We start from the raw sequence: 70,155 nt of genomic DNA, 5'->3' as shown, positions 1-70,155 counted from the left end.
GTTGTTTTCCTAAATTTTAGGACTTTAAAATCAACTAAAATTTGTTTTATTAAATCTTTCCTTATTAAACTAGATAGCAAATCCTAATATTTAGCACTTTAAATTATTAACCTTTTTACCTTATATGAATGTCCTTATTTGACGCTATTAATATTAAAGCTTTAAAACTATATTAAACTATAGGATTTTCTTATTATTCAAAACTTTAGAAATTATTCGTAATATTTTCTAGAAGTAAAAAAGCACAATAATCCTAGAAGCACAAAAACGAATCAAAATTGACATACTAATGAACAATGATTTTGGAAGCACTAAAACGAATCAAAATTGACATACTAATGGTTTTTAACTATTTGAAATCAAAAATTCTATTCAAGAAAGTTCTAATTATAGTTAAATTTTAAAATTGGGATGAACTAATATAAGAATTTGATAATAAAAGTTAATTTATTTTCTTTAATGTCGAGAATAAATAATTAAGATTTTTAATTAACTAATGCAAAAGAGTTCAAGTTAATATTTTTTAAAATTCATTATATAAGTAAGTTTATTTGTCATGTTGACAACTCTTTAAGGTATATAAATTAATTTTTGTAGGAAGAGCATTAATGATGAAAGAAATTAAAAAATCAATTTATGATATAAAATTAAGAGTCAAATTGATATTAATATGAATTTGAAGCAATAAAGATGAAATAGTAGATGACCAAATATATTATAAATGAGTTGTCGTTTTTTCTTTCTTTCTTGATTTCGGTTATTCAGTCTTATAGGTGACATTGTCTCGCTATATTATCTTTTTAAATTAAGTTAGTTGTAGTAAAATATTATTCAACATTAGTTATTTTTTAAACTTTATATTGTCACTATAAATTTTTAGGAGGTATAATGTCAACTTTCATCCTAAATTTTTAGAAGACCAACAGATTTAATTTTAATTTACAAATTTTCATATGAATCCTTTTTAAATCACAAATAAAGCATCCGAAATTTTTTTATGGTAGATGATAACTTTATTTATTGAGCTAGCTAAATGAGAACAATATTTATTATGTTAAAAAAAATCTCTAACGTTAATTTTATAATTTTATATAACTCAAATAAATTCTATTCAGTCACAATTCAAAAAGTTTTAAGAAGATATTATTGTCGGAAATACATATATAGCAGCTACATAAAGCTCTAATTCATGGACAAAAAAAAAACCGAATTTAAATTCAATCCACTATTTAACAAGATCTAATGATATGAATTGATTTCTTTACGAAAATATGTTGGTGTAATTTTAATTTTTAATATTCGAATGTAGTAAATTTTATCTGACAGAAAAGTTGGAAAAAAATACATCAAATACATATTTGATTGCCCGTATGACTACAATTTGAAGTCAAATTACCTATTGATTTAACATTCAGAAACCTCTTTTTTTCTCTTTTTCGGTCTAAAACTTTTAATTATTTCGACACATGTATTGTTATTTCAATATTTTGTTTGTTCCTAACATTCCATGGTTAGTTATTAATTGTTGGATAGGCTTTTGAAAGTTATTTAGTTCTCTTTCTGGTAGGTTTTTACAGAAAAGTTTGATTTTCTTCTATTATATTTTTGTATTTGATATTTATTTATCTAATGAATATAGTATTCATATGATTTTGGGACGAGATTAGGAGGAATGAATTCTTTTAGTCTTTTAATTCTTTTTAAATGTGCCATGTATTTCATAGTTCTTGTAAAAAATTTATTGGCATGTTCGGTTGTAACTTTATTCACATATTTGATATTTATTTATATATTGTCGCCAGTTTTGGTTATACAAACTTTTATGAGATGAAAATAAGCAGACGACTCAAAAGAAGGGAATAAAATGGTGAGAATAACCCTATATTTTTTAGATGACTATATTCATTTTTCTTATTCCAAAACTCTAATTTTTCATATTGTTTTCTAAATTCCCTCCCCCCTCCCCCTCCCCCTCCCCCTCCCCCCTTTAAAATACAACAATTGAAAATGTAGTACAAGCTAAGGTTAGTATATATGAAAATTATCACAAATATATCGATGCTAAATTGATAAAAAAAAATATAAAATTGGGATGAAGCATTTGTAGTCAGAAACATTATTTTTGTATATATATTTTCTTGACGCGAGGTACACGTGCAACGCACGTACACTAAACTAGTATTCTAAATAGTACTTTCAATAAGAGATGCAACTCAATTCTTCAAAATTTCAGATCCTATGCTCTTAATACTCAGTTGCTCTATTTATTCCGAATTTTAGTATTCGTTGGCACAAGATTCATTATGGATCTATACTTATATGAAATATTTTTGAGTTCGTTTATATAGTTGATAATTCAGATTTTTTGGTGGGTATATGAATAAAGAATGAAAGTTAAATCTATAAGGATTGATTGAATAATCATCAATTCGGTATGCGTAATGGGTTTCTGGTCAAAGCATAACAATAACATCGGCCATAATCAGCTCCATAACGAGGCAAATACCTTAATACGCCTTAAACTTGACACATATTATTGGTTACATCCTTAAACTATCTGTGGTTTTAATTACCTCTATACTTGATTATTTGATAGTTGTTACCCTTTTGGCCGATCTCATCCTAGGAAAGTGGCATGCACACACGCCAAGTAACGAATAAGACGAGGACACGTGAATTAATTTCAACGAATTAAAAACAAATTGGAAAAAATAAAAGAAAAATAAGAACCCCACCCACCTCTTCCTCATCTTACCAGACGACCCCTCTTTAATCTTCTACAAATTCCGACCCTACCAACCTACCACTCTTTAATCCCACCCTACCACTCTTTATCCCACCTGGTAATAGATCGGTGATCGGTCCCTTGTTCACCCCATGCTTCTTACAACCCCCTTCCTTCCGGCATCTTCCGGCGGCTCCCTTCTTTATTTTACCCTTTTTGGAAAAAAATCAAAATTCTTAATTTACAATCCCCAAAAAAGAAATTATATTTGCAGAAATGATGTGAAGATGAGCTGTTTTAGAGGTTGTTTTGCAGTGGTATCATAGTAGTTTTGGAGGTGGTTCATCTGGGTTTGATGGTTGGTTTAATGATGTTTGTTAGTGTTTTTTTTAAAAGAAAATAAGGTGTATCTAATGGAGGTTTTCATGGTGTTTCATGGAGGTTACATGGTGCAATACAAATAATTTTTTTTTTTTAAAAAAAAAAATTGGTTTTAGATGAAGTGGTGGGTATGGTGATCGAAGTTGGCGGTAGGGGTGGGCATTCGGTCGGTTCGATTCGGTTTGAAGAAATTCGGTTCGGTCATTCGGTTTTCGATTTTGTAAAAATAGTAACCGAAACCGAACTGAAATAAGTTCGGTTCAGTTCGGTTATTCTAATTTCGGTTTTCGGTTTGAACATTATCATATTGGACTCCTTCTATGTAATAATACGACCGACGATTTTTGTTGATTTTCCCCAAAACTTCGAAATTGTTGGAAATATTGTGTTTATAGAAAAAAATAGACTAAACTTTGCACACTTTATGGATCATAAAATTCAAACATAGTGTAAATTACAACTCTGTGTGAAATTCTCCCGGTATCTATCACATATGCTATGGAAGTTTTAATAGATTGAAAGTCTTTAAGATTGGAAAGTTGATGGACTTAATTGTTGAGTCTTTGATAGATTGGACCTAATAGTATTAATTTATTACCTATGGGCTTAGCCTATATATAACTTAAAGAACATATATGTTAATAATTCGATTTTTCGGTTAACTGAACTAAAAAACTTAATAACCGAAAGCCGAACCGAAAAATCGAAATTTTAAAATTTTAAACCGAAATCGACCGAACAAACCAAATAACCGAAACCGAAATAAAAAAAAATCAGTTCGGTCGGTTTATTCGGTTCCAACCGAAATATGCCCACCCCTAGTTGGCGGCACATTTGTGGTAGTATCCCATTGAGAAGAAGAAGAAGAGAAATAATTTTTTTAAAAAATAATGTCTTTTGTTTTCACCTGCAGTTTGGGCCCACATCAATTACCTTATATATGCAGTTCACGCTCTTGAAAGAGGTGTGAGATACGCGCAATGACATGTCAGTATTTTGTGTCTAAATGACACAGTACAAACCTTGTTAAGGTATTCAAATGAAATAGGCTTAAGATAAAGTGTTAAGGTAGGGTTGTAATGTGGGCCAGGCCCGGTCTTAAATAGGCTTCGTGGGCTTTGTGTAAGAACCAACCGAAGATCGGGACTACGAACTAATGGTCCCAAGCTAAGTGGGCCGATTCCAGGCCTATGTGGGCCCAACGGTTACTTTTATTTTTTTTAAAAAAAAATTATCTAAGGGAATTCCTTGTAAAATTACTTTATATTTGAAATTTTGAATATTTCATTAAGAATTTAAGATAATAGAATACAATGAAGATGGAAAAAAAATTGCACTTAAAATTTGCAAGTTCTTTTTTTATTTCAAACTTACAAATTAAAGTTTACATTTAATAACAACTAAATTAACGAAAAAAGAGTAAAACTAAATTTTCATTGCATAATAATACTTCAAATTAATCTAACAAACTAAAACATTAGGCATAAATACATCTAATAATTTTAAAATAACACAAATTGTCTCAAATCAACTTATATACGAATTTCTAGAGGACGCTCAAGACAACTCTTCATATGTCTCCTTAAACAGTATGTGCTCACCCACTTTAGATGAAGATTTAAAACTAGACCACATTTCTTGCACTTTACTGTGACGACCCGGCCAGTCGTCTCATGAGCTACCGCTCTTTTTCCCCATTTCTGCTTCTTTATGCTTCGTTATCCGTATTTTGTGGTATCAGATTGGTCGGATCGAATCCGGAATGATTTTGGTAAGGTTTGAGACACTTAGTATCTTTTAAGGAAGTTTAAGTGGGAAAAGTCAACCGAATGTTGATTTATGTGTTAGAGGGCTTGGATGTGAGTTCCGATAGTTCGGTTAGCTTCGGGAGGTGATTTATGATTTAGGAGCGTGACCGGAATGGACTTTGGAGGTTCGGAGTAGATTTAGGCTTGAATTGGCGAAGTTGAGATTTTGGCGATTTCCGGTTGATAGGTGAGATTTTGATATATAGGTCGGAATGGAATTCCGAGAGTTGCAATAGCTTCGTTGTGTCATTTGGGATGTGTGTGTAAAATTTCAGGTCATTCGAACATGGTTTGGTTGGGTTTTTGATCAAAAGCGTATTTCGGAAGATTTTAGAAATTTAGGCTTGAATCTGATGTGTTTTGGGTGATTTGATGTTGTTTAAGGTGTTTTGATGATTGGAACAAGTTTGAATAAAGTTTTAGGATGTGTTGGTGCCTTTGGTTGAGGTCCCGGGGGCCTCGGGTGAGTTTCAGGTAGTCAATCGGATCATTTTGGAGTTTAGAAAACTGCAGAAAAATCTGTTGAGCTGTTGCAGGGACTTTACCCTTCGCGTTCGCGAGTGGAGCCTCGCGTTCGCGAAAAGGCCGTTGAGGAAGGCAAGGATTAAGCCTTCGTGTTCGCGGAGGGCTGGGAAGTGGTGCATCGCTTTCGCGAGAAGGTCTTCGCGATCGCGTAGAGGAATTTGGGTCAGATGAGTTCGAGGTCAAGTGTTCATCGCATTCGCGGAAGAGTGAGCGCGTTCGGGATGGGTAAGGTAGAGGAAGCATCGCGTTCGCATAGAGGAAAAGTTGGTCAAAGTGAGTTTGTGCTTCGCGAACGCGAGGGTTTGATCGTGTTCGCGAAGAAGGAAATTAAGGCCTGGGCAGAATGTTTTTAACTCGTCTTGTCCGGGATTTTGGGGCTCATTTCCTCCATAGTTTGCCCTTTTGGGAGATTTGTGAAGGAAACTAAAGAGGGATTCAAGAGGAATCATTGGGAGGTAAGATTTTCGGACTTAAAACTCGATTATTATGTGAATTCTACCTAGAAAATCATGGAAACTTAAGCTAAAAATGGAAGAATTAGGGCTTGGAATTTTGGACTTATGATTGGGGAGTTAGAGGACCATTTAGGGTCGGATTTGAGAACTTTTGATATGTATGAACTCGTGGGGAGATAAGGAATCTATTGATGTGAAATTTTCTGAATTTCGAGGCGTGGGCCCGGGGGTCGGGTTTTGGTAATTTTGGGATTTGTGCCCTTTATTGATTATTTTCGCTTGGGCTTTGTTCCTTTAGCATATTTTGACGTCCTCGTTCTGATTTTGGATAGATTCGACGCGTGTGGAGGCCGATTCGAGGGGCAAAGGCGTTGCGAGCTAGAGATTTAGCCGGTTCGAGGTGAGTAATGATTGTAAATAATGTCCTGAGAGTTTGAAACCCAGGATTGCACATCGTAGTACTATATTGAGGTGAGACACACGTTTGATGACGAGCATGTGGTTGTGTACTATTGGGAATTGTGACTTAGTCCGTCCCGATTGATGATTTTACTGCGTATTTGGCTGAATCTTATTTGCTATCATCATGATTTGGGCTGAATGCCATATTTGGGCTTCGTGCCAACTATTTGAACCATTCGGGGATTTTTATTACAAATTCCTCACTGTTTTGATTTATTACTGGAACTCTGTCATGTTATTTTCTACTGTTTTACTATCTAGGCATGTTTACTCAGTTTTAAAACCTAAATGATATTTTAAATGATGTTTGGGCTGAGAAATACTGTATTACTATTGCCCGAGAGGCTTGTGAGTATTTTTGACTGAATAAGGCCGAGGCCTAGTTGTGAGGAAACACTAATACTGATTTGAGGCCAAGGGCCTGAGATATGTACGCCATGAGGTGGCTTGATTGATATGAGGCCGATGGCCTATATTTGATGCCACAAGATGGCTTGTTATTGCGCTTGGGCCGTAAGGGGCCTCTCCAGGAGTCTGCACACCCCTAGTGAGCGCGGGTACCCATTGTGATGTGAGATTGAGCCTGAGGGACTGTTATTGTTCTGAGATGTTGCTCGAGGGGCGGATGTGGTGATACTGCGCCCGAGGGGAGAACTTCTATTTGGTTGCTTTATCTTAATTACTTGTCAATTACTTGTTTACTTGTTGAAAAGAGATTTTACTTGACTTTCCACTGTTTTACTGCTTTTAAATGGGTTTACTGCTTCATTATAGAATGTCTTGTGCCTTACGTGTTTTCTTACTTTCAGTCGTTATTTACATTTGTTACTCACTGAGTTGGAGTACTCACTTTACTCCCTGCACCCCGTGTACAGATTCAGGCGTAGCTGGTCCCGCTCTCAAGTGCTGATTCATTCCAGCTTGGCGATCGCAGCCCGAAGCTCCTCCCTATCTCTTTTCCTTATGTTCTTAGTTGAGTATTTAAAACTCTGTAGTTACATTTGAGGATTCAGTATTGTTAGATGCTCGTGACTTGTGACACCCCAGTTAGGGCTGTGTTGGGTTGTACTTCCGTATTTTTATCGATATTATCTGCTACTTCGTATTATTAATCTTGTCTTAGACTGTTTTACTGTTGTTTTAACTATTTAACGTCGAGTTGGGAATAGTTGGCTGGCCTTGTCTTCACGAGAGGTGCCATCACGACTGGGTTCAGGTTAGGGTCATGACATTTACTCTGTGAACTTCTTCATTTTCTTCTACCACCTCAAAGTGTTCCCAAACATATGAGCGCTCTCTAGAAGTATGGGGCATGATTGAATTGAGAATTTGACTTTAGAAATGAGAGATGAGTGAAGAAATGAAGAAGCGGGGTGGGGGTGGGGTGTATTTATAGTTTTTCAAATGGCTAAATTAGTAATTACTAAAAGTGTTATTTTTTAAAAAAAATATTGCCCGAAAAGGACTATTCTTGCCATCACTCTTGGATTTTTCCTTACTTTTACTAAATTGTAATAATAAAGTAACCAATTATAGAAGAAAATTAGAGAGAGATTGATGATTTGGTGAGAAAAATGAAATAGTGAGGGTGTATTTATAGTTGAAAATAGGGAAAAAGTCTAATTATAAAAACTGGGGTTAAAACAAAATTGGAGGAAGGGGGGGGGGACGGGGGGTTAAATGGCTATTTTGGCAGCCCAAACGGCTACTTTTTAAATGCCTAACGGACAGATTTTTTTTTTTAAATTTGAAGTCGTTGGGCCCGTTTAGGACCGCTTTAACCGGCCTACTTCCCAACCGGTCCCAGTCTCACGGGCCTAATGCACAAGACCGGCCCACTACCCAGCCCAGCCCATCTCCCCACGGTCCCGGTCCTATCCGGTTAGGACCTTTTAGGCCCACTGCTCATATGAGCTTGCGGCCTAATGCACAAGACCGGCCCACTACCCAGCCCAGCCCATCTCCCCACGGTCCCGGTCCTATCCGGTTAGGACCTTTTAGGCCCACTGCTCATATGAGCTTGCGGTCCTGGACCGGGCCCGGTCCTAACCGACCCACACGCCACCCTTATGTTAAGGTAAAGAAGGAGGACAAGTTTAATGGACTGCCGATGTATTCTGCCTAAAAAAAATATATAGTTTGATTTTCATTATTTTGGATATAATATTTTATATAGCTCTAAATTATGAAACTCTAAAAATATATTTTTTTACAGATATTATCGGAAGAAGTAAAAATACACAGTTAAAATAAAGAGTCATTGCATCAAAAAAGAAATAAAAAGAGTGTACAATTTCAAGTTGTAGCAATTTTTTTTGCCTGATTTGACTCGAAAATAAAAATACACAATTAAAATAAATGTTGGGATGAAGCAAGAAGAAATACATAGTTGTAACAAATAAATCATTAATATGACAATTAAAAGTTAAAAAAACCTACTTGGAAGCTGATTTTTTAATTTTTCTTCACTCCCATGCGCTTAAAAGAGAGTGTACCCACCCTCTTCGCCACATCATCCAGGGAGGTAATGACTCTCAAAAGGCCAAGTTTAGGGAATAATTAAGACCACAAATAGTTTAAGAGTATAACTAATAATCTGTGTCAAGCTTAGTGTCGTAATTAGGTATTCCGCCCCATAACAAAGTTTTCTGTTCAATTTGGATTATGATTTTTTGGTCCATTCGGATTATAAACATCGAATTGTTATGATAAATATCATATTATGGTGGATGTCTACTCTTCCTCCATGATCTTCATGTCAAATGCTTAATGATATATTTAATGACATATTTTTATGTTCAATGACATATTTTCTTCACTTTTCAATTTTCATGTCTATATAAAAACCTTGTAATAGATAAGAAAATACACACAATTAAAGAAGAAAATTTCTTTCTTTAAGAAAATCTCTATTTCTTGTTCATATTTTACTAAATTGCTTTTATTTCATAACACGAATTGACATTGGGAATTTTCGACACCCTCATGCAGTCTTGATCCACCTCAAGATCACTTAATTTGACCTCGCTGATCAATTTGCTAAATTCGCAGGATGTGCTGGAAATCACTTATATTTTAGAAAACAATAGCAGACAAAATAGTAGGGATAAAAACAGTACCAATCAAATAGATTCACCATCCAGAAGATGAAATTTATTCCTCCCAAAAAAGTTTCAATGGATAAAATCTATTAACCTCAGTCACATTTCCAACTTCCAAGTTCTACCAAAGTCGAATTGACACTGCTTTCCTGATATACAGGATATCATTGTTCAAAAGCGTCAACTGGTACTTGGTAACAAGTTGTAAAAGATAATAGAGAACATTAACAAGACGAATGGGATTTGAATTTGGGATTAATATCCAGTAATTTTCAATAGATTACTAGATGCATCCCAAGTGTGTAATAAAGCATGAAGGGTCATAATTTACAATGATCTAAATCTGTTGTTAGCCTAAAAGACATGGTGATTAAGTAATACCACCTGATGTGTATCCTAGGAGGAAGAAAAGAGAGAACAGTTCCATTTCATAAACGGTAGAAGCTGAGTTGCAGGTTTCTTATCAATGTGTGTCACCAACAAATGAAACTATGATCAAAAGTAGACGACAGAGGAACAGCATACTAAAGACTTAAGTGACCATGCAAAGCAACTTGGATTTATAAGCAACATGATGCTTGTAACAAAATACTAAATAAAATCCCAAAATTGGAACAACAAAACTCTCAAAACCATGAGAAACAAAGAGAATCCAGATATCCTTCTTCAAACATTTCAAGAGAAATCTAAATGTCTTTAAATGACTATGGCCGAATAATGCAACTCCTAATAACGCCCAATACCCCAAACCCTAATCAAACCGTCTGTATATCCGCTGAAAAGCGTGCTTCCATCAGCACTCCAGCTCAAACAGGTGCAGTACATGATCTGCCAAATGAGATTCAACAATATCAGACAATTCAATCGATAACAGAATATCTCATCACAACATAATTAGTTAATTACAATGTCTGTCACTGCAAGTATACAAAGTTTGTACAAGAATTTAAGTACTACAGAAAGTCTATCTATGTAGCAAACATGCAATTGTTTAATCAATATAATAAAACTGATAATAAGTAGTGGATTACAACAACAAACCTAGTGAATTCCCACAAGTGGGTTTTGGGGAGCATAGTGTGTACACAAACCATACCCCTACCATATAAGGGCAGAGAGGCTATTCCCCATACAACCTTGGCTAAAGAGGCAACAGGACCATAGGCAGTGGATTAAATAATATATTCAAATTAACACTTAACAAAACTGAGTAAATGACAAATTGCAGAGATACAAAAGTTTAAAGCCTAAAAAGCTAACCAGATTTTATAAAACAGCAGAACAGAGCGGATAAGGTTTACAAGGATGCACATTTCCTGATCAAAAGTAAAGCAGTACAGAAACAACAAGCTCATTGCCATGACAGCTTCTGGACAAAATGCCAGTCTAGAAATGAAGCATTAACCCAACTATTCAAAAGTTAAAAGTTCTCTATCTTATTTCAGAAAAACTAGTTCATCCTATACAACGACCTAATTTTAGATGTTTTATGTATAGACAAATATGTTCCCTTAGCCCAGCTAATTTTGAGTAATTGAGACTCAGTTAGATGTCTGTGTATATACTACTAGGCATAAAAAAGATATATATTCCAAGGCTAAAATCATACAGAAAATACACAATTATATATATATATATATATATATATATATATATATATATATATAATAAAAAAAATGTAAATGTTGACCTTGTTTTTGCAGGCAGAGCCAGTAGTTCCTTCAGTAGCCATCTCACTCTCTTGCTTGAGATCAACTTTAAGATCCACAACAACGCTCTTGCTCTCCAAATCCCAAATCTTAATGCTAGTTTCAGTAGCTGCGCAGAGCCAGTACCTGTTAGGACTAAAGCACAGCGCATGAATGATAGAGCCAGCATCAAGCGAGTATAGCTTCTTCCCCTCAGCCAAATCCCAAAGCAAAATAGTACCATCTTTGCCTCCACTAGCACACAATGAACCATCAGGAGAGACAGCCACGGTGTTCACGTAGCCGGCGTGTCCAGCCAGAGTGGACCTCAGCTTACAGTTAGTCAGGTTCCAGATTTTCACAGTACGGTCCCAGGATCCAGAAACGATAGTGGGCTGAAGTGTATTCGGGCTGAATCGAACACATGAAACCCAATCAGAATGCGAGTCACCCTCCTGAATGGTGTATTTGCATTCACCGAGTGTGTTCCACAGCTTGATGGTTTTGTCGCGTGAAGCGGATACGATCTGACGGTTGTCGACAGAGAATGCAACGGACAGAACATCCTTAGTGTGACCGACGAAACGGCGAGCGGTTGTTCCAGCTTGAAGATCCCAAAGGCGAAGCTCACCGTCCCAGGAACCAGAGAGAGCGAACATACCGTCGGAGGAAAGGACGACATCCTGGACGAAGTGGCCGTGGCCAGTGAGACGGCGACGGGGGACACCGTATTGTGGGCCATCCTTTGTGAGAGACCAGACGATTAGGGACTTGTCCCTGGAGGAAGTAACGATCATGTCGGAGTTGTCAATTGGGGTGGCGATGGCTGTAACCCAATCGGTGTGGGCTTTCATTGTGCCGCGGAGGACTAGTGATTCTTGTGCCATTTTGTCGAGCAGGTGGTGGGTGGGTAGCTGCTCTCGGTTTCGCTGTAAAAGCGGAGAAGAGGATAGTGATAAAACGATATGGCAGTGAAGAGAAACCCTAAAGTCTCAAGTGCGAATTTATAGGGTGGGTCAATTTTAGGGTTTTTGCGAGAAATGTGTCATGGATTACTGGTCCGAGTGCTGCTTGGGCAAATGGATCAAGTTTCCTGGGCCTGCTCTGTTTGGATATAGTCCATTTACGTAATGTTGGGCAATTAGCTCTACTGTCTATCTCACCTGTGATGTCTTGGGTGCATCCTGAAAAAGAGATTTTTACCTTCCTATACCATATATGAAACCTTATTACACTCAATGTTTAAGGATTGTGTTAATTATATTTCAGCATACCAAATTACCATTTATATACCACAATTTAAATTAAGAATATAATTAATGCTTCATTTATATTAGGCGTTAATTTAGGAGCGTATATTCTCTCATTTTCGTTTACCCGCCTCTCTCTCTCCTCCCACCTCCCACACCCTCACGTTTAACCTTCAGTTAATTCCTCCATTTTCGTATACTTGCCTCTCACCCACGTTTACCATCAGTTACCCACGATTCTACAATTTTCTTTTCTAGTTAATTTCACAAAATCCTATTTTGAAGTTGCATCTGTATTTTCAAATCCCAAATCATGAAAAAAATCAGCACTCCAAAAAAAAAAAACTTCAAAAGCTACATTAGCTGATATCCCATCATTTGATTTGGGTGTTTTAACACCAAAATCACCTCCCAAAAAACGCAAAATCGACACATGCAAGTGAACCTACTACTAGTATTTCATCTCCTAGACAAATCCGTGCGGAGATGAGAACCAAGCATTTGCACGATGTTGATGCTGGTGGAGGTGATAAACCAGTCGAAAAACAACTCAAACGAAAGGGCAAAGAGTTGTGTGTAGATGATAATTTTGTTGAACATTCCCCTAAAATTCCATATGTGAAAAAACCCAAGGTCTCTCCTTCTTCATCAAAACCGAAAAAGAAGAAACCCTCAAAAAAAGTACCAAAATTGGTTTACAAAAAGATTTTGGTAAAGGTAAATACTAATTATTTTTCTTTACAGTTTTTAGTGTGATTTTGGTTGTAAAAATCTGTTGTTCAAGTGTTTTTTGGTAAAATGTGGAATTGTCCAAATTTTGTAGATTGTTTGTCTCAATTTTGTAGGTTAATTGTAATTGTGATTTTTAGACAGTGCATAAATGTAGTCATTTTGTAGTTGTTTTGTAGTCTGCTGGATAAATTGTAGATAAGGTATATTTTTCACTTTTGTATGCTGCTACATTTACCTTCATACTAACTACAATTAATCTACATTTTGTGAGTTACTTGAACTAACTGTTATATTTTTGTAGTTATAGAGTTGTGGTTACCCTTTTCTTCCTTATTGTTTTGAGATAATGTTTACATGTGTAGATGTCCTGTATTGTTTTGTAGTTATAGGTGTGGGTAGGCTGTTCTTCTTTTAGTTATATTTTGTAGTTATCATGTAGTTATATGTAGATTACTGCTTCTTTTTTATGCTAACTACTAATGTTCAATAATTTTTCATTTTCTGTAGAATGGCCATTACTTTGCACCATAAAATGTTGATTATGGTGTGCTTAGATTCCACAGTTTGTGTGATCCGAGCATACCTGGCCAGATAAAAGCTTTACTCTCTCCAAATGCTTTAAAGTTTTTCCAAAAAACTTGTTTTGGTTACTTATTTGGTCTCCCCACAATCAGTATGCAAAACCAAGCAATTCATCTTCTAATGAAGTATGAATTGTCAAAGTCTACTGACTCATATTTTTCAGTACTATTGAAGGGTGAAAAATTGAATTTTTCCTTGAGAGAATTTGGGTTGATTACTGGTCTAAATTGTGTGAATAAGTTTTCAGACTATGGTTACACTTCCACTTATGTTAGCCATTTAATGACTACATATTTTTCGAACAAACAAAGGGTTGAAAAGTGGCATTTGAAAAATGTAGTCACAAATAAAGCTTGGGCAAACGATGAGGATGCAGTGAGGTTGTGCATTCTTTATCTGTTGGAATTTTTTGTTTGTCCTTCTGATAAAGACCATGTATCTTTCATAGACAAGTTTATGTTCTTTCTGATAGAATTTGGTAATTTTGAGTCATACCCATGGGGTATCAAATCCTTTAAGCAGATTATTGAATATGTCCGACATTGTCTTAATCCCCATGTACATTCTTATCTGATACGGGGATGCTCATTAGCCTTGCAAGTGTGGTTATATGAGTGTTGCTCGTCCGTCAGTACGGAGCTTGCTACGAGGTGTTCTGAATCTATACCTCGCATTTTAAGATGGTCAGCTACAAATGGCCAGATTTGGTTAACTGCAATTGAAGAGAAGATGATCAAGCCTGAGTGGCTCAAGGTATATTTTTTCACTTTTGTATGATGCTACATTTACCTTCATAATAACTACAATTAATCTACATTTTTTTATTTACTTGAACTAACTGTTATTTCCATCATTCAGTTCACAAGCATCACTGAATCTGGAGAAGAGATTGGAGTGCTTAATCTGCCAGACAAGATTCAGTATGAAGATGCACATGGTGCTCAATCATCACAGGTTCCAATTGCTGCTTCTCCAACATTTGAACCCAAAGATACAGATTGTCAAGAGGAAACTGAATTTGTGACTAGCAAGCTCAGGAAGTTGGAAAAGGGGATTGAGCAGGTAATATAAATAACTACAATATAAAGACATTTTTTGCTACAATTTAACTTCATTCCATAACAATTATTGTATGTTATACATTGTAGTTAATTTGTGGTATAATTCTATATTGAGCCCTGTTGGTATTGCACAAATCTTTGTTAAATTGTAGTGGAATTGTAACACTTTGAATAAGATTACCAACTAATTATATATTTAATTTTTAGGTTGATGGAAAGTTAGCTGAATTTAGGAAGACTGTTTTTAAGGAACTCTTAAGCCTTCAAGAGTTCATAGATGTTTCTGTGAAGAGTGTTATGAAGGTGATAAACAGGAGGTACGATGTGGACGAGTCAAAGGTAAGAATTGATATATATTTTTGTAGTAAAACTAATTATGACATATGAATCAAATATACTCAAACATACCCAAAAATTGTAGTTTGTTGGTAGTTCAACCAAAAATAATGACCAACAACAAGAAGAGAACAATCAACAATTTCAGTTCAATATTGGTGATCAAGTGCATGCAAGCACAAGCAATACAGGTATTTATAGAATTCCTTCAGACATATCTACAAACTTCAAGACAGCATTATCTAATTATTATAACCCCCTTTTCACTATGTTTTGCAGCTGCTATTTCTCCGGAACATGTTCAAGCACATGTTGACTTATATCCTGATTTTCAAGAAGTAGCTGGGGCATATAAAGCAGGTATACTATCATACTTTCATTACAATAAGGTTACAATGCAAAATTTTTATAATTCACACTTTAACTACAAATTCCCACATATATCTACAATTTTCATTTTTTAAATTATTCATTCAAGCTGAAGTTTCAACAGAACATCTCCAGGCACATGTTGAGGAAGAACCAGAATTTGAAGGAGTAGCTGAGACACAACAAGCATGTATAATATCAGAAGCTCATTATATTCACTTTATATCAACAATATTGTGCATAACTACATACATCTACATTTATCTTCAGAAGCTGAAGTTTCTCCTGGGGGTGTGCCAACAATGGTTGAGGAAGAACCAGGATTTCAGGAAGGAGCTGAGGTAGAAAAAGCAGGTATAGTATCATAATATACTTTTGAAGTAGTAAATTTTTGCTTATACAAATATACAATGCTGTTAAGTATGTTATTTTATATGTAACAGATATTGAAGATAATGTTCCACAGTCGTCAATTCATGGTGTGACTGTGAATGAAGTTGTTCCTGAAGGTTCAGGCATTGACAAGAAAGGTCCGACATTGGATGACTTTGAGTTGCCAGACAACTTAACACAATTGGTCATGTATGGCGAGACCATACCAGATGAAGCAACCCCTATTCATCCGGGTAGAACCAGGCAACCGGGGAAACATGCACGATCACCTTTCACACCTCTGTATAGTTCTGGAGGCAGCACCTCTGTCGGACCTAAATTTTTGTACCTCAAGCACCCCTTCACAACTGTTATAGGTGAAAATGTAGATGCTGATTTGATAGAAAGGTTCACCAACTGGTTATACCTTCGTAGTGACAAAGTATCTAAGAGGTATGAATGCTTAATTTTACACTTTCATTTCACCATTTTTAAACTTTAAATATGTAATTCATTCTGTCATTTTTTTTATTTGATATTTTTTTGTTATTACAGGAGGAAAGAATACTTTTCCAAAAAGGATAACCAAATCAAGCCTTGGTTAGACTTTGGTTGTGAAAAGGTGTATAAGAAGGACTGGTTTTATGCCCTTGCTCACCCAGGACAAGTCATCAATAACACGGTAAGTATAAAGAACAGAATCCTTCACAATATGTGTTTTGTCTTCAGCTGTGTAGTGTAATTGTAGTTATATTGTAGTTTTGTCTTCAGCTGTGCAGTGTAATTGTAGTTATATTGTAGACAAGATATATAGGTTACTATGTTTTGTCTTCAGCTGTTGAATTTGTTCCTCTGTATAGTAGCTAAAGTGTAGCAATCTGTTAGATTATTTGATTAGTTCAAATTGTAGTTTAAGTTGTAGCTGTTATGTAGATAATTGTGGTTACTTTGTATCTTATAGTAGACTTTATTTTATTTTGCAACACATTGATGTTATTATGTATTATTTGAGAAAAAGAGGCAAGTATGGCCCCAACAACGACACTAGGTTCACAACAACCGATTGCTTGTTCAGGACTAAGATTGAACGAATATATGACAAGTTCAAAATTTCTCCACCATAACTTAAGTATTCCGTTGTTAAATCAGATGATGATGTTGCAGAATATATCCTTGGGTATAGGATTCTTGCTAATGTTGCCTGGGATGTAGTTGACTATGTCATCATGTCTGAGAACATTGTAGAGAATTTCCATTGGTTGTTGCTCGTTTTCGACATACGGACAAGCAACTTTATGTTTATGATTCCATGGTGTCTTCAAACCGTCATAATACTGTTGAATCATTGGTTGATAAGTTTTCAATCATTATCCCTCTGTATTTGTCTTGCACTGGTTTCTACGGGAAACGTAATGACATTGACTTCAAGACCACAAAGGCATACATTGAGAAACCAGTTACAACCCCTCTCAACATACAGTGGATGGTTGCGGAGATTCCACAACAAAAAGAAGGATCACTGTAAAAAAAAACTATTCTCCCTTTCTATATGTTTAATTATTTTATTTTAATCAATTGTTACATAATAAAAAAATTTGATCTTATGCAGCGATTGTGGTGTATTTGTGGCGGCTTTTGCGGAGTATGTTAGCCTTGGAGATTTGGCAATCCCAAAAGAAGATCTTTCTGATATCGACCAACACCGTAGACGCTATGGAGCTCTACTATGGGACTATGCTACAAAGAAGCAAGAAGATGGGTCAATCAGTGAAAGTGAGGTTACAGGCAGGCTGGTAAGGAGGAAGAGTGATCCTGCTAAAAATGAGAGGACTAGAGTACAGAGAAAGAAGAAATAGAGTCTTGTGTTCCTAGTTTAGTTGATGTCATTTTGTAGTTGAAGTGGAATACACTGTAGGAAATATGTCATTTTGGTTGTTTACAACACTTTATCTTCATTACATTAAACTCGAGTACTCTGATTTGCTAGAATACAATTTGCCTTTAATCTTCAAGTAATTTTTATGAAATACCTTCAAGTTCTAGGTAATTTCTGTATATAACTGTCATTTGTAATTAAGGTACACAACCAAAATATGAAATAAATACAGGAATCATATAAATAAATTATCCACAATTAATCTACAAATTATTAACAAGACAACAATTTAAATACATTTAAACTACATTTAAACTACATTTTAACTACAAATCATCTACAAATTATTAACAGGACTACAATTAGACTAAATTTAAAGTACATTTTAACTACAATCTGGAAACAATTTACATTGAATGAATTCTTCATTAATATTAGTTGTTTTGTATATAGTAAATATTAAAGTTTAACTAAGCTATAAAAAAAAGACAAATTTAGATGCCTGACAGAATACATAAAATCATATTAAACGCAAATACACAAATTGTAGTATACTTCATAATCATCTTCAAAAACTTGAACGATTACACAAAAAAATCAGATAATTTGAACTCACTAACATTTATTTTGAATAACTATTCTAACTACATGATATTCATTTCTTTTTGGGCGCATTCTTGCAAGTTCTTTTGTTATGCCCTTCACCTCCACAATTTCCACATGACACCTTGTACTTCTTTGACTTTATTTTCATAAAATGTTTTATATCTTTCCTTGTGAGGTCTCCCTGGCTGCCTTTTATCTCCCGCCTGATGGCTTTACTACCTCATCCAAAATATGTTGTGGCACATCCCATTTGCTTTCATCAGGAAGAGGATTTACTGGCATTTCACAGGTAAGCAGAAGGCTCTTCCTTGTGTAATACGGAGAGCAATAGTTTTCGTATGTTTCCTTCATGTGCCTTAATGCTGCCAAAACATGCGCACATGGAAGTTCATCAAGTTGGAATTGTCCGCAGCTACATTTCTTATTTTCTAGACACACAATGTACCGCTTCACACCATCTAACACAGTATGCATATGATCTGTTGAAGCCCTCACCTACAATTGAAGAACAAACATAAATAATAATAATATATCAATCATTAAAAAGGATTATCCACAACTTACCTACAAATCATCTACAAATACATTACAACTTATCTACAATCTATAATTACCCACAATTTGACTACAGTTTATCTACAATCTGGAAACAATGCATATTAAGCAATTTATTTTTTTGCACCAAACAAACAGATCTTACCCTTAGTTTCTGAGATAATGTATTGTTGTTATCCAATTCTTTGTTGAATTTGTACCCAAGGTATGTAAAAGTACCCTTTGCCTTCAATAACTTCTCTTTCGTCCAACGTTCAAGAAGCGTCCTTATATACTCTAATAGATCAAATATTGGCAGCTCTCTTGCCTCTTTTGTTACAGCATTCAACGACTCGGCAATGTTTGATGTCATAGTAAAAGTTCTATTCATCGTTGTATGTACTCTTGGCCATCTATGATAGCCAATATCATATAGGTAAGATTTCACACGCGGGTCTACCTCTTCAATCTTCAATATCCTTTCATTAAATTCATCCAGAGTGTATGACTGTGCTGTAGCAAAGTACAATTCATGTAATTGTAAATGTCCCTTCTTGAATATGGACCTTATATTTGTCCAAATATGCCACATGCAAGAGTAGTGTGGCATGCCCGGATAGACAATTGATGTTGCCTTCTGTATACTCTCATTCCTATCTGAAACAACACACATTGAAGGTCTTTCACCATATGCCTCCTTGAATTGCTCAAAGAACCACTTCCAAGACGCGTCGTTTTCAGAATCAACCACAGCATATGCCAAGGGAAATATAGTACCTACATTTTTAATTCATAAAATATTAATTGGCAGCCCTGAAAAGGTATATAAAAATATAATTAAATAACAACTACAATATATATTCAGAATATAGACAATTTATCTACACTTTTTTCCTTTAGCTACAAAATAACTACAATTTAACTACATTTTATAGAATGCCTACAAAATAACTACAAAATTATTACATTATTTACCTGCTGCATCCACGGTGCTTGCTATAAGCATAATCCCCCTGTAGGCTGACTTTAAGAATGTCCCATCAACCACTACTACTGGCCTACAATGTTGCCAACCACTTATTGATGTACAAAGAGCAACAAATGCGTATAAGAAGCAATCATCTGCTGTCTTCTTCAATTTAACAACAGAGCCATGATAAATCTCCTCAAGAATATAAAAATATTTGGGTAATTTGCTGTAGGAGTCAGACGGATTCCCTCTCAAAAACTGTAAAACCTTTTCCTTGGCTCTCCATGCTTGCATGTAGCTTAGGTTCAGTCCATGTTCGGATAACATGTTAGTTTGTATGTCCTTTGGTGTGTAAACAGTCTTAGGATCACAATACTTTGGAACGACCATGCTACCAACTACAGCTGCAGTACGTTTGCGCTGTATGAATATTTCGTCCAATAAGGAGCATGTGTGTTGTTGGTTGAAACTCCTTATCTTGAACATTGCCGAATCATTAATTGACGTTGCCTTGAAGTGCCATTTACATTTTTAGCAACGCATATAAGCCAGTAGCTACAAAAAAAATACAATATTTAATACAGGTTATAGATGTAGAAGCAACAAAAAGGAAGGGTTTCGGCACAATTTATATACAGTTCAGATAATATCAAAGCGGTAAAAGACAACATTTAGCACGTTATGCAAAAACATGTAATAAAGATCAGATAATAAAGCCAAATATAACAATTATTCCAAGCTCGAATTCTTGAACCCTGAACCAGTGGTTCTGGGTTAATCATCCCCAGCGGAGTCGCCAGAGCTGTCACACCTCCTTTTTGCGCGCCCGCCCCGAAGGATAAATGCGCGAGGGGAGTTTTTCCAATTTAAGTGACAATATTCGAAATAGGATTATTTATTTAATTCAGAGTCGCCACTTGGGAAAGGTTTGGCTTTTGGTGTCCCAAGTCACCGGTTTATCTTGAATCCCAAATCGAGGAAATTTTCGACTTTTCCAAATGAAGTCTGCGAACCAGAAATTCTAAGTAAGGAATTCTGTTGACCCGAGGGAAGGTGTTAGGCACCCTCGAATCCCGTGGTTCTAGAACGGTCGCTTAAATTGTTATAATGGCTAAATATCTGATTTAAATACATGTTATGACTTACGTGCTTTTATTAAGTTTAAACCGCTTTTATTATTATCATTTATTTTTATAGAATTGCAACGTCGTGAAAATGCATCTCGAACCACATCACAATCAATGCACCCGTAGTTGTTAACACATTTCGACTCCGTTGAGATTTGAATTTGGGTCACATCAACGTGCACCCGAATTTAAGAACATAATTTACTTAAACCGTGCCTGAAAGTCTAGCGCGTTATTATTTTTGAGAAGGCCATGAGATTCACTAAATGGCCTAGCCCGAATTCTAAATATTATGATTAGTTGTTGATGGCCCCGCAATTTGCATATTTTTTTTTATTTTGGCGAGGCTCGTCTCATTATTTTTAGAAGGGTATCCTACAGTGACTACATTTCTATTATTTTATTTCCAGAGATAGAAGAAAGAAAAATGTATGCTAATATATACTTTGGCCTAAACCCGACTCCTATCAATTTCTGATTAATTACTTATAAAGTGAGAAAACGTCATGCCTTACGAGAATGTTTTGGTCGAATAAAAAGATTACATATGAGATTGATGAAATGCAATACTTAATCTGAACATTTCTTAAGTTGAACTTACTAAACTTATTTGGACTAAGTTAAAGGATATACTGGCAAAGTAAAATGCTTATTTTGACAAGAAATCATGCATGAGCTAACGAAATACAACACTTAATTCCGAACATTTCTTGAGTTGAATTTAACTAAACTTATATGGACTAGTCTTAACTAAAAAAAAAAGCTAAGTGAAACAGAAACAGTATTGTATGAGATCGAAGTGTACATGCCCAGACTAACCAACAACTAACGAGCTAAAACACAAAAGGGTAAACTCAGTCGAGTATTAGTACATACTTTCGAACCGTTGAATAAAACTGATCAATTTTCACAGGCTTGTTAATGTACTATGAGTATTACAAAAATAACTGAACTTCTTCAACCTTTTTCATTTCATGCTTTCAAACTGATTCAATTACATCCATATGGGACTTTGAAATGTGTACCTGGAAATGCTGAAAATGCAAAGGAGGAGAAGAAGAAGATGTGGAAATCAGCAGCAAAAGAAACAGGACTAGCAATAGCAGCAGGACAGGGCAGCAGCAAACAAAGCAAACAGCAGGACAGGCTCAAACACAGAAGCGCAACTATGGCCGATAGAAAGAAGCAGCTAAATGACAACAACACCCAGTGGAGTAGAATCAGAACTCCAGGCAAAACACACCAGTAGTAAACCAATGAAAGACACTCGACTAATAGACACGACTGGAATTGCTATCTCTTAACCTCCCTCTATCTGTGCAATCCTATCCCTTTTCAATCCCCTCAGTCTAGGTATCCCTCTCTGTCTGTATCTCTTTGGATGTATTTCAAACTCTCTCTCTCAAAACTCCTCACCGTGTCTGTATATTTTCCAGCTTCCTAAGGTTCAATCTCTATTTTTTCCAATCTTTTTTTTTCTTTTTCAATCAGATGTCCTCCCCCTTTTATATGCCTTCCTTAACCCTTTTAACAGCCTGTTTTTTAGAGTATCCCAGTACCCTCCCATGTGCCTTTAACCTTTTTCAGTTCCACTTTAGTTAATTAGGTATAAAAACCCCATCATTCCCTGGCAGATTTAACTTTTCTATTTTATTTAACTAAAAGCAAGTATGGGCAGTAGGATATGTTGACAGCATATGCTGTCAAATTGTTTTTAACTTAACAAAGGCCTTTATGCAGGCCACAGGCTGTGCACAAAGCACATGAGGTGCATTAATGCACATGCTGTGCACGAGTGCACATGCCTTCCAATTCAGAATTTAAACCAAACAAATCTTTTTACATTACTGATCAATTCAAACAATTATAAGTAAACAAAAACTGGTTCTTAATTGACTCAACAAATGCTTAGCAGAAGTAAATCGATTTGTTGTTGTTCGGACAGTTGAAATTAATTGACGACACATGTCGACTCGACTATATTAGCATTAACATACACAATCGTAGCCAAAAATCAAATATTTAAACATGGGACACATGACTCGACTTATACTGATTAAGCAGGATTATACTTTGAGGAATCAGTTAGTCAGTACAAATTTGGAATACAACCAATACACATGTCTTATCAGAATAGGAGGGGTTCAAACAGAACACAGTGGTTCAGGCAAAGTGGTCAATCAGAAGGTGGTAAAATTTAAAGACACAAACAAAACATGACCAGATATTTAAAACAAATCACACGGACTAAAACAAATAAAGGAAAGAAAACAAAACTCACCTTAAAGCTTGCAAAGTTAAAAGTTTGAACTCGGATTTGGACAAACTTTTCTTAAGGCTGAATGGACTTTAATCGAAGTGTTTCTCAGATGAGAAACACTTTGATTAAAGTCCATTAGACCTTAATCTCTTCGGTTGAACCGGTATGAACCAGTGACGAAGGACACAAAACTTTCAAACTTAGATCTGGGATTCAGGCTTCCCTGATCAGATTCGGACCAAACCAAGTATGGTTTGGTCACGAGGGGGGCCTGGGGAGTATCTGGTGTGAAGCTTGGGTTGATTGGTGTAGATTAGGTTCCGACTCGAATCTTCAAATGAAGATTCGAGCAGGTGGGGTAGGATTCGAAGGGTGTGGTTGGTAGATTTAGGTTCAGGATGGCATGGGGGTTCTATGGTGTTCAGGTGGAGGTCACCGGCGTTCAGGCCGCCGGGTTTCTGGTGAAGGTGTGCAGGGGCGGCTAGGGTTTGAAGGGGATGGGTTTGGTGAAGACGAAGGCGGGGGTGTTGGCTAGGGGGCAGGGTATGGTGAATGGTTTATGTAGTTAGTGGGTGGGTGAACCTTGACCGTTAGATCAATCTAGATCTACGGTCTGGATCTGAAGGCTTAAATGGAACGGTGTCGTTTTGAGGGTTGAGGCTTGGGGTCAGTCCGGGTGAGACGGGTCGGGTTTATTGGTGGGTTATGGGGAATTGATCTTAGCCGTTGATCAATCTGAGATCAACGGCCCAGATCAGGCATGACTCAAACGACGCCGTTTGGACATCCTGGGCATCAGGTGGCCTGGACCGGGCAGGCTTGGTTTGAACGTTGTTTGTTTGGGCCAATTTATTAAAATTGGCCCAATCCGGAATAATTGCTGATTTTTTCTTCTTTTTCTTTTTTTTATTTTAAAAACAAAACTAAGCAAAAAATCAAAATTAAAAATTAAATACACACTCAATACAATTATTTGCACACACACTAAAATATTTTAAAACAGGTAAAATCAAACAAATCAAAATCACGGACAAAGGTGCCTGTTTATGCCTTCTATTTAAACCAATGTTACGGTTCAAATTATGCATGACACGTACACTTTTTTTCAATTTTGTTTTAATAAATTAGATAAATAAAATGGGCCAAAATCACAAATAAATCAACAAAGTGCCGCACAGAAATCCAAAAATTGTACAGCAGGGCCGATTATTTTTTTTATTTCTTTTTTGGAGCGAGTGTCGTGCGAAACAAAAATCACGTGCTCACAGCTGCCCTTCTTTGTTCGGAAACACGAAGAGTTTTCGTGCAAAGATAAAGTGAGCGTGTATGAGCGATTTTTGCCTATGGACTACTCCGTATGAAGCATGTTTCTGAAAGATTTGACCGAATCTTGCTTCAAAGATTTCCTACATATCCTGGGCTAAACAGGAATCAGGTCAATGTAGTTCGGGAAGTTTTGGTAGCTGGGACTACCATGGGATGGCAATGCTTGCTGCTACTGCTGTTGCTGTTGTCACTGCTACGTCACTGACCGCCTTATTACAACCAAACGAAAATTGGAAACTGAACTAACTACTTATATGCATGTCAACTGCTAGTTACAAGATTCCTATCTATGATTCTTTTACGACTTGATCTTGGGTCTTAGCTGCTCCTGCTTGTAGACTCCGATCTGAATCTTGATGCTTGCGAGTTGCGGCGACTTGTTCAACCTCTGGGATACTGAGTGAGACACGATTGGCAGGGTTTAGGACCTTAGTCAAACGTTGGAGTCGATCTGCTCTCCATTCACTCTGATATCTCTGGATGTCTTCTCTTTTTTTTTTGATTTTGAGTTGAGACTCATCTCGTGGGTCATTTCGGTCCGTGTAGCTCGAGGTTAGACCTGCGGGAAAAAAACAAACAAACGAACGAAATTTTCTGCCCCAGTTTCACTAGGAAAATTCGTTAATTATTCACCAGGAAGTTCATAAAATTGATGAAAGAGGATATGCATGCTCAGTTTAGGGCTGGAGTCCTAACACCAGCTAGTTGGGGAGAGGTTCGGTTTGGGGTTTAAAACCCTAACGCCGATCAAAGGAAGAACTCAGTTTAGGGTTTAAAACCCTAATGCTGACTGCATGGAAAAGCTCAGTTTAGAGTTTAAAACTCTAACGCTGGCTGAAAGGAAAATTCAGTTTAGGGTTTAAAACCCTAATGCTGATTGCATGAAAAAGCTCAGTTTAGAGTTTAAAAACTCTAACGCTGGCTGAAAGGAAAATTCAGTTTAGGGTTTAAAACCCTAATGCTGATTGCATGAAAAAGCTCAGTTTAGAGTTTAAAACTCTAATGCTGGCTGAAAGGAAAAAGTTCAGTTTAGGGTTTAAAACCCTAATGCTGATTGCATGAAAAAGCTTCAGTTTAGAGTTTAAAACTCTAATGCTGGCTGAAAGGAAAAAGTTCAGTTTAGGGTTTAAAACCCTAATGCTGACTGCATGGGAAAACTCAGTTTAGAGTTTAAAACTCTAATGCTGGCTGAAAGGAAAAAGTTCAGTTTAGGGTTTAAAACCCTAATGCTGATTGCATGGGAAAACTCAGTTTAGAGTTTAAAACTCTAATGCTGGCTGAAAGGAAAAAGTTCAGTTTAGGGTTTAAAACCCTAATGCTGACTGCATGGGAAAACTCAGTTTAGAGTTTAAAACTCTAACGCTGGCTGAAAGGAAAAAGTTCAGTTTAGGGTTTAAAACCCTAATACTGATTGCATGGGAAAACTCAGTTTAGAGTTTAAAACTCTAATGCTGGCTGAAAGGAAAAAGTTCAGTTTAGGGTTTAAAACCCTAATGCTGATTGCATGAAAAAGCTCGGTTTAGAGTTTAAAACTCTAATGCTGGCTGAAAGGAAAAAGGTCAGTTTAGGGTTTAAAACCCTAATGCTGATTGCATGAAAAAGCTCGGTTTAGAGTTTAAAACTCTAATGCTGGCTGAAAGGAAAAAGTTCAGTTTAGGGTTTAAAACCCTAATGCTGATTGCATGAAAAAGCTCAGTTTAGAGTTTAAAACTCTAATGCTGGCTGAAAGGAAAATTCAGTTTAGGGTTTAAAACCCTAATGCTGATTGCATGGGAAAACTCAGTTTAGAGTTTAAAACTCTAATGCTGGCTGAAAGGGAAAAGTTCAGTTTAGGGTTTAAAACCTTAATGCTGACTAAAAGGAAAATTCAGTTTAGGGTTTAAAACCCTAATGCTGATCGCATGGAAAAGCTCAGTTTAGAGTTTAAAACTCTAATGCTGGCTGAAAGGAAAAGGTTCAGTTTAGGGTTTAAAACCCTAATGCTGATTGCATGGAAAGCTCAGTTTAGAGTTTAAAACTCTAATGCTGGCTGAAAGGAAAAAGTTCAGTTTAGGGTTTAAAACCCTAATGCTGACTGCATGAAAAAGCTCAGTTTAGAGTTTAAAACTCTAATGCTGGCTGAAAGGAAAAAGTTCAGTTTAGGGTTTAAAACCCTAATGCTGACTGCATGAAAAAGCTCAGTTTAGAGTTTAAAACTCTAATGCTGGCTGAAAGGAAAAAGTTCAGTTTAGGGTTTAAAACCCTAATGCTGATTGCATGGAAAGCTCAGTTTAGAGTTTAAAACTCTAATGCTGGCTGAAAGGAAAAAGTTCAGTTTAGGGTTTAAAACCCTAATGCTGACTGCATGAAAAGCTCAGTTTAGAGTTTAAAACTCTAATGCTGGCTGAAAGGAAAAAGTTCAGTTTAGGGTTTAAAACCCTAATGCTGACTGCATGAAAAAGCTCAGTTCAGAGTTTAAAACTCTAATGCTGGCTGAACGGAAAAAAAATTCAGTTTAGGGTTTAAAACCCTAATGCTGATTAAAGGAAAAGGGTCAGTTTAGGGTTTAAAACCCTAACACTGACTAAAGGAAAAATTCAGTTTAGGGTTTAAAACCCTAAGGCTGATTAAAAGGAAAATTCAGTTTAGGGTTTAAAACCCTAATGCTGATTAAAAGGAACATTCAGTTTAGGGTTTAAAACCCTAATGCTGATTGGCTGGGGATAAAGCTTGAGAATACTACACGACCTATTTTTGAGTTTTCTCGTTTTAATAGAAGGAAAAAGGGAGTTTTGCGGGAACTTACCTTTTGAGTGAATTCCTTATTGCCAAAATGTTTCTTGTACCCGTGTACCTTCTTCTTTGGGCGACACCTGCTTCTAGCACGGTTGTCTTGGATTAACACCTATTTCAACTTCTCAGACAAAGAACAATTGTTAGTTCGGAAATGACGGTTGGTTCGGTGACCTTGATCGTTCCCAATTGCTCCGTTGCGTCTTTACTTCTGTTGCGAAGTCCCGCCATTGATTCGATTCGAATGACGAAACCTTTAGACTGCTCATGCTTGTATTTCCGGATTCTGTGATGATTTGCCTCGTGAGGCCCCCTTTTTTTGTGTCTCGTTTTGATTGAGGGTTCTCAACGGGGGTTTCATTGGAGGTGTTCTGTGGGAATTTATACAAAAAAAAAACGCTCTGTGGGGGAAATATTTACAAAATGGATCCTTTTGTGCGGATTCTGTACAATGGGGTGTGCTGGGTTTTTATTTCAAAACGGGTTTCCCAGGGTTTGTTGGGGTAAGCTTGTTGGGGAATATTTACAAAAGGACTCGCTGGGGATGTGTTGATGAAATTCCAACGGGGATTTTTTTTTATTATTATTATTTTTTTTTTCTTTTATACTGGGGAGACTTTGTGGGAGATTGTACACAAGAGAAACTCTGTGGGGTTTTGTACAGGGGGAGGCTCTGTGGGGATTTGTCCGAAGGTGGACTTGCTGGGGAAGATTCCAAGATTTCATTCTTTTTCCTTTACTCCGGAACACCATCAAACGTCATGATTCATCATGCTTGGGTAATCATATCAACGAGATGAGGTGCTTTCCCTCATGAGACGGGATTCCGTGCAAACAAACCTGCCACCTGTCCTTTCCGGTGTGTCCTGAACTCGGGGTTAAAATGCGAAAGGGATTCGAAAAAAAAACAAAGAAAGGGAAAAACGAATCAGAAAAGGAATACCCTTTTCGGGATGAGAAAGACTTATCTGAGGAAGATAACGCTGGCTTTAAATGACATGACATGCTCTTTGGATTGGACGTCCGACCTTCCATGAACTTGCGTTTTCCTGAACCAGAACAGATCTGTGATTCCAAAACCGGTGGAACTTTGCCGAGACCTTCTTGGGGTGGCGTCATTCCTTTTCGGCCAACAGCGCCCTTTGCGGGTTTTCGCTGGCTGACCTCTCTCATTTCTCTTCCTGTCATCGCTTGATAGCACTCTTTGCGAGTTTTTACTAAACAGGCTCTCTCATTTTGGTTTCTCTACTCCCGTCGCCTCGTGGTGCCCGAAGGTTTTCACCGCCGAGACTCTCTCATTTTATCTCTCTCCATTCAGAGTGTGACGGTCTTCGTTTGTGACGCTTATTGATTCCCCACCATATTTGGTAATTGATTTGAAGGCTCGTGCTTGGTAAAAAGAGGTAGTGATACTAACTTCTAAACTGCTCGACGTGCCCCAGTTTCAATTTCAGGGTGAATGGGATTTTATTGTTGGTGTGACTGAACCTCAAGGAGAGGCTGCCTACGTATCCATTCGGAATCAAGTCAAACGTAGTTCAGGCCTCAATCAAATTTTTTTTATTTTTTTTTTCTTTTTTTTTTTCTCTTTTTTTTTCTTTTCGTAGAGAGGATTGGGTAGTGTTTGGGAGTAGTGGGGGATAAAACCTTCGCCATTCTCAAATGTGTCAGGACTGCTTGGAGTATGATCTAGACGTAGTATCTCTTGACTGCATCTGCATTCACCGCTGTGTCAGGGTCATTTCCTTCGATATCACCTAAATACAATGCTCCTCTTGGCAATATTTTCCTTACGATGTATGGGCCTTTCCAATTTGGGGCAAACTTTCCTTTTGCTTCTTCATGATGCGGCAGAATACGCCTCAGTACTAGCTGACCTACTTCGAAATTCCGGGGTCGGACTTTCTTGTTGTAAGCACGGGCCATCCTTCGTTGGTATAACTGTCCGTGACAAACTGCAGCCATCCGCTTTTCATCAATCAACGTCAATTGCTCTAACCGAGTCTTAACCCACTCGCTGTCCTCGATTTCTGCTTCGACAATGATTCGAAGCGAAGGAATTTCTACCTCTGCCGGTATTACAGCCTCGGTCCCATAAACCAAAAGATAAGGAGTCGCTCCCACCGATGTGCGTACCGTAGTGCGGTACCCCAATAATGCAAAAGGTAACTGCTCATGCCACTGTCGGGAACTTTGTATTGTCTTCCTCAAAATCTTCTTGATGTTTTTATTTGCAGTTTCCACAGCACCATTGCCTTTTGGCCGATAAGGAGTGGAATTCCTGTGTGTTATCTTGAATTGCTCGCACACATCTCCCATCAAGTGACTGTTCAAGTTTGCCGCATTATCTGTAATGATAGTCGCAGGAATACCGAAGCGACAGATAAGATTTGAGTGTACAAAATCCACTACAGCTTTCTTGGTGACCGACTTGAGAGTGACAGCCTCTACCCATTTCGTAAAGTAGTCTATGGCAACTAGTATAAACCTGTGTCTGTTTGAGGCCTTTGGTTCAATTGGTCCAATGACGTCCATGCCCCAGGCGACAAATGGCCATGGTGCGGACATGGGATGCAGTTCCGTGGGAGGTGCATGAATCAAATTACCGTGCACCTGACACTGATGACACTTCCGAACGAAACTAAAGCAATCCTTTTCCATGGTCATCCAGTAATAACCTGCTCGGAGGATTTTCTTCGCTAAGACATACCCGTTCATGTGAGGTCCGCACACACCTGCGTGTACTTCGTGCATGATCTTTCTCGCTTCCTCGATATCGACACATCTTAAGAGATTGAGGTCCGGAGTCCTCTTATATAACAATTCACCGCTCAAAAAGAAACCACTTGCATGTCGCCTAATGGTCCTCTTTTGATCTCCAGTAGCGTGCTCGGGGTATTCTTGCGTCTTCAGGAACCTCTTGATGTCATGGTACCAAGGCTGCGTATTTGATCCCGCCTCGATTACACTGCAGTAACCGTGTCTTTCCTTGATTTGGATTTCCAAAGGATCGACGTGGGCGTTGCCCGGGTAGGGTAGCATAGAAGCCAGCGTAGCAAGTGCATCTGCCAGTTCATTGTGACACCTCAGAATATACCTGAACTCTATTGAGGTAAAGTGCTTGCTGAGGTCCTCTACATGCTGTCAGTATGGGATAATCTTGACATCCCGAGTTTCCCACTCGCATTGAACTTGCCGGATGATCAAGTCAGAATCTCCCATAATCAGTAAGTCTTTGACATCCTGATCGATTGCCATATGTATGCCCATAATGCAGGCTTCATATTCAGCTGTATTATTTGTGTAGAAGAAACGAAGTCTAGCTGTGGCGGGATAATGCTGACCGGCAGGTGAGATCAAAATTGCCCCAATCCCTATACCCTTGGCGTTCACGGCTCCGTCAAAGAACATCTTCCAAACATGAGCTTCCTCCGAGATCACTTCTACGGTGTTTACCTCTTCATCTGGAAAGTAGGTATCTAATGGCTGGTATTCCTCATCGACCGGGTTTTCGGCCAAATGATCTGCTAACGCCTGGGCTTTCATTGTCGTGCGAGTGACATAAACTATGTCGAATTCCGTAAGCAAGATTTTCCATTTAGCCAGTCTCCCAGTAGGCATTGGTTTCTGAATATATATTTCAAGGGATCCAACCTGCTTATGAGGAATGTAGTGTGGGCTTGGAGATAATGCCTCAGCTTTTGAGCAACCCATGTGAGAGCGCAGCATGTCTTTTCCAACAGAGTGTATTTGGCCTCGTAGCTGGTGAATTTCTTGCTCAGGTAGTAGATCGCCTGCTCCCTTTTCCCGGTTACGTCGTGTTGCCCGAGGACGCAACCAAAAGAGTTCTCCAAGACTGTCAGATACAAGAAAAGTGGCCTCCCTGGTTCTGGAGGGACCAAGACTGGGGGATTCGAAAGGTACTCTTTGACTTTATCAAAGGCTTCTTGACACTCCGTTGTCCACTTAATCGCCGCATCTTTTCTTAACAACTTGAATATGGGCTCACACATGCTTGTCAGCTGGGCAATAAATCGACTGATGTAGTTCAGCCTGCCCAAAAGACTCATCACGTCTTTCTTCGTTCTCGGGGGAGGTAGATCTTTGATAGATTTTATCTTAGTCGGATCTAGCTCGATACCTCTCCTGCTTACGATGAAACCCAAAAGTTTACCCGACGGAACTCCGAAAGCGCATTTGGCTGGATTTAGCTTCAAGTCATACTTCCTTAGCCTCTCGAAGAATTTCCTCAAGTCTTGGATGTGATTATCCTGCGTCCTGGACTTGACTATTACATCGTCCACGTACACCTCTATTTCCTGATGCATCATGTCATGGAAAATGGCGGTCATGGCCCTCATGTAAGTAGCCCCAGCATTCTTTAGACCAAATGGCATGACCCGATAACAGTAGGTGCCCCAAGGCGTGGTGAAAGCGGTTTTCTCGGCGTCCTCTTCATCCATCAGTACCTGATGATACCCAGCATAACAATCTACAAAAGACTGTATCTCGTGTTTGGCACAATTATCAACGAGGATGTGGATGTTGGGCAGCGGGAAATTATCTTTGGGACTTGCTCTATTCAGATCTCGGTAATCTACACATACCCGAGTTTTCCCGTCCTTTTTCTGTATTGGAACCACATTCGCCAACCATGTTGTATATTGGACTACCCGGATCACTCCTGTTTTCAGTTGCTTGGTGATCTCCTCTTTAATTTTGTCACTGACCTCGGTTTTGAACTTTCGTTGCTTTTGTTGAACCGGAGGACAATCAGGATGAATCGGCAATTTGTGAACCACTAGATCGACACCTAGTCCCGGCATGTCATCATATGACCAAGCAAACACGTCTTTGAATTCGAAAAGAAGTTGAATTATCGCCTCTCTCGTTTTCTTGTCCGTGTGAATACTTATCTTGGTCTCCCGAATTTCTTCCGGGATTCCTAAATTTACCGGTTCAGTGTCATTTAGATTCGGCTTAGGTTTATTCTCAAAATATTCCAACTCTCGGTTTATCTCCCTAAAAGCCTCTTCCGCATCATATTCTGGTTCTGGGTTCATTAATTCGCAGTTAAATAGCTCATTGTGATCTGGGCGTGAAGTCCGCGAGCATGTCATATTTAAAGCCGCATTATTAGGACTGAAAAAGAAGATGAAAGGAAAACTAATAAAAATCAGAACAAAGAAATAATAGGAAAGCAATGATGATTTTTTTTGTATATTTTCTTTGGAAAATTGGAAGACAACAACGTTTACAACTGGGAACAACAATTGAAAAGAAGAAAACGTTCAAGTCATGTCCCGGAGATAACTTGTGATACAGGAAAGGTGGTAGGACAGGTCTACCCGGACTTCCGTCTAGTTGGGAATGGCGTGATCTCCCAGTTTTGGAGTTTGGCGTTTGGCCCCATGTACATCATCTCAGCAGTGCTCGTGCCTTCGCCTGGTTGAACCATGTGGACCTCGTAAAGCATTTCCCTCATTGCCCCACATATTTCCTCGATTTCCTCAGCTGTGAAGACCTCATCATCTTCTTCTTCAGCGTACCTTGGCCTGACGAAAGTCGCATATAAATCCGGCAGTGGTTGAGGCAACTTCCAGCCCTCATTTCTCCTTTTCTTTGCCCATTTTTCGTCTGCTGGAGTAGGTTTGAAACCTAGTCCAAAAGGTTTCTTGACGACTGGTAAAGTAATGGGTTCCGTCATTCCCTGAAGGGTTCGTCCAAGCCCCTTCCCTGGCCTAAATCCGTGTCGGATCATCTCTTTGGCCACCATAACCGAAACGTTAGACAAGAAAGGCTGGGGGCAAGGTACTCCCTCTTCGTGCTGCTCTGCCAATACCACCTCGAAAGCTTGATAGACCGTATGCTCGCTCCCTTCTCTTGGTTCAAGATACGGGATGGATGGGTCCCGATAAATGGCATGTTCGTCTTCCCCATGGACCACGATCTCTTGGTCTTCATACTCGAACTTCACCATCTGGTGAAGAGTAGAAGGCACGGCTCCTGCCGCATGGATCCAAGGCCTGCCAAGGAGGAAATTGTAAGATGTGTCCATGTCGATCACTTGGAAAGTGACTCGAAATTCGACTGGTCCTATGACCAGCAGCAGGTCTATTTCTCCCATGGTGTCTCTCTTGATACCATCGAAAGCTCTTACGCAGACATTGTTGGGTCGGATTCTTCCGGTCCCAATTTCCATTCTCTGTAGCGTGGAGAGCGGGCAAATGTCAACGCCTGAACCTCCATCCAACATTACTCGCTTGACATAGTAGTCCTCGCATTTGACTGTTAAATGCAAAGCCTTGTTGTGTGCTGCTCCTTCCGGGGGTAGATCTTTCTCGCTGAAGGAGATTTGGTTGACGGCGAAGAATCTTTCTGTCATCCGCTCTAATTGTTCAACCGAGGTTTCAACCGACACATATGCCTCATTCAGGGTCTTTAGTAAGATCTTTTGATGCTCGGCCGCCCTTGTCAATAATGATAGCATGGACACCTGCTCAGGGTGCTTGCGCAGCTGATCTATCACTTCGTAATCCGGCATCTTCATTTGTTGGAAGAACACTTCCGCCTCTTCAACACTCACAGGCTTCTTCGGAGGAAAGCGCCTTTGTGTGGCGTTGTTCAGTTCTTGGGTATTTGAGTACCCTCTAATGAAAGTATTTTCCGGAAGTTCTCCCACGACCTCTTTTCCTTTGTACATCACCAAGGTCTTTTGATAATTCCACGACACTGTGGTCGGGTTGGTCATTGGCTTTTGTGGCACGCGTCTGATAACCACTGGCTCATTCAGCCGAGGTGGTTAAATCGTCCCCCGGACCACATAGGCCCCTTTTGGCACATACATAGGTTTTGTCTTTTTGATCCCGGATCTCTGCGTCTTCTCAGCTTGACCTCGCGGTACGTAAAGAACTCCGCCCTTTGCTGGTACCACTTTCTTTTCCACCTTCTTTTCAGACTTGCTCTCTGCGACCTTGGCCTCCTCCCCTTTTTCTGATTTTTGGTCTATTTCAGGCCTCTTCCCCGTGTCGACAATGGCAATTATGGCTTTCAAAGCAGGGTCGAACTCTTTGTCTTCACAAATCATGCCGATCAACGGCCCATTATTGTGAGCGGGCAATGGATTGTTTGTTACATTCGGGATCTCCTCGTCCCTTAGCACTATTTTCCCCTGCTCTATCAAATTTTCGACCACTCTTTTCAATGACCAGCAGTCGTTTGTATCATGTCCCTCGACCCCTGAATGATAGGCGCATCTGACTCCGGCTTTGTAAGAAGGAGATGTCGGGTTTTGCCTTGTTTGAGGGATGGGTTGCAAGAAACCCAACTGGACCAACTTTGGGAACAAAGTTGAGTATGGCTCACCGATGGGCGTGAAAGTCCGCCGTCGAGGTGGCTCTTGGGGGCGGTAGTTATTCTGCGGGGGTTGTGGGTTATAGTGGTTGCGGTAGTGAGGCTGATTTCTGGGAGGTGGAGCTGGGCCTCGGTTGGCTTGTTGTGGTGGATGGTTATAAGGTTGGGCATTCATGACCATATAAGGTTGATGAGCATATGCCGAATTTGAATGGGGGTAATAGTGTTGTGGGGCTCTTCCCAGAAAATGGGGCCTGGGATGACGATACTCCCTTGCTTCAGAGGCTGCCATAGTCGTTTCTTCTTTCTTCTTCCCCCTTGTTGTTCCTCCAGACCCACTTTGGACGGCCTGGGAGGTTGCCCTTATGGCTGCTTGACTCAAAATCCTTCCCGTTTTCAAACCGTTCTCCACCATCTCTCCAATCTTGATCGCTTCCGCGAATGGCTTACCCATGGCCGACATCATGTTCTGGAAATAGTCAGACTCTTGATCCTGGAGAAAGGTAGTGACCATTTCCACTTCATCCATGGGAGGCTTCACTCTCGATGCCTGTTCACGCCACTTAATAGCATACTCTCTAAAGCTTTCTGAAGGCTTCTTCTTCAAATTTGAAAGAGAGTTTCGGTCTGGCGCAATGTCGATGTTATACTGGAATTGTTTTACAAAATCTCTGGCGAGATCATCCCATATATGCCATCGGGACATTTCCTGATCCATATACCATTCCGAGGCTATCCCTACTAAACTTTCCCCAAAGTATGCCATTAGCAGTTCTTCTTTTCCGCCGGCTCCCCGCAATTGGTTGCAGTATTTCTTAAGATGTGCAATGGGGTCACCGTGCCCATCGTACTTCTCAAACTTGGGGGTCTTGAAACCCGTTGGCAGGTGTATGTGAGGAAACATGCATAGGTCGGCGTAAGAGACGCTCTTTTGCCCGCTCAATCCTTGCATATTCTTCAGACTTTGCTCAAGGCTTCTCATCCTTTTGGCCATTTTGTTTTGTTCTACAACTCTGGGGTTCTGATCCTGCCTTGGTACAAGCTCGTACTGAGGCGGTAGAGGATTAGTACTGGTAGCGAACCTATTTGGTTCCACTGAGAACGACGGTGCTTGGAATGTAAAAGAGGATGAGTCAAGGCTTGGCTTGTACGTGGCAGGCTGTGCCGTAGCTGGGCAAGGCGATGCAGTAAAGATGTTCATGCTTGCATCATTGGCCGACATTCGGGGATGAGGCTCAGACGGTGATCCTGCAGAGAAGGCGGAGGTGGCTGGGTACCCAAATGGGGTAGCAGGGTAATTTATGGGAACATTAGAAGTCCCACTTGACCTGGAGAATAGTTCAGGGAATCCGGGGACGACACTTGGCGGCTCTTTCCCATTGTTCCAGTCATCCAACATTTCCAACATGCGGAGCCGTAGGATCCTATTTTCCTCCGCAGTTGCGGATTCAGGTGTGAGGACGGCTGAGATTGAGCTCTCCTCGGAGACGGGGACTGTTTGTAATGGAATTTCCGAAGACATTTCCACACTTCCTTTTGACCTGGTGAAGTAAGTGTGAGTACTGCTTCTGGTCCTAACAATAGGTAGTTGAACACCTCTCCTTGACCTCGTGAAGTATGAGTGCGAGGCCAGACTTTCACCAAACCAACCGTCTTTTCAAAAACCCTGGAAAAAAAATGCTCAATGACAAACGCACGGTTAATTCTGCAGCAAATAATAGATAGTTAATCTCACGTTGGGCATGATGCACCTATACAGTTAAGTGGATTACTATATGTTTGCTACGAGAGCATGCGTCATTCCGGCATTTTTTCTCTTATTAGTTTTTCCCCCTTTTTTTCTTTTCTTTTCTTTTCTCTTTTGTTTTCCTTTTATTTTTTATTTTTTATTTATTTTCGTAGTAAAAGAAATGCGACCGGATCCGATGAGGATTGGAAATGCGACCGGATCCGATGAGGATTGCCTACGTATCACGATGCCTACGTGAATCAGATCATTACGTAGTTCGAAAAACACAAATGGACGTAAAAAAAACAACCTCTTCATTGTTGAAATGTTCTATTACAAGCTACATTCTGCAAAAGAAAAAGCAAACTTGGAAAATGAACCTAGACTCAAAATAGACTGAAAATCACCTTGATGAAAAAACAGGCAGAAGATGCTAAAATACAGATTTGACCTATGAATGCATTATGGTTTTAAAAATTGGTCTCCGCGGGGCATCGTTCGGCCTCGCCGCGGTCCTAGGCGTGAGATCCCTCTCGAGTTGCTCCAGCTCGTGCATAGTCTGCTTGACATAACCCATTACTGCCGAGAGGACGGTAGCGCTGGACATGTTCTCACATCGTAGACATCGTCTGGTGATGGCATGGGCAATGGCATTGATCCTATCTCTGGTTTGCTTCTTCTCTATGAGTAGGTGCCTTATCTGATCACTGCTCGTCTTGAATACCTGTGAGTCCTGTATGTGCTGATCCCTCAACTGCCGCACTTCTTCCTTCATTTGGGCCAACAAGTCGTAACAGTATCTACTCTCCATTTGGAAATCCCTGGCCTGCTTAACTGCTTTAAACTCAAGTACAGCCATTTCCCTTTTGATTTTGGAAACAGCCTTCTCGTGATCACGTTTCAATTGGTTCAAACATCGGCGATGCTTATCTACTCTTGTTTCCCACCGTGCCTTGAATTCGGTCATGACCTTTTCGGATTCTTCTAACCTGTCTCGCCATTCCGTGATCTCTCTTTTCAAACCCTTTATCAACCGCTGGTCTGACTGACTTCTGGGTTGCTCATCAAGAGACAGTCTCAATTTTTGGACTTGGGCCTTAAGTTCTTCATTCTCTTGGATCAACCTATTCTTTTCGCTTCGATCCGCCGCGATTTGTACGCTGTTATCGAATTTCAAACTATCTATTTGTAGCTTCAAATTGCCAATCTCTGCTCGATAACCCTTCTCTTTTGCTAACCAGTTCCATTGCCCTTGGGATGATTCTACGAAATCTTTGAGATGCGGCCTCTTAGCCGGTCTTTCGTAAGACATGCTACCTCTAAACCAAGCGTGATATCCTGGGGCGACTTCCCCTTTTGCCGTGTCGATCACACAAGTGTTTGCTGTCAGATGTTGGCATTCACTCCAGATTTGGCGAACTTCTTCTTCAGGGAAATGACCGTGCGGACTGATTTCGATCACTTGGGTACTCAAATCTTCATCTTTTGGTACCACTTGGTACCTCCCAAGCTGCCTCAAAACCCGATACGGTGCATAGGGTTGGATACTTTTCAGTCCCATCAACAGAAAGTGAGGCCGGGTTGCCGGCATGTATATGATTTCCTCGATAGGTGACCATCCGAGCGTCCATTGGATTTGGCTGGCAGTGAGAGTTCGGAGAAATGAGGTCCATGATGTGACTCCCTCAGGTAAATTGAGCCCTTTGATTCTCGTGTAGCATTCTCCAATACAAGTTTTCTCTGGCGAACCATAACCCACAAGTGAGGAACGATGACATAAATGATCGGTCATCCATACTTGCAACAGTAGGTTACATCCTTCGAAGAAGTCACCCCTGGCTCGACAAACAGTGAGAGCCTGGAAAATGTCAGCCATAATCATAGGCGCTAGAGTACTTTTATCTTGGGTAAGCAAAGTACTGACAACCCCAGTTATTCTTAGATCGATGTTGCCGTCCTTCCTTGGGAACACTATAAGACCTAAGAAAGTCGTCATGAAAGCCAATTGCCTGTGTTCGTCCCATTTTTGCCGGTTGCCTTTACTACATAGCTTGAAATCCGGCTTATTGAACCCACCCTCATGACCGTATCTAGCATACATGAGATGGAGACTGCAGAAACCTTTGGCAAGATCTGGATGGTGAAATGTTCGGGGTATTTTCAGAAAGTCCAAAAATCGGTGTACCGTGACGGCTCTAGGTGCAATCAAGTACTTGAACCTTAACGGAGCTTCATCACCCCCAATGTATCCCGCTATTTCTTCCAGCGTCGGGGTGAGTTCGAAGTCTGAAAAATGGAATACATTGTGCGCCGAGTCCCAGTAAGTGACCAATGATCTGATAATATCACCCCGAGGCTGAATGTCTAGTAAATCCGGGAGATTTTTCAGATATTTCCTCACTTCGCCTTGCCCTTCTTTGCCTAAGTCGTTCCACCATAATCGCAACTCAAAAGGGATCTTGGTCATTATTGAAAACGATTCATTTTGTATCGTGCTCATCCTGCACATTTATTTAAGGCGATAAACTTTATTAGACCCAAAAAAATTAAAATTATCTAGATTTTTTTTGAAAACAGGAGGTTGGACCCGCCGAGGGTTGCCTACTTATCTCACCCCGTGCGAGAATCAAACCGGCGTAGTTCGGTCATATCGCGAATAGAAAAAATCAAATAAACCTAGTAATCAAGAATAAGCATTTTTATTGTTTTTGGAGAAAGATAAATACTAAAAATATATATTTTTTTTTGTTTTTTTTTGCAATATTTGGACTATTAGTCCGAATTTATAAAAGGGTATTACAAAAGAAACAACACATTTTTTGAATTATGAGTTTTCCATTTTTTTTTTATTTTTTGAAATAAATACCCTCTTTTTTTCTTAAAAGAAAAGAAACAATTTTTATATGTTTTTTTTAATCAGACTAAAAGGCAACTTTTGGTTTTATTCTTTTTTTTTTTAGAAAAATTCCGACGAGGTTTCGACACTATTTGGACATTGGTTTTATTTTTCCAAAATAAGTAATTATCTCCCTACGCTGCTATTTTCCTTTTTTTTTAGAAACCGATCGACATGCGGAACCGAAGCAAATAAATGCGCAAAACAAATAAGATGCAGCAGGGTGGCCTTTTCATTTCTGGTCGCTTGTCCTAGACGGACCCAACCCCTGTGTTGAGCCCCCTAAGTCAAATGCAACATGATGCAAATAAGCGTTCCTACTAGGGATCCGGCATGAAGTCGAGTTATACTAGGTTTAAACCTTGGTATTTGTTCTAGACTGTGTACCCGAGCGGACAACTCGAGTCGAGGAGGGGCAACTTACCGGGAACCAAAAGGCCGTCCGGCTTCGTAACTTATCCGTCCTCTTTCTTATTTCGGGTATTGACACTAACAGAATAGGGAGTCTCGACCAGCGAGCTTCTCCCCGGAGGTGAAGAGAGAAGGGTTTCGGCACAGTTTATATACAGTTCAGATAATATCAAAGCGGTAAAAGACAACATTTAACACGTTATGCAAAAATATGTAATAAAGATCAGATAATAAAGCCAAATATAACAATTATTCTAAGCTCGAATTCTTGAACCCTGAACCAGTGGTTCTGGGTTTTGATTCTCCAGCAGAGTCGCCAGAGCTGTCACACCTCCTTTTTGCGCGCCCAAGCCCCGAAGGATGAATGCGCGAGGGGAGTTTTTCCAATTTAAGTGACAATATTCGAAATGGGATTATTTATTTTATTCAGAGTCGCCACTTGGGAAAGGTTTGGCTTTTGGTGTCCCAAGTCACCGGTTTATCTTGAATCCCAAATCGAGGAAATTTTTGACTTTTCCAAATGAAGTCTGCGAACCAGAAATTCTAAGTAAGGAATTCTGTTGACCCGAGGGAAGGTGTTAGGCACCCTCGAATCCCGTGGTTCTAGCACGGTCGCTTAAATTGTTATAATGGCTAAATATCTGATTTAAATACATGTTATGACTTACGTGCTTTTATTAAGTTTAAACCGCTGTTATTATTATCATTTATTTTTATAGAATTGCAACGTCGTGAAAATGCATCTCGAACCACATCACAATCAATGCACCCGTAGTTGTTAACACATTTCGACTCCGTTGAGATTTGAATTTGGGTCACATCAACGTGCACCCGAATTTAAGAACATAATTTACTTAAACCGTGCCTGAAAGTCTAGCGCGTTATTATTTTTGAGAAGGCCATGAGATTCACTAAATGGCCTAGCCCGAATTCTAAATATTATGATTAGTTGTTGAGGGCCCCGCAATTTGCATATTTTTTTTTATTTTGGCGAGGCTCGTCTCATTATTTTTAGAAGGGTATCCTACAGTGACTACATTTCTATTATTTTATTTCCAGAGATAGAAGAAAGAAAAATGTATGCTAATATATACTTTGGCCTAAACCCGACTCCTATCAATTTCTGATTAATTACTTATAAAGTGAGAAAACGTCATGCCTTACGAGAATGTTTTGGTCGAATAAAAAGATTACATATGAGATTGATGAAATGCAATACTTAATCCGAACATTTCTTAAGTTGAACTTACTAAACTTATTTGGACTAAGTTAAAGGATATACTGGCAAAGTAAAATGCTTATTTTGACAAGAAATCATGCATGAGCTAACGAAATACAACACTTAATTCCGAACATTTCTTGAGTTGAATTTAACTAAACTTATGTGGACTAGTCTTAACTAAAAAAAAGCTAAGTGAAACAGAAACAGTATTGTATGAGATCGAAGTGTACATGCCCAGACTAACCAACAACTAACGAGCTAAAACACAAAAGGGTAAACTCAGTCGAGTATTAGTACATACTTTCGAACCGTTGAATAAAACTGATCAATTTTCACAGGCTTGTTAATGTACTATGAGTATTACAAAAATAACTGAACTTCTTCAACCTTTTTCATTTCATGCTTTCAAACTGATTCAATTACATCCATATGGGACTTTGAAATGTGTACCTGGAAATGCTGAAAATGCAAAGGAGGAGAAGAAGAAGATGTGGAAATCAGCAGCAAAAGAAACAGGACTAGCAATAGCAGCAGGACAGGGCAGCAGCAAACAAAGCAAACAGCAGGACAGGCTCAAACACAGAAGCGCAACTATGGCCGATAGAAAGAAGCAGCTAAATGACAACAACACCCAGTGGAGTAGAATCAGAACTCCAGGCAAAACACACCAGTAGTAAACCAATGAAAGACACTCGACTAATAGACACGACTGGAATTGCTATCTCTTAACCTCCCTCTATCTGTGCAATCCTATCCCTTTTCAATCCCCTCAGTCTAGGTATCCCTCTCTGTCTGTATCTCTTTGGATGTATTTCAAACTCTCTCTCTCAAAACTCCTCACTGTGTCTGTATATTTTCCAGCTTCCTAAGGTTCAATCTCTATTTTTTCCAATCTTTTTTTTTCTTTTTCAATCATATGTCCTCCCCCTTTTATATGCCTTCCTTAACCCTTTTAACAACCTGTTTTTTAGAGTATCCCAGTACCCTCCCATGTGCCTTTAACCTTTTTCAGTTCCACTTTAGTTAATTAGGTATAAAAACCCCATCATTCCCTGGCAGATTTAACTTTTCTATTTTATTTAACTAAAAGCAAGTATGGGCAGTAGGATATGTTGACAGCATATGCTGTCAAACCATTTTAAAATTAAACAAAGGACCTTTATGCAGGCTACAGGCTGTGCACAAAGCACATGAGATGCACCAATGCACATGCTGTGCACGAATGCACATGCCTTCCAATTCAGAATTTAAACCAAACAAATCTTTTTACATTACTGATCAATTCAAACAACTATAAGTAAACAAAAACTGGTTCTTAATTGACTCAACAAATGCTTAGCAGAAGTAAATCGATTTGTTGTTGTTCGGACAGTTGAAATTAATTGACGACACATGTCGACTCGACTATATTAGCATTAACATACACAATCGTAGCCAAAAATCAAACATTTAAACATGGGACACATGACTCGACTTATACTGATTAAGCAGGATTATACTTTGAGGAATCAGTTAGTCAGTACAAATTTGGAATACAACCAATACACATGTCTTATCAGAATAGGAGGGGTTCAAACAGAACACAGTGGTTCAGGCAAAGTGGTCAATCAGAAGGTGGTAAAATTTAAAGACACAAACAAAACATGACCAGATATTTAAAACAAATCACACGGACTAAAACAAATAAAGGAAAGAAAACAAAACTCAACTTAAAGCTTGCAAAGTTAAAAGTTTGAACTCGGATTTGGACAAACTTTTCTTAAGGCTGAATGGACTTTAATCGAAGTGTTTCTCAGATGAGAAACACTTTGATTAAAGTCCATTAGACCTTAATCTCTTCGGTTGAACCGGTATGAACCAGTGACGAAGGACACAAAACTTTCAAACTTAGATCTGGGATTCAGGCTTCCCTGATCAGATTCGGACCAAACCAAGTATGGTTTGGTCACGAGGGGGGTCTGGGGAGTGTCTGGTGTGAAGCTTGGGTTGATTGGTGTAGATTAGGTTCCGACTCGAATCTTCAAATGAAGATTCGAGCAGGTGGGGTAGGATTCGAAGGGTGTGGTTGGTAGATTTAGGTTCAGGATGGCATGGGGGTTCTATGGTGTTCAGGTGGAGGTCACCGGCGTTCAGGCCGCCGGGTTTCTGGTGAAGGTGTGCAGGGGCGGCTAGGGTTTGAAGGGGATGGGTTTGGTGAAGACGAAGGCGGGGGTGTTGGCTAGGGGGGCAGGGTATGGTGAATGGTTTATATAGTTAGTGGGTGGGTGAACCTTGACCGTTAGATCAATCTAGATCTACGGTCTGAATCTGAAGGCTTAAATGGAACGGTGTCATTTTGAGGGTTGAGGGTTGGGGTCAGTCCGGGTGAGACGGGTCGGGTTTATTGGTGGGTTATGGGGAATTGATCTTGGCCGTTGATCAATCTGAGATCAACGGCCCAGATCAGGCATGACTCAAACGACGTCGTTTGGACATCCTGGGCATCAGGTGGCCTGGACCGGGCAGGCTTGGTTTGAACGTTGTTTGTTTGGGCCAATTTATTAAAATTGGCCCAATCCGGAATAATTGCTGATTTTTTCTTCTTTTTCTTTTTCTTTTTATTTTAAAAACAAAACTAAGCAAAAAATCAAAATTAAAAATTAAATACACACTCAATACAATTAATTGCACACACACTAAAATATTTCAAAACAGGTAAAATCAAACAAATCAAAATCACGGACAAAGGTGCCTGTTTATGCCTTTCTATTTAAACCAATGTTACGGTTCAAATTATGCATGACACGTACACTTTTTTTCAATTTTGTTTTAATAAAGTAGATAAATAAAATGGGCCAAAATCACAAATAAATCAACAAAGTGCCGCACAGAAATCCAAAAATTGTACAGCAGGGCCGATTATTTTTTTATTTCTTTTTTGGAGCGAGTGTCGTGCGAAACAAAAATCACGTGCTCACAAATATGTGTTTGCGTAGATTCAGTTATTGTTTCACTTTGATATTCCTCTATAGCTGGTGAGGATGGAATTTCAAGTAAGTTTAGGGATCCAGACGAACCTGCAGCAACATAGAGATAAATGTAGTAACTATGTAGATAATTTTGAAAACAACATTGCTTTATGAGCTTCAGTACATTGTTTTTTGTAGTTAATTAGTAGATAAATGTTGTAATATTGTAGTTAACACACTAACACAATAACTCTCTGCAATGTCGAATTAAACATACCTGCACTTGTGCTATCGTTGGTGATTGCCAATTCCATATTGAAATCTCTTACGCTTATACATAAAGGATACGAACCTAAGTTCTTATTCTCCTTTTTGGTCTCCATATACACACGAACCCCCATATCATTCCTAATCTCCATTGGAGGACAATTGTCGTTCACAATGTATTTGATTTCTACAATTTTATTCGATGTATCAATCGATAGTTGTTCTGCAATTGTAGAAATCAGAATTCCGTAGCTTGCATTCTCATCTACCACAATGACATCAACTTCAAAATCTCTAAATTTGCTATAGTGATCCCAATTTCCATTCAATTTTAGCATTATTGGGATTTTTGATATGATTTCGTGTAGTTGAGAAAAAAAAGATGAAGAACAGATATAGGTTCGACAATTTGAGTACTGAGGTCGATGAAGAACAATTTTGAATTCTACAATTTGTATTGCCTTGTAGAATTTGTAAAAGCAATTTGAGTACTGGAGCTTCTGAAGCTTGCGTTGTTTTAGAATTGTAGTGAACGAGAGAATTACGCAGCAATGAGATCTCTTTCCGTTTCAAAATTCGAATTTAATGTGGAAAGAATCAAACGCAGATTTCGTGCCTTCTTTTTAGCGCGTTTTAAATGGCAGAATCTGCCTAATTATGGATTGGTATATAAATTATAGTAAAAGTGTGGACTAGGCAGGTAATTAACAAATTATGAACATTTTTGGTAATAAGGTTTCATATATGGTATAGATAAGAAAATATCCCCGTGAAAAAAAAAGAGAAGGAATTTTTAGAAATCACTATTATTTAGTGGCTATTAACTTTCTATAATTATCATATACATAATTACTTTTTATAACTATAATTCAGTTGTTACAGCAATGTATCCGGTGTATTCGCGCTGCTGTATTCATGAATAAAGCAGCAAAAAACGCCTAAAAATCAAGGTAATCCAGTTGTACGTGCATATATTCACATGTATTCGCGCCATGTATTTATCAATACAACAACAAAAATTGCCTAAAATCAGGCAGTATAGCTGTATGTGCATGTATTCACATATATTTGAGCTGATGTATTCATGAATACAGCAACAAAAAGCGCCTAAAATCAGGGCAATCCAGCCGTACGCGCACATATGCACGTGAATTTACGCCATATATTCATGAATACAGTAACGACAATTACCTTAAAAAATAGGTATGTCCAACTGTCTCATAACGGATATCAATTAGCGTGATACACTCGTAATATAACTTAACAAAATCAATTCTAACACGCCTCATTATAAACCCAATTAATTAGAATGATTTTTCAGTTGCACACAACTTTTTTATTTAGTGTTTTTCAACATATTTTTTACTATTGCATTCATTAGATTCAATGTTTGTATTTACTGTATTCGTTATTTTATATTCAGTGTATTCAAATGTATTTGTATTAACAATATTTTAATTATTTCTAATACATGTTATTACTACTGTATTCAATATATTTTATTGATTGTATTCAGTGTATTTCTATTTGTATTTAGTGTATTACTGTATTTCACTGTATTTTAAAATTAAATGTATCCATTGTTTATTTTATGTTCTATTTTAATATTTGTATTCAGTGTATTTCAATGTTTATATCATGTATTCGTGCATACTGTATGTAAAGCATGCATGAATACAGGTGAATTCAACTGTATTAAAAGAATACAGACATTCGAAATACATAAACACATGCAAAAAAATGTATTTATACAAAAATACAATGTATTTGTGTTATTGTATGTGACTAAATAGCAAAGAAGAGAAGAAAGTTCGTCGGATATGGCGTTTTTCGGTCAAGACTCCTTGTATCGCTTCACTACCTCTTTCATTACAATTTACAACGCTTCCAATTTGACCGCTTCTTCCTCTTTTCTCTCTTACTTACCGCGCTAAGAATCCCTCTTTCTCTTCAATCTCTTTGTCGCCTAAGGTATCTCCGCTTCCTTTTTTTATATTATAGGTTTACTTTCATGTTTTGAGATTTTTAGGTTGTCTTTCATGATTTGTTTCTCTTTCATGTATCTATGATTCGACCTATTTTGCTCTAAGAAAGAGAGAGAGAGAGAGAGAGAGAGAGAGAGAGAGAAGAAAAATATTGAGAGAGAATCGTGTTTTAATTGAAAGAAAGAGTGAGGAAAAACATAAATAGCGTATTTCATGCCTCAATTATAGTATATACTGTAAATACTTATTTTGCTATAAAATATAAAAGGTAGCCACAGAAAATAATATTTTAAAATAATGTTGGTTTATAATAAATAGGGTGTATACCTTTGCTATAGGAGATAAAATTTTCATAAAAAGAGAGGGTTTTTTTTTCACTTTTAGCCCGCGTATGAAATTATTTATATCTGGTAGTCGAAAAAGTATATAAAATTTGTAAAATATTTTTTTGTATATATATATATATATATATATATATATAGAGAGAGAGAGAGAGAGAGAGAGAGAGAGAGAGAGTTTTATTTAAGGTGCATGTCTATATTTTAGAGAGATTCTAGAGTTTGTTACTTGATGGCTAAGTCACTTTTTCCCTATAAATAGAAGAGTTCTATTCCATTGTAATTAATCCCAAATCAATAAGAATTCTCTCTCTTTATTTTTCTCTGCAATACTCTTCTTCTTCTTTTATTATTCTATAACACGTTATCAGCACGAGACTCTAACCAATTGAGTAGAAGCTTTGGGATTGAGCATAATGATTGTTAATTGTTCCATGAACTTCCTTCATGATTAAATTCTGGATTTAAGGTATGTATTTTACTGTATTTTTCTCTTTTATTCTATAATTTGATTTTAAATACAAGCAAAGACAATAAATTTTGATTATAACTCTAATGGAGTTAGTAAAAATTATAACCACTCGAAGTGGTAAAATTTCTATGTGTTGCAATGATCAAAGTCATGTATAATCGTGAGCACAAGAAGTGGAAACCCGTCCCATTGAATTTGCTTCATTCTCATTCTCTTAAGAGAATGTGGTAGCAATATGTAATAAGTCTGAAAGAAGACAAAATTATTACCGTGAAGGTATCAATGGATGTGGACGTGGCAATAGACGAAATTATAATCGTCATCATTGTGGTAATGAGAATAATAAGGATTCTCAAAATAATCCTTCACTCTGTGAAAGTAATGTTTGTCATCGATTTGACATGAGATTTTGGAAAGCATATATAAATAATTATGGTCCATTCATGATGTGAATGTGACAACATGTGATTTATGAATACATATTCATTTTTTCAAGAATACGAGTATGCTAGTGGTATATACACGACACTCACCTCTAAAAGGAGGTTTGAGAGAAAATAAGAAAATAATGTTATTATTATGGCATAAATGGTCACTGGTCACGTACTTATTGTACACCAAAATATTTTGGCATTTGTGATTATTAAAAGACAACGGTAATGCAAGAAACAAATCTTGAATATAATTTTGACCATAATTATAATGGTATAACTTTCTCTTTAAAAGAGATATTCACCATATGGATGTTGATGAATATGTGGTACCGCAAAATTAATTAAGAACTCCGCAAGAGACAATTATACTATTTTGGATAAACACAATTGATTACCAATAAGGTATTGTGTTGTAGTAAGTCTCAAAGAAACATATTTAATTTTTAAAGTATACGCGAAAGCGGTTGATTATATTGAGACTATAAAGATTTAATATCTTCTATTACTACAACTTGTAGCGGGGTAATATGTATGTGAAAAGCTACCCGCTTTATTTTCCAATTTGTACTACATAAATAAAAGAATGTCACAATAAAGTTGAAGTTTATTGATATAAAAACCCGTATCATAATAAATTTGAATTTCATTAATAATTGTACATGTCATGATGTAAACCTGAAGTTTATCAATATTGATAATTTATCCAATAGGCATAATTGATTTAGCCATGTTAATTTAAGTAATGTGCAAAAATAAGAGAGCATTCACATGGGTAAATATTAAAGAACTAGAAAGTTCTTTACGAATTCTCTTACATTGCTTGTTCTTATTAATTAATAGACCAACTAAAATTGAGATTGAATCTCGTGAATGCTGGAAATATCAAAAGTGAATATGGGCTCATTCACCTGCCATGTATATCACATAAGATGGATCTATGAAATGATTACATATGCGATTATTATTAACCCGCAACCTGAACGGTGTTTGTGAGGTAACTTGCTCAATAATTTAATTTCGAGCATAATTTCCATATTTTCTATTCAAGACAGTTTATCTTGATAAGTTATTTTACATCACAGCTGATTTAGTAAAATGATTTATTGAGTGCCTCCACTTAATAGCTAAACAATTTCTTATGAGAACAAAGTTATATATATATATATATATATATATATATATATATATATATATATATATATATATATTATTTTCTCCTCTCACAAGTGGTTCAGAGTCAGGAACCAAATAATTCTATCTTATTATGATTGATGTGCGATGTATATTTTGATTAACACCATAACACACAAAGGTGATTTTCCAAAGTTGAGAAAGCAAGTTAGTTTTTCTAACATGAGGAGGAGACATGATAAACAATTGAGAAAAAGTTATATGAAATGAATTATCATTTGTACATCTAGATCCTCGAATAAGATAATATGAACTTGAAGTTCATAAAAAGATAATTCATGTGCAATATATTGCGACGCATGCTAGACGCATTTGCTGACCCAAAGAAAGTAACTATATTCTCACTGAAAATGCTCCTATTAGAATAAGTCCTAGAAGGACAAAGTCTATGGTATACTTAAAGCGTATAGACAAATCGGTTTCAAATAAAATTCTTGATAAAGAAGATGAGCAAATGATCAAACTGATCATAATAAGAAGGTAAATGATCTAGAAGATCACATGACATAATACTTCATAAAATCCCAGGAGAGGTTCGGGTACCTGAAAATATAAATGAAGAGATCTCTATGTTATGTCTTTATGAAAAAAATATTGGAACTGATATAAAATGTTCGTCGACAACATCTATCATAGCGCTAAGTATAGATGAGGACTTCAAGTCTTATGAAAATAGACATAAAAATATTGGCCAAATAGAAGAGACACAATTCAAATAGAGTTGGTTTCATATGAAAGACATGTAGTTTTGGACATGTAGTTCAAACACTTGAAAGTATAAAATCAATGATATGTGCAATCAGTTTTTGATATCTTATTTGTCTAGCATGACATGAAAACTTGATGTCACGACCCAAAACTAACCCTATCGTGATGGCGCCTAACGTGGTACTAGGCAAGCCGACATACTACCAAAACTAATCAATATTTCATTTTTAAGACTAAACCAAAGCTATTTAACAATAAACCTGCATAAGGAGTTTAAATCAACACAACAGTGTGGAAAGAAAGCCCGACATCGGGGTGCCACTGGTCACGAGCATCTGCTACAACCGTCTGACAACATTAAGACTAACATAGCCTGGAAATAACTGAATACAACTAAGGGAGGATAAGGAGGGAGAAAAGTAGGTCTGCGATCGCCAGAAAGCTACCTTACTAACTTTGATGGATCTGCAACTGAGTAATCAATACCCGTTATCAGATTCAGAAATACCTAAATCTGCACACAAGGTACAGAGAGTAATATGAGTACGCCAATTCAGTAAGTAATAAAAGTAAATAGAGACTGAGCAATAGTGACGAGCAATAAAACATATACAGTTCATATCATGAAATCTCAGTAAAATACATCAGGCTTTTAAAATCAGGGTTTTGAATCAACTAGGCTCATTTAAATCTAGTTTCAGTAAAACCATTTAAAATATCTTTCAACAGTTTTCAATGAAGTGATGAAATAGTGAGTGAAAATGATGAAAACATAAACAACCTCTCAAGCAAAACTCACTCGTATACAGCCCCTCGGTGAACATCACTAGTGAACAGCCCCTCAGGCAAACATGAATCATAAACAGCCCCTTGGGAAAACCTCAGAGTCACTCATATATAGCCCCTCGGGCATTACCTCACAATCGCTCGTAAACAGCCCCTCAGGCACAACATGAATTAAGAACAGCCCCTCAGGCAAAACATCATATCTGTCACGACCCCAAATATTGGTCGTGATGGTGCCTATCACATTACTAGGCAAGCCAACTAATCAATTAACCACAACCCTTTTCCTTTAACAATAGCCATTTCCTAACACATGTTTTAGATACCAATTTCATTATAATCGTTAAAGCGACAGAAAATATGCGGAAGTCAAAATAACAGGAAACTACACAGCCCCCAAGTATCTGGTGTCACAAGTCTAGAGCCTCTAAATATACAAATTTGACTGTCTAATACATAACAAGTCTAAAATGCGGGTAAACAAGGATACGAGGAAGAGAGAAGGGCTACGGACGCCATGCAACTACCTTGCAGTCTCCGGCAAACTCTGATAATGCTGAGGACCCTCACTCTGCCGCTCGGGTACCAGGATCTGCACACAAGGTGCAGGGAGTAACGTGAGTACGCCAACTCAGTAAGTAACTAAAGTAAATAAGGTCTGAAAGAAGTGACGAATAGTTAAAAATCATATAACTGAAGAAACATCAGGATAACAGTTCAACTTCACAGTTTAAATCCAGTTTCGTCGAAAAATCATTAAATTTTAGTTTAAACACTTGAAATCATATACTTAGCAATTTTTCCAACAGAGGCTTATTTTAAAAGAAGAGTGAAATCAGTGGAAATAAAATAACCGGGCCCCTCGGGCAAGGTATCACTCAGAATATGGCCCCTCGGGCAGCCTCTCAATCACTCGTGACTCAACTCTCATCACTCAATACTCACTCGCAGCACTCAGGCTCATTAATATCTCATAGTAATAGAAATCATAGTAACCGCTGCGGTATGCAGCCTGATCCATATATTTATAGTCGACTACGCTCACTGGGGGTGTACAGACTTTGGAGTGGCTCCTACAGCCCAAGCGCCATATCGCTGCAGCGTGCAGCCCGATCAAATATATATATCGTTGTGGCATGCAACCCGATCCATACAAGTACCGATGCGGCGTATAGGCCGATCCTAATGTATGTATATTAATATCCTCACAATTGGGTTCTCAACCTCTCTCATTCTTTAACCTCACAGCCTCTCGGCACAACAATGGAAAATTTGGGAACTCAGCCCAAACAGTCCTCACAATTAGGAGTAGAGTAATAAAACCAGTTTTAAACATTTAAGCAGGTAAAACATGACTGAGGATTTGCTTCTAGCAAGTAAAGTGAGGAAAATACTCAAAATGCCCTTAAGGGTTTTTACAGGTCGGCACAAGGCCCCAAACATGGCATACAACCCATAATGTAGTATAAATATCCAAAATACGGAATAATATAATGTTTCCAAATCAATTATGTGGCTTAATAGTCACTACGGGATAAACCAAGTCACAACCCCTACCGGTGCACACCCACACGCTCGTCACCTAGCATGTGCGCCATCGCATTTATCAAAATAAGTCAAATACCGGGGTTTTGTACCCTCAGTTCCAGATTTACAATGGTTACTTACCTCAAACTGGTGAAAATACTACTCCGCGATGACTTTGCCCCTCGAATCGGCCTCCACTCGCATCGAATCTAACCAAAATCAGAACGAGGACGTCAAAATATGCCAAGGGAATGAAGCCCAAGCGAAAACAATCAATAAATGGCACAAATCCTAAAATTACCAAAACTCGATCCTCGGGCCCACGTCTCGAAATTCGATAATTTTTACATCAACGGAATATTTATCCTCCAACGAGTCTATACATATCAAGAACACTGAAATCGGAGTCCAAATGGCCCCTCAAATCCCCATTTAAAGGCCTCTTAAACTCAAGCCCTAATCCCCAATTTTTATCCCTTTAATTCCTTTAATTATAGCCTTAATCCATGAAATACTATTATAGAAATGAGTTTTAGGTCCAAAATTCTTACCTTAATGAAGTCTCCTTGATTTCTCTCTTCGAAATTGCCCAAAGCTCCAAAATTCATGTTTAAAAGTGAAGAAAACCTCTGAAAATCGCGAAGGAGAAAATATAACATTCTGACCCCAGTCATTTCCGCATCTGCGGTGCCGCATTTGCGGTGCCGCATTTGCGGTCAATGAGCCGCTTCTGCGGCTTTCACTTAACTCAGCCAAAACCGCATCTACGATGCCAATTCCGCATCTGCGCCTTCGCAGGTGTGGTCTCCACAACCGCATCTGCGGTTCCTGCCTCCCAGGCATTTATCTGCTTCTACGATCACCTTTTCTGCATCTGCGGCATCGCACCTACGGTCCCCAATCCGTAGGTGCGGAAACACTAGAAGCAACAAATATCTGCAACTTCTCAAATCTCAAACTCTTCCGTCAACCATCCGAAATTACCCCGAGGCCCCCGGGACCTCAACCAAAAGTACAAATATATCCTAATACCTTATCCAAGCTTGTTTCGATCATCAAATCACTTCAAACAACATTAACTCACCCAAAACACATCAGATTCAAGCCAAACTTTCTAAAAACTTTCAAATTCCGCTTTTGATAAAAAACTCAACCAAACCACGTCCGAATAACCTGAAAATTTGCACACACATCCCAAATGACATCATAGAACTAATGAAACTCTCGAAATTCCATTCCGACCCCTATATCAAAACCTCACCTATTAACCGGAAATTGCCAAAAGTCCGATTTCGCCAATTCAAGCCTAAATCTACTTTGAACCTCCAAAATTCATTCCGATCATGCTCCTTAGTCACAAATCACCTCCCGAAGCTAACCAAACCATCGAAATTCACATCCGAGCCCTCTAACACATAAGTCAACATCCGGTTGACTTTTCCAACTTAATCTTTTTTAAAAGAGACTGAGTGTCTCAAACCTTACCAAATCCTTTTCGAATTCGATCCGACCAACCCGATAACCCAAAACACGGATAACAAGGCATAAAGAATCAGAAGTGGGGAAAAATGGAGCGATAACACATGAGACGACTGACCGGGTCATCACATCCTCCCCAACTTAAACAAACGTTCGTCCTCGAACGAGTCAAGAAACATACCTGAAGCCTCAAGCAGGTGAGGATATCTGCTCCGCATCTCCCGCTCGGTCTCCCAGGTAGCCTCCTCCACGGGCCGACCTCTCCACTGCACTTTCACTGAAGCTATATCCTTTGACCTCAACTTTCGAACCAGACGACCCAAAATAGCTACTGGCTCCACATCATAAGTCAAATCATCATCCAACTGAACCGTGATGAAATTCAGAACATGAGACGAATCCTCAATATACTTCCGGAGCATAGAAACATGAAATACCGGATGCACACTCGACAAGCTGGTGGCAAAGCAAGCTCATAAGTCACCTCCCCAACCTCCAAAGCACCTCAAAAGGACCAATGAACAGAGGAATCAATTTCCCTTTCTTACCAAATCTCATAACACCCTTCATGGGTGAAACCTTCAACACAAACTTCTCGCCAACCATGTAGGACACATCCTGAACCTTCCTATCAGCATAACTCTTTTGCCTCGACTGCGTTGTACGAAGCCTCTCCTGAATGACCTTCACCTTTTCTAAGGCATCTTGCACCAAGACTGTCCCTAGTAGCCTAGCCTCATCGGGCTTGAACCAACCAACTGGAGATCTATACCGCCTCCCATACAAAGCCTCATATAGAGCCATCTGAATACTCGACTGGTAGCTGTTGTTATAAGCAAACTCTGCAAGCGGTAGAAACTGATCCCATGACCCTCCGATATCAATGACACAAGCACACAACATGTCCTCCAATATCTAAATAGTGCGCTCGGACTACCCATCCATCTGAGGGTGAAAAACTGTGCTCAATTCAACCTGAGTACCTAACTCTCGCTACATATACCTCCAGAACTGCGATGTAAACTGAGTGCCCTTATCTGAAATGATGGAAACTGGGACACTATGCAACCAAACAATCTCCCGGATATAGATCTCTACCAACCGCTCTGAGGAATAAGTAGTACATACAAGAATGAAGTGCGCGGACTTGGTCAGCCGATCCACAATCACCCAAATAGCATCGAACTTTCTCAAAGTTCGTGGAAGTCCAACAACAAAGTCCATAGTGATCCTCTCCCACTTCCACTCTGGAATATCTATCCGCTGAAGCAAGGCACCCGATCTCTGATGCTCATATTTCACCTACTGACAATTGAGACACCGAGCTACAAATCCCACAATGTCTTTCTTCATTCTCCTCCACCAATAGTGCTGTTTCAAATCCTGATACATCTTCGCGGCACCCAGATGAATGGAATACCGCGAGCTATGGGCCTCCTCCAGAATGAACTCCCGAAGCCCATCCACATTGGGCACACAGATCCGACCCTGCATCCTTAACACCCCATCATCACCATTGGTCACATCCCTAGCATCATCGTGCTGAACTATGTCCTTAAGGACAAGCAAATGTGGATCATCATACTGGCGCTCTCTGATGCGATCATATAAGGAAGATAGAGAAACCACATAAGCCAATACTCGACTGAGCTCCGAAATATCTAATCTCACAAACCGACTGGCCAAGGCCTGAACATCAACTGCAAGAGTTCTCTCCCCAACTGGAATATATGCCAAACTCCCCATACTCAATGCCTTTCGGCTCAAAGCATCGGCCACCACATTGGCCTTTCCCGGATGGTACAATATAGTGATATCGTAATCCTTAAGTAGCTCCAACCACCTCCGCTGCCTCAAATTGAGATCCTTCTGTTTGAACAAGTACTGGAGGCTATGATGATCAGTAAACACCTCACAAGACATACCATACAAGTAATGCCTCCAAATCTTCAACACATAAACTATGGCAGCCAACTCTAAATCATGAACGAGGTAGTCGTTCTCATGGGGCTTCAACTGATGAGAAGCATAAGCAATAACTCTACCCTCCTGCATCAAAACACAACCAATACCAACTCTCAAAGCATCACAATACATGGTATAGGAACCTGAAGTTGATGGAAAAACTAGCACTGGAGCTGTGGTCAAAGCTGTCTTGAGCTTCTGAAAGCTCTCCTCATACTCGTCCGACCATACAAATAAAGCACCCTTCTGAGTCAACTTGGTCAAGGGTGATGCGATAGATAAGAATCCTTGATTAAATCGACGTTAATAGCCTGCCAAACCAAGGAAGCTGCAAATCTCTATGGCCGAGGACAGTCTAGGCCAACTCTGAACTACCTCTATCTTCTTTGGATCAACCTGAATACCCTCGCTGGACACCACGTGCCCTAAGAAAGCTACTGAACTGAGCCAAAACTCACACTTGGAGAACTTTGCATAAAGCTTCTCCTCTCTCAATCTCTGCAACACAACTCTCAAATGCTCCGCGTGCTCCTCCTAACTATGCGAATATACCAGAATATCATCAATGAAGACTATGGCAAACAAGTCGAGATAGGGCCAAAACACACTGTTTATCAAATTCATGAATGTTATTGGGGAATTAGTCAGCCCAAAAGACATTGCCAAGGACGCATAATGACCATATCTGGTCTTGAAAGCTGTCTTGAGAATATCCGAGTCCCTAATCTTCAACTAGTGATAACCTGAATAGAGATCAGTCTTGGAGAACACTCTCACTCCCTGAAGTTGGTCGAATAAATCATCAATGCGAGGCAAAGGATACTTGTTCTTAATCTTTACCTTGTTCAATTGTCTATAATCAATGCACATCCTCATAGTGCCATCCTTCTTCTTCACAAATAGAACCGGCGCACCCCAAGGTGACATACTAGGATGAATGAACCCTTTATCAAGGAGTTCCTGAAGCTGCTCCTTTAATTCTTTCAACTCCGCTGGTGCCATACGATACGACAGAAGAGAAATGGGCTGAATGCCCGGAACCACGTTAATACCGAAATCAATATCCTTGTCCGGTGGCATGCCCGGAAGGTCTACAGAAAACACATCGGGAAAATTCCTCACAACTGGAACAAAATCAATACCGGGAGTCTCAACACCGACATCCCTTACAAAGGCTAGATACGAAAGATATCCCTTCCCAACCATACGCTGGGCTTTCAAGAATGAGATTACTCTACTGGGAACATAATCAGTCACACCTCGCCACTCAATTCGTGGCACACCCAGTATAGCCAATATACCTGTCTTAGCATAACAGTCCAGAATAGCACAACACGGAGATAGCCAATCCATGCCCACAATGCCATCAAAATCTACCATACACAATAGTAAAAGATCCACACAGGTCTCCAGATCCCCAATAGTCACCACACACGATTGGTATATACAGTATACAACAACAGTATCGCCCACCGGGGTAGATACATGAACATGTGAAGCAAGAAACTCACTGGGCGTACCCAAATAACGAGAAAAGTATGATGACACATAAGAAAAGGTGGAACCGGGATCAAATAATACAGAGGCATCTCTGTGGCAGACTGAAACAATACCTTAAATCACGGCATCTGAAGCAGCAACATCTGGTGTACCCGAAAGAGCATAGAAACGGGCCTGACCACCACCTGATCGACCTCCTCTTCTAGGGCGACCCCTGGCTAACTGACCTCCACCCCTAGCTGGCTGGGCGGGTGGTGAAGTAACTGGAGTAGAAGTCGAGGGCTGCCCCCTCTGCTGAGACTGATCATCATGAAGACGAGGACACTACCTCCTTATATGCCCCATCTTACCACACTCATAACAACTCAAGATATTTCGCGATTCTCATTGTGACGACCCAAGGGGTCATCATCATAATTCTTCCTTGTTCCTTGCTCCCGAGGCCTTAAAAACCTCGCTTTTAGTTGCCTCGATTGGCGTGCGCAGTTCGGGCGCATAGCCGGAAAGTTTTTATGTTAGAATATGTGAATTATGTGAAACATTTGATGAATTTTGGTATTAATATGCATAATGTTGACTTCGGTCAACATTTTGGGTAAACGGACCCGGACCTGTGATTCGACGGTCCCGGAGGGTTCGTAGAAAAATATGGTACTTGGGCGTGTGCCCGGAATCAAATTCTGAGGTCCCAAGCCCGAGAAATGAATTTTTGAAAGAAATTGTTTTTCTGAAATTTGATATGAAAATTTGAAATGAAAAGGAGTTAGAAAATATAGGTATCGGGCTCGTATTTTGGTTCCGACGCCCGGTACAAGTCTTAAATATGTGTTAAGCACTATCTGTAAAGTTTGGCTAAAAACGGACGTCATATGACGTGTTTCAGACTAAAAATGGAGAGTTTGAGTTATGAAAGTTGAAGAAAGAAAATCATGTGTTTGAGGCTTGATCCTATGTATATGATGTTATTTTGGCGATTTGATCGCACGAGTAAGGTCGTAAGATATTTTTAAGGTTATGTGCATGTTTGGTTTGAAGCCCCGAGGGCTCAGGTGAGTTTTGAATGGGGCCCGGGAGGTCTTGGACTTAAGAAAATGCAGGTTCAGGTGTTGCAGACACCAGCGCGGCCGCGGTCATTTCCGCGCGGTCAGCGCTGGAGCCGCGCGGCCGCGATGCATTTTTGTGCGGTCCGCGTGGCTGAGTCTGAGGGCTAGGGTATCAGGTTAGCCAGCGCGGCCGCGCACCAAAACAGTGCGGTCCGCGCTGGAAGGGTTCAGAGAAGCCCCACTTTTCTCCCACTCGGCGCGGCCGCAACACATTTTTGTGCGGTCCGCGTCAGGTCCTCAGAAAGGTATACAAGTTCGGAAAATCTTAGTCATTTTTTACTTTTCAAAAACCCAAAACCTAAGAGGCGATTTTCCAAACAACTTTATTTTCTCCAAAACGATTGGTAAGTGATTTCTAACTTAATTTCTTTATTCCTTAACATATTTTAACATAATTTCAACTTCAAATCAAAAAATTTCATGGGGAAAATTGGGTGTTTTGGGTAGAACCTAGGTTTTCTACAAATTGAGAAGTTGGACCTCAATTTGGGGTCCGATTTAAAAACAAATCATCTATTGGGATTCATGGGGGAATGGGTAACCGGGTTTTGGTCTGAACCTCGAGTTTCGACCACGTGGGTCCGGGGGTATTTTTGACCTTTTTGGGAAAAACCTTGAAAAATCTATTTTCATGCATTGGGGATGATTCATTTAGTAATTATTAATGTAATTAAGTAACTTATGACTAGATTCGAGCGGATTGGTAGTGGAATCAAGAGGTAAAGCTATACTAGAAGTGTGAGTTGAGTTTGGAGCATTCGAGGTAATTGTTTGTTCTAACTTTGGCTTGAGGGAATAGGATTAGGATGATATTTGCTACTTGCTAATGTGGAGTACGGTGTATAGGCATGGTGACAGTTATCTATGCACCGGAGTCTAGCATGACCGTGAGTCTTGATTGCTTTTAATTCGAATAATGTGACACAAGCTCCTTATTTATTTGATAAGTTTCATATAATGTGAATGGTTGAAGGAGAATGATTTAAAAGGAGAATGTGTTGTGAATACTCCCTTGCCGGGATGTGTAGACTGATATATATATATTCTCCCTTGTCGGGATATTTTGGGTTGTTAGCTATACCCTTGCCGGATTAAAGGTATTGAGTTGTTATTCTCCCCTGAAGGGGTCTACTATATGAAGTCAGATATTATGAACTATATTATGGGATCGTGTGGCATGCCGTCCACTTATATATGATATTATGGGATCGTGTGGCACGCCGTCCACTTATATATGATATTATGGGATCGTGTGGCACGCCGTCCACTTATATATGATATTATGGGATCGTGTGGCACGCCGTCCACTTATATATGATATTATGGGATCGTGTGGCATGCCGTCCACTTATATATGATATTATGGGATCGTGTGGCACGCCGTCCACTTATATATGATATTATGGGATCGTGTGGCACGCCGTCCACTTATATATGATATTATGGGATCGTGTGGCACGCCGTCCACTTATATATATATATATCATGTTACTCCCCGATAACATGTCCCCTCCCAGTTTTACTTTGTATTATCTTGTTATTGTTTTCTTGAACTTGTTGTATATATATCTATATAGGTTAATTGTGGTAGGTACTGTCTAGCCTCGTCACTACTTCGCCGGGGTTAGGCCAGACACTTACCAGGACATGGGGTCGGTTGTGCTGATGCTACACTCTGTGCATTTTTGGTGCACAGATCAGGGAGCAGCTTACGGACCGCAGCAGTAGGACTTCTGGGAGCTATCTTTAGTCCAGGGACTCTCGAGGTAGCCTAGCTGGCGTTCGCAGGCCGAAGTCCCTTTCCATGTTTTTTTTGTTTGTTTATCTTGTATCAAACAAACATGATGTATTTTCCCTTCAGACATTGATTGTAGTATTCTGTAGTAGTCCGTGAGCTAGTGACACCAGACTCTGGGTAGCATTTTGGTTCAAGCTTCCGCACTTTTGGTTTTCAGTTGCTTTAGATTTAAAGTCTTCCACTTAGATTTTGTCTCGTTTATTATATTGTTTGTAAGAAAGCAAGAAAGGTGTTTTAAATATTTGGCTTGCCTAGCTCCGATAGTAGGCGCCATCACGACACCCGATGGTGGGAAATCCGGGTCGTGACAAGTTGGTATCAGAGCACTAGGTTACTCAGGTCTCACAACTCACAGACAAGCTCAGTAGAGTCTGAGGGATCGGTACGGAGACGTCTGTATTTATCTCGCAGAGGCTACTGAGTTAGGAAAACTTCACCTTGTTCATTCTTGTCGTGCGATTCTGTTTCTCAAGTACTGATTGTCTTTCCACTCTGTTCTTTCGCAGATGGCGAGGACACGTGCTTCCTCTTCTACCGCGCAACAGCCTGAGCCCCCAGCAGCAGCCCCTATTAGGGGCAGAGGGAGAGGCCAAGGCCGTGCCAGAGGCCGAGGCCGGGGCAGAGCTCAGTCCCAAGCAGCATTTCCAGCGACGGAGCCTCAGGTCGATTTTGAGGAGGAGGTTCCGGCCCCAGCTATTCTGGTGGGCCCAGCTCAAGTCCCAGAGGGTTTTATAACCACTCTAGTGCTTCAGGATGCTTTGGTCCAACTGGTAGGCTTTATGGAGGGCATTTCTAGAGCGGGTTTGCTTCCCGTAGCTCCAACCACATCTCAGGCTGGGGGAGGAGTTCAGACTCCCGATATTCGTACTCCAGAGCCAGTAGCTCCTCAGGCTCAGGTTCCAGCAGTTCAGCCAGCCGTGGCAGTTCTGCCAGCCGTGGCAGTTCAGCCAGCTGTGGCAGCCCAGCCAGGTATTGCGGCTCAGTCCAGCGATGGTGCGGCTATGTCCGTGGATGCTTTGTGGAGGCTTGATCGTTTCACCAAGCTCTTCACAACCACATATAGTGGCACCCCCTTAGAGGATGCTCAGGATTTCATATTCAGCTGTCATGAGGTTCTACGGACTATGGGCATTGTAGAGACCAATGGGGTCGACTTCGCCACTTTTCGCCTGGCAGGATCCGCCAAGACTTGGTGGAGGGATTTCTGTTTAGCCAGGCCAGCAGGGTCGCCATCATTGACCTGGGATCAGTTTTCAGAGTTATTTCTGGGGAAGTTTCTCCCAGTTACTCAGCGAGATGCTCTTCGTAGGCAGTTTGAGCATCTCCAGCAAGGTCCTATGACGGTCACCCAGTATGAGACCCGGTTCATTGATCTTGCTCGTCACGCCATTGTGATACTCCCCACCGATAGAGAGAGGGTGCAGAGGTTTATTGATGGGTTGGCCCAGCCGATCCGTGTTCAGATGGCCATGAATGCCGGTAGTGAGATTTAATTTCAGGAGGCGGAAGATGGTGCTCGCCGGATAGAGATGGCACTTGCTCAGGGAGGTGGTCATGGGTTTGATAAGAGGCCCCGTAATTCTGGTAGATTCAGTGGTACTCGTCTGGAGGTAGGGATCTTATGGTAGAGGCCATCCTTCGAGGCCCTTTCAGTCAGCTCTCTAGGCTTCTCATGGTACACCAGGTGGTCGTGGTTCTTAGCCGCAGTATTCTGACCAGCAGCTCTTCAGTTCACCATCAACACTTATCAGTGCACCACTACTTCGTTATTCTCAGCAGCCAAGGGCTTGTTATACTTGCGGCGATGTGAGTCACATTGCCAGATATTGCCCTCGAGTTTCCAGCAGCTCGTAGCAGCAGGGTTCTCGCCCGATGATCCAGGCACCAGTTGCCCCACAGCCTGCCCAGCCAGCTAGAGGCGGGGGTAGAGGACATAGAGGTGGAGGTAGAGGTTTTAGAGGTGGAGCTCAGACCGCTAGAGGTAGGGGTCAACCAGCAGCAGATCGTCCCAGGGATATGATTCAGGGAGGTGGGGCCCAACCCCGTTGTTATGCTTTGCCAGCCAGGCTAGAGGCTGAGTCTTCAGATGCTGTGATTACAGGTACTATTCTGGTCTGTGATAGGGATGCTTCTGTGCTATTTGATCCCGGATCTACGTATTCATATGTGTCGTCCTATTTTGCACCCTATTTGGTTATGCCTAGTGACTCGTTGAGTATTCCTGTTTATGTGTCAACACCGGTGGATGACTCTATTGTGGTCGACCAAGTTCATCGTTCTTGTATCGTAGTGTTTGGGGGTCTTGAGACCCATGTTGATTTGTTGCTTTTGGACATGGTTGACTTTGATGTTATATTGGGGATGGATTGGTTATCCCCGTACCATGCTATCTTGGATTTCCATGCCAAGACCGTGACCTTAGCATTACCAGATTTACCCCGTTTAGAGTGGAGAGGGATTTCTGGTCATTATACCCGCAGTGTTATCTCGTATGTGAAAGCTCGGCGTATGGTCGAGAAGGGATGTTTGGCCTACTTGGCGTATGTTCGCAATTCTAGCGCGGAGGCCCCTTCTATTGATTCTGTGCCCGTTGTTCGGGAGTTTCCTGAGGTTTTCCCTTCAGACTTGCCAGGTATGCCGCCTGACAGGGATATCGACTTTTGTATTGATTTGGCCCCGGGCACTCAGCCCATTTCTATCCCGCCATATCGTATGGCCCCGCCAGAGTTGAAAGAGTTAAAGGAACAGCTGCAGGATTTGCTTGAGAAAGGTTTCATTAGACCCAGTGTTTCGCCTTGGGGTGCGCCGATGTTGTTTGTTAAGAAAAAGGATGGTTCGATGAGAATGTGCATCGATTACCGGCAATTGAACAAGGTTACAATTAAGAATAAGTATCCACTGCTGATGATCGACGATTTATTCGACCAGCTTCAGGGTGCGAGGGTGTTTTCAAAGATAGATTTGAGATCTGGCTACCACCAGCTGAGGATTAGGGCGTCTGATGTCCCTAAGACAGCATTTCGCACTCGGTATGGGCACTATGAATTTTTGGTCATGTCATTTGGATTGACTAATGCCCCAACAGCGTTCATGGAGTTGATGAACCGAGTGTTCAGACCTTATTTAGACTTGTTCGTGGTAGTCTTCATTGACAATATTCTTATGTACTCCCGCAGTCAGGAGGAGCACGAGCAGCACCTCAGAGTGGTCATTCAAACCCTAAAGGATAGTCAGTTGTATGCTAAGTTCTCAAAGTGCGAGTTTTGGTTGAGTTCGGTCGCATTCCTGGGTCATGTCGTATCAGCAGCAGGTATTCAGGTAGACCCAAAGAAGATAGAGGCAGTCAAGAACTGGCCTCGACCAGCTTCAGCTACGGATATTCGGAGTTTCCTGGGGTTAGCAGGTTACTACTGTCGGTTCGTGGAAGGGTTTTGATCCATTGCAGCCCCTATGACCAGATTGACCCAGAAGGGTGCCCAGTTCAGGTGGTCGGACGAGTGTGAGGCGAGCTTCCAAAAGTTCAAGACGGCTCTGACCACGGCACCGATATTGGTTCTGCCCACAGGTTCAGGGCAATATACGGTCTATTGTGATGCGTCTCGTATTGGGCTTGGTGCAGTGTTGATGCAGGAAGGCAAGGTCATTGCTTATGCTTCGAGGCAGTTGAAGATCCACGAGAAGAATTATTCGGTTCATGATCTCGAGTTGGCAGCCATTGTTCATGCCCTAAAGATCTGGAGGCATTACTTATATGGTGTGACGTGTGAGGTTTACACTGATCACAAGAGTCTTCAGTATCTGTTCAAGCAGAAAGAGTTGAATTTGAGGCAGAAAAGGTGGTTAGAGTTGCTAAAGGATTATGATGTTATTATCTTATACCACCCGGGGAAGGCCAATGTGGTGGCCGATGCATTGAGCAGGAAGTCCGCCAGCATGGGTAGTCTTGCTTATATTCCAGTCAGCCAGAGATCGCTTGCTTTGGATGTTCAGGCCTTGGCCAATCGTCTTGTGAGGTTGGATATTTCTGAGCCTAGAAGAGTGTTAGCTTGCACGGTTGCTCGTTCCTCACTATTAGAGCGTATTCGCGAGCGGCAGTTTGAGGATCCCCATTTGTGTGTCTTGAGAGACACGGTGCAGCGTGGAGGTACCAAGAAAGTAACCTTAGATGATGATGGTGTATTGAGATTGCAGGGGCGAGTTTGTGTGCCCAATGTTGATGGGATTCGAGAGTTGATCTTAGCGGAGGCCCACAGTTCTCGGTATTCTATTCACCCGGGCGCCGCGAAGATGTATCAGGATCTGAGGCAGCACTATTGGTGGCGTAAGATGAAGAAAGACATCGTTGCGCACGTGGCTCGGTGTTTGAATTGTCAGCAGGTTAAGTACGAGCATCAAAGACCCGGTGGTCTATTTCAGTGGATTACACTTCCCGAGTGGAAGTGGGAGAGGATTACGATGGATTTCGTTACTGGACTCCTGATGACTCGGAAAAAGTTTGATGCAGTTTGGGTCATTGTTGATAGGCTGACCAAGTCAGCGCATTTTGTTCCTATTGCAGCCACCTATTCATCCGAAAGGTTAGCCGAGATTTATATCAGAGAGATTGTTCGCCTTCATGGGGTGCCGCTATCTATCATTTCGGATCGGGGTACGCAGTTTACCTCGCATTTCTGGAGAGCGGTTCAGCGAGAGTTGGGCACCCAGGTTGAGTTGAGTACAACATTTCATCCCCAGACGGACGGTCAGTCCGAGAGGACTATTCAGATTCTTGAGGACATGCTCTGAGCCTGTGTCATTGATTTTGGAGGCTCGTGGGACCAGTTTTTGCCTTTAGCAGAGTTCGTCTACAACAACAACTACCAGTCCAGCATTCAGATGGCTCCGTATGAGGCGTTGTATGGTAGGCGATGGCGGTATCCAGTTGGATGGTTTGAGCCGGGAGAGGCTCAATTATTGGGTACGGATCTGGTTCAGGAGGCCTTGGACAAGGTCAGGATTATTCAGGATAGACTTCGTACAGCTCAGTCCAGACAGAAGAGTTATGTAGACCGCAAGGTCAGAGATGTTGCTTTCATGGTCGGTGAGCGGGTATTGCTCCGTGTATCGCCTATGAAAGGCGTGATGAGATTTGGGAAGAAGGGCAAGCTCAACCCTAGGTTCATCGGTCCATTTGAGATTCTTGATCGTGTGGGAGATGTGGCTTATAGACTTGCCTTGCCACCTAGCTTGCCAGCTGTGCATCCTGTGTTTCATGTATCTATGCTCCGGAAGTATCGCGGAGATCCATCGCACGTGTTGGATTTCAGCACTGTCCAATTGGACAAGGATCTGTCATATGAGGAGGAGCCGGTGGCTATTCTAGACCGGCAGGTTCGACAGTTGAGGTCGAAGAGTTTTCCTTCGGTGCGTGTTCAGTGGAGAGGTCAGCCTCCTGAGGCATCGACCTGGGAGTCCGAGTCCGATATGCGGAGCCGTTATCCTCATTTATTTCCCGACTCAGGTACTTCTTTCTTTTGTCCGTTCGAGGACGAACGGTTGTTTTAGAGGTGGAGAATGTGACGACCCAAGGGGTTATCACCGTAATTCTTCCTTGTTCCGTGCTCCCGAGGCCTTGAAAACCTCACTTTTAGTTGCCTCGATTGGCGTGCGCAGTTCGGGCGTGTAGCTGGAAAGTTTTTATGTTAGAATATGTGAATTATGTGAAACATTTGATGAATTTTGGTATTAATATGCATAATTTTGACTTCGGTCAACATTATGGGTAAACGGACCCGGACCTGTGATTCGACGGTCCCGGAGGGTTCGTAGAAAAATATGGGACTTGGGCGTGTGCCCGGAATCAAATTCTGAGGTCCCAAGCCCGAGAAATGAATTTTTGAAAGAAATTGTTTTTCTGAAATTTGATATGAAAATTTGAAATGAAAAGGAGTTAGAAAATATAGGTATCGGGCTCGTATTTTGGTTCCGACACCCGGTACAAGTCTTAAATATGTATTAAGCACTATCTGTAAAGTTTGGCTAAAAATGGACGTCATATGACGTGTTTCGGACTAAAAATGGAGAGTTTGAGTTATGAAAGTTGAAGAAAGAAAATCATGTGTTTGAGGCTTGATCCTATGTATATGATGTTATTTTGGCGATTTGATCACACGAGTAAGTCCGTAAGATGTTTTTAAGATTGTGTGCATGTTTAGTTTGGAGCCCCGAGGGCTCAGGTGAGTTTTGAATGGGTCCCGGGAGGTCTTGGACTTAAGAAAATGCAGGTTCAGGTGTTGCAGACACCAGCGCGGCCGCGGTCATTTCTGCGCGGTCCGCGCTGGAGCCGCGCGGCCGCGATGCATTTTTGTGTGGTCCGCGTGGCTGAGTTTGAGGGCTAGGGTTTCAGGTTAGCCAACGCGGCCGCGCACCAAAACAGTGCGGTCCGCACTGGAAGGGTTCAGAGAAGCCCCACTTTTCTCCCACTCGGCATGGCCGCAACACATTTTTGTGCGGTCCGCGCCAGGTCCTCAGAAAGGTATACAAGTTCGGAAAATCTCAGTCATTTTTCACTTTTCAAAAACCCAAAACCTAAGAGGCGATTTTCCAAACAACGTTTTTTTTCTCCAAAACGATTGGTAAGTGATTTCTAACTTAATTTCTTTATTCCTTAACATCTTTTAACATAATTTCAACTTCAAATCAAAGATTTTCATGGGGAAAATTGGGTATTTTGGGTAGAACCTAGGTTTTCTACAAATTGAGAAGTTGGACCTCAATTTGGGGTCCGATTTAAAAACAAATCATCTATTGGGATTCATGGGGGAATGGGTAACCGGGTTTTGGTCCGAACCTCGAGTTTCGACCACGTGGGTCCGAAGGTATTTTTGACCTTTTTGGGAAAAACCTTGAAAAATCTATTTTCATACATTGGGGATGATTCATTTAGTAATTATTAATGTGATTAAGTAACTTATGACTAGATTCGAGCAGATTGGTGGTGGAATCAAGAGGTAAAGCTATACTAGAAGTGTGAGTTGAGTTTGGAGCATTCGAGGTAAGTGTTTGTTCTAACTTTGGCTTGAGGGAATAGGATTAGGATGATATTTGCTACTTGCTAATGTGGAGTACGGTGTATAGGCATGGTGACGGTTATCTATGCACCGGAGTCTAGCATGACCGTGAGTCTTGATTGCTTTTAATTCGAATAATGTGACACAAGCTCCTTGTTTATTTGATAAGTTTCATATAATGTGAACGGTTGAGGGAGAATGATTTAAAAGGAGAATGTGTTGTGAATACTCCCTTGCCGGGATGTGTAGACTGATATATATATTCTCCCTTATCGGGATATTTTGGGCTGTTAGCTGTACCCTTGCCGGGTTAAAGGTATTGAGTTGTTATACTCCCCTAAAGGGGTCTACTGGCACGCCGTCCACTTATATATGATATTATGGGATCGTGTGGCACGCCGTCCACTTATATATGATATTATGGGATCGTGTGGCACGCCGTCCACTTATATATGATATTATGGGATCGTGTGGCACGCCGTCCACTTATATATGATATTATGGGATCGTGTGGCACGCCGTCCACTTATATATGATATTATGGGATCGTGTGGCACGCCGTCCACTTATATATGATATTATGGGATCGTGTGGCACGCCGTCCACTTATATATGATATTATGGGATCGTGTGGCACGCCGTCCACTTATATATGATATTATGGGATCGTGTGGCACGCCGTCCACTTATATATGATATTATGGGATCGTGTGGCACGCCGTCCACTTATATATGATATTATGGGATCGTGTGGCACGCCGTCCACTTATATATGATATTATGGGATCGTGTGGCACGCCGTCCACTTATATATGATATTATGGGATCGTGTGGCACGCCGTCCACTTATATATGATATTATGGGATCGTGTGGCACGCCGTCCACTTATATATGATATTATGGGATCTACACTCTGTGCATTTTTGGTGCACAGATCAGGGAGCAGCTTATTGACCGCAGCAGTAGGACTTCTGGGAGCTATCTTCAGTCCAGGGACTCTCGAGGTAGCCTAGCTGGCGTTCGCAGGCCGAAGTCTCTTTCCATGTTTTTTTTGTTTGTTTATCTTGTATCAGACAAACATGGTGTATTTTCCCTTCAGACATTGATTGTAGTATTCTGTAGTAGTCCGTGAGCTAGTGACACCAGATTCTGGGTAGCATTTTGGTTCAAGCTTCCGCACTTATGGTTTACAGTTGCTTTAGATTTAAAGTCTTCCGCTTAGATTTTGTCTCGTTTATTATATTGTTTGTAAGAAAGCAGGAAAGGTGTTTTAAATATTTGGCTTGCCTAGATCCGATAGTAGGCGCCATCACGACACCCGATGGTGGGAAATCCGGGTCGTGACACTCATACACCTATAAAGCGTAACATAACCTTTTCCTTTACTTGAGCCATCCTCGGTCTCAAATCTTTGTAAGCCATAACTAATTCTCTCGAACGCCTTAAATTAGAACCAACATAGCACATAACCGTGCAATCAACTAATCAATAGCAGACTCCCCCACTTGGCTCGAAGCCATAGATCAAAACACACTCAAGAACTCATAACGCATATACTCTATTGCTGCCACAATACCATAGAGATATTAAACTCAATCCTTCATAAGCTGGTGAAACACAGACCATCTGGTACTTTAACTCTTGTGCAAATCTCGCATTCACTCTCGTAACAGTTAAACCCACTCTCTTAAGCAACCCAAATTTAAATTGCAACACATATATTTCACTTATAAATGAGATCTTCTAACAGACAACATATGGATCACACAACCTCAGAACACTCCGCAGGAGATAACCCACCTGCTTTGCCTCAAACTGGCATTTCTTTATACCTTCCACCGTCATAAATGTTACGCAGTCACTTACACTTCCTGAGTCTGAACTCAGACTGCAACATGAAATTTACTCCACTCCCAACTAGGTAACATGGAAATATTCTTCACACACCCATAACTCGAGGTTATACCTCAAATCAAGATGAAAATCGAGCACCTAATAGTCCTTCTATCCTCCAGCAGACCCTTCTCGTTGCTTCCAAATCACATGAATACATCTCGCAATCACATCACACTTATCACGTAACTATCCAGTCATCAACTCCCTTAATAGGGACACAACAGAACATATGGATCCAGAAACATGCGCTCACAAAATCAACAGCTCAGGGCTCAAGCTATAGGCAAAAATCCGGCCTCGAGTCCTCCAGACTAGCCCAATATCAACACACAGAGATCACATCTCGCCCCTCGATCCGGGAATCACAAGCCATCGATTCATATCCGATACTGAGTGCTCATGTGTGCATACGAACGCATGGAAGGAATTCAAAGAGTTACCTTTCAAGCTGAATCAAGGACGCACGATAAGAATTTCAAGAATATGAAATTTTTCCTAAAGGTTCTGCAGCCTCTCGAGGATAAATACAGACGTCTCCATACCGATTCGCGAGACTCTACTAAACCGGCTCATGACTCGCGAGACCTATGTAACCTAGGCTCTGATACTAACTTGTCACGACCCCAAATACCAGTCGTGATGATGCCTATCACATTACTAGGCAAGCCAACTAATCAATTAACCACAACCTTTTTTCCTTTAACAATAGCCATTTCCTAACATAGATTTTAGATACCAATTTCATTATAACCGTTAAAGTGATAAAAAATATGCGAAAGTCAAAATAACAGGAAACTACACAGCCCCCAAGTATCTAGTGTCACAAGTCTAGAGCCTCTAAATATACAAATATGACTGTCTAATACATAACAAGTCGAAAATGCGGGTAAACAAGGATAAGAGGAAGAGAGCAGGGTTGCGGATGCCATGCAACTACCTTGCAGTCTCCGGCAAACTCTAATAATGCTGAGGACCCTCACTTTGCCTCTCGGGCACCTGGATCTGCACACAAGGTGCAAGGAGTAACATGAGTACACCAACTCAGTTGGTAACTAAAATAAATAAGGTTTGAAAGCAGTGATGAGCAGTTAAAAATCATATAACTGAAGAAACATCAGGATAACAGTTCAACTTTACAGTTTAAAACCAGTTTCGTTGAAAAATCATCAAATTTCGGATTAAACACTTGAAATCATATACTTAGCAATTTTTTCATCAGAGGCTTATTTTAAAAGAAGAGTGAAATCAGTGGAAATAACATATCTGGGCCCCTCGGGCAAGGTATCACTCAAAATATGGGCCCTCGGGCAGCCTCTCAGTCACTCGTGACTCAACTCTCATCACTCAATACTCACTCTCAGCACTTAGGCTCATTAATATCACATAGTAATAGAAATCATAATAACCGTTGCGGCGTGCAGCCCGATCCATATATTTATAGTCGACTACGCTCACTATGGGTGTAAAGACTCCGGAGGGGATCCTACAACCCAAACATCATATCGCTGCGGCGTGCAGCCCGATCCAATATATATATTGTTGCGGCGTGTAGCCCAATCCATATAAGTATCGCTGCGGCGTGCAACCTGATCCATATAAGTATCGCTGCGGCGTGCATCCCGATCCATATAAGTATCCTCACAATTGGGTTCTCAACCTATCTCAATCTTTAACCTCACAGCCTCTCGGGCACAACAATGGAAAATTAGGGAACTCAGCCCAAACAGTCCTCACAATTAGGAGTAGAGTAATAAAACCAGTTTTAAACATTTAAGCAGG

General features: G+C 40.0%; 2 protein-coding genes across 2 annotated transcripts; both read right to left on the bottom strand.

Moving 5' to 3' along the window:
* Positions 1–9,994: 9,994 nt before the first annotated feature.
* Positions 9,995–12,133, bottom strand: LOC107795918 (small ribosomal subunit protein RACK1-like). Its single transcript, XM_016618625.2, has 2 exons — positions 11,148–12,133; positions 9,995–10,285 (listed from the first exon to the last, which is right to left on the bottom strand). Exons 1-2 carry the CDS (start codon positions 12,030–12,032, stop codon positions 10,184–10,186), a joined length of 987 nt encoding a protein of 328 aa, XP_016474111.2. The 5' UTR covers positions 12,033–12,133; the 3' UTR covers positions 9,995–10,183.
* A 6,388-nt stretch (positions 12,134–18,521) lies between these two features.
* On the bottom strand, positions 18,522–44,482 carry LOC107811325 (uncharacterized). Its single transcript, XM_075256494.1, has 5 exons — positions 44,155–44,482; positions 43,887–43,985; positions 19,839–20,237; positions 19,030–19,640; positions 18,522–18,824 (listed from the first exon to the last, which is right to left on the bottom strand). The coding sequence occupies exons 1-5, from the start codon at positions 44,480–44,482 to the stop codon at positions 18,522–18,524; spliced, it is 1,740 nt and encodes a 579-aa protein (XP_075112595.1).
* Between the last annotated feature and the right edge of the window lie 25,673 nt (positions 44,483–70,155).

This window comes from Nicotiana tabacum, chromosome 6 (assembly GCF_000715075.1).
Source record: "Nicotiana tabacum cultivar K326 chromosome 6, ASM71507v2, whole genome shotgun sequence".
Taxonomy (NCBI): Eukaryota; Viridiplantae; Streptophyta; class Magnoliopsida; order Solanales; family Solanaceae; genus Nicotiana; species Nicotiana tabacum.
The sequence above is the reverse complement of the archived record's forward strand: the minus strand, read 5'-3'. Positions and strand labels throughout refer to the sequence as shown.

What these genes read in the sequence shown, in the direction of transcription:
- LOC107811325 (XM_075256494.1), bottom strand. Translation starts at nt 44,482, where the DNA reads ATGCTAAAATTGAATGGAAATTGGGATCACTATAGCAAATTTAGAGAT. An exon ending in CAACGATAGCACAAGTGCAG is followed by an intron (nt 43,986 to 44,154) that starts GTATGTTTAATT and finishes ATGTTGCTGCAG; the next exon opens with GTTCGTCTGGATCCCTAAAC. An exon ending in ATCTACGCAAACACATATTT is followed by an intron (nt 20,238 to 43,886) that starts GTGAGCACGTGA and finishes AACGTACTGCAG; the next exon opens with CTGTAGTTGGTAGCATGGTC.
- LOC107795918 (XM_016618625.2), bottom strand. Translation starts at nt 12,032, where the DNA reads ATGGCACAAGAATCACTAGTCCTCCGCGGCACAATGAAAGCCCACACC. An exon ending in GCTCTGCCTGCAAAAACAAG is followed by an intron (nt 10,286 to 11,147) that starts GTCAACATTTAC and finishes CTCATTTGGCAG; the next exon opens with ATCATGTACTGCACCTGTTT.